The 60,144-nt window shown below is 38.9% G+C and overlaps 1 protein-coding gene across 1 annotated transcript; it reads right to left on the reverse strand.

Moving 5' to 3' along the window:
- Nucleotides 1-1,384: 1,384 nt before the first annotated feature.
- On the reverse strand, nt 1,385-59,405 carry EGF (epidermal growth factor). The gene is made up of 25 exons (XM_069855505.1): nt 58,773-59,405; nt 50,045-50,176; nt 46,798-46,997; nt 46,246-46,427; nt 43,032-43,262; nt 41,240-41,442; nt 36,799-36,924; nt 36,087-36,209; nt 33,291-33,413; nt 31,984-32,109; nt 30,878-31,014; nt 28,825-28,973; nt 27,160-27,264; nt 25,307-25,530; nt 22,015-22,182; nt 21,110-21,259; nt 20,523-20,657; nt 19,768-19,884; nt 18,631-18,756; nt 16,399-16,518; nt 14,425-14,575; nt 11,556-11,720; nt 8,110-8,212; nt 4,570-4,672; nt 1,385-1,939 (listed from the first exon to the last, which is right to left on the reverse strand). The coding sequence occupies exons 1-25, from the start codon at nt 58,897-58,899 to the stop codon at nt 1,716-1,718; spliced, it is 3,750 nt and encodes a 1,249-aa protein (XP_069711606.1). The 5' UTR covers nt 58,900-59,405; the 3' UTR covers nt 1,385-1,715.
- Between the last annotated feature and the right edge of the window lie 739 nt (nt 59,406-60,144).

A 60,144-nucleotide genomic window follows, 5' to 3' on the forward strand; every position in this document is an offset into this window, starting at 1 on the left:
TGTCCTCTCTTCAGCACAGTTTAGTATGCCAACTAACCTCAACAACTTCTTTTTCCATGGAAGCACTCCTGTTGCCATTCACACAAGAGAATGTGTCTTCATTGCTCCTGGTTCCAGCTAAGCTCTGGAAATGCCTATTTTACAAGTTTATTACCAATTCAGTGCTGATGTGATTAGAATAAAAGACTCAGCAATTCAAAACTACCAGTAAAAATCACTTTAGAAGATAAAGAAATGAGTGACAACTCTCTACACAATAAAGCATCATATTTATTGTAATTCAGACACCTTTGACTCAATGTTCTTAATGTTTACACCAACATAAATCAGACTGACTCTGCAAAGTTACTCAAGCATTTACGTGTTTTGGGCAAGAGGCAAGAGCCTTTCAATACTCTTTCCCATCATTGGCTGACAAACCTGGCAATCAAATTACAACATCCCATACCTCCCTGGCAAGATTCTAAAACCCCAAAAACAGGATAGGAAGCACACAAATTGACAGTATTCGCCACTATTATCCAGTTAATTAATTACAAGGAACACTAGTGTTGGGCACTGTAGTGGAGTTTAAAGAAAGTGTCCAATACTTGTAGCAGCATGCTTCAAAGACAGAGGACTGAGAGTTCCCCTACAAACAAAATTTTATTAGTAATATAGCTGTTTTCCAGATACCTTCAAACCTTCTGAAAACACATTAGGGAGTCAAGAAAAGAGGTGAAAATCACTTGAGATGATAAACAACTAAGCTACAATCCTGTATACATCACAGCTTTATAAGCAAGTTAGTAAATAACTGGAAGGGAAACGTAGCTGTTGGAAAGCCAGTTACAAGAAAAAAAATTGTGTTGTTTTCCAGTTGATTCCATAGGATTTATCAGGCAGCACAAATCAGTTACATGAAGTCAGTCCGAACTGAAGTGTTTTTTGTTTGTCCCACTCCTCCTGTTCCTTTGGAGTAACAACTGGTTGGATTTCTTTCCCCACACTAAGTCCTATATAGTGGCTTTGCTGCCAGCCAGGCTTCTGTGACGCAAGGACAACTCCAGCACGTGCTTCTTCACAGGGCTGAAAGCAGACTCAGGCCCATACGCTCACAAACGATCCTCCAGCCCACTAAACCTGAGAAATACAAGACCCCATCTGATGCTCAGTTACAGAGGCAGATACAAGAATATCTCTGGTGAAGTCCAAGAAGTTAGACTGGCTTGACAGCAGCACTAGAGACGTGTTTAAAGTGTACATTAACAATATATTAATAAAAAGATTAATTTTTAATTATTTTTCTTGTATTATTTTCCATTCCATTTTTTCTGCAGTTGTGCTTGTGGCCTATTTTCTAGGTAGGTTTCTGGACTCCGAGTGTGTATCTGTAAAGACTCCATTAGAAAATACTTCTCTCTGACAAATCACTTACTAACCTGTTTTCTCCTCAGTGTCCTCTTAGCAGGCAGTAAATGAAGTTAGCAGCAGTGACCCTTGAAGTGATACTTACCGAGTACTGATACAGTCCTTACAGTAGTTCTTCCAAGCAGATATAACAGGGAAAGAGTGGCAAGGACTTCTCCGTTCTGTTTTGATTTGTGGTTTTTTTTTTCTAAAGCGAATTTTAACAACAAAAAAAAAAATAGAGAGAGTTGCTCCAGTGTTTTCTGAGTTCAAGTTCTCTACTGACTTCATCCTTCCTCTTTTTCTCACTCAAACCCAGGCTGCTTCTAGTCTGGTTGCATCAGCAGGCTGGCTGGGGCAAGTCTGCAGGGCTCCTGTTCCTGCAAGGGGTTGAGGTGGATGTTTTGGGGAGTCTGGGGAGGGCTCTTAACTGCTGCCATGGGCTGATGCAATTTCTCACCAACAGGAACCTCTTGTTGACAGCCTTGTTCTTCATCCTCTTCTGTCAAAGTCTCTGCTGCTTTGTCATATGTTATAGGCTGTTCTTCCACTGGAGAAAATGGATATGTATTACTGAAAGCCATTTAAGAAGTTTCTAAGCTAAAAGAAAGCTAATTGCAGCTTTGAGAGAGGAAAGCTAGAAATGGAAGCAGAGAATTGAGTTCAGAAAATTACAGAACCATTTAATGTCAAAATAACAAAAAAGAGGCAAAGTCAATAACTTGCTTCAGATTTTAAGAAATTACTTGTCCTAGGCAACTTTCATGGTTTTCTGTTTTAATATACAAGAACAGGAAAATGCATGCTCATGACAGGAAGACTACCTGCCTGGCAAAATTAAAGCCCCTGCTTTAATCATAAGATCTTAGAATTATTCACTGGCATGGTGTAAGAACTTTCTTTAATATATTAGAAAAGACATCAGATTGTCTACAGTCTTGTTACCTAAAATGGTTGAATGACTTTTTCTAAAATTTTCATCTAGGAAAAAATCAGGCATCTGACATGAGATTATTTCTGTTTCAACAGCTGCATCTGATAAAACTATAAATGAAAACAGAGCCTCTTAATAGAAAACATCAGGCTTCCTTCGCTGGATGATACAGTTTTACACATGTTCACAGTAAAGCCTTTGACAGCATTTCTCACAGTATTCTACTTGAGAAACTGGCTTCCAGTCGCCTGCACAGGCACACCCTCTGCTGGGTAAAAATACTGGCTGGATGGCCAGGCCCAAGGAGTGGTGGTAAATGGACTTGGAGGCCGGTCACCAGTGATGTTCCCCAGGGCTCAGTGCTGGGTCCAGTTCTATTCAATATCTTTGTCAATATCCTGGACAAGGGGATTGAATGTACTTATACGAAGTTTGCGAGTGACACTAAGCTGGGAGGAAGTGTTGATCTGCTTGAAGATAAGGAGGCTCTGCAGAGGGGTCTGAACAGGCTGGACTGATGGGCTGAGGCCAACCGGATGAGTTTCAACAGGCCAAGTGTGGAGTCCTGCACATGGGACACAATGGCCCTGTGCAGCCCTACAGGCTTGAGGAAAAGTAGCTACAAAGCTGCCTGGCAGAGAAGCACCTTGTGGGGCGTGTTGATTGACAGCCGACTGAACGTGAGCCAGAAGTGTGCCCAAACGGCCAAGAAGACCAATAGTATCTTGGCTTGTATCAGAAACAGCATGGCCAGCAGGACCAGGGAAGTGATTGTGCCCCTGTACTCAGCATTGGTGAGACTGCACCTTGAATATTGTGTTCAGTTTTGGGCTCCTCACTACAGGAAAGATACTGAGGTCCTGAAGCATGTCTGGAGAAGGTCAATGAAGCTGATGAAGGGGCTGGAGAACAAGTCTTATAAGGAATGGCTAAGGGAACTGGGGTTGTTTAGCCCAGAGAAGAGGAGGCTGAGGGGACACCTTATCACCTTATCACTGTCTACAACTACCTGAAAGGAGGCCGTAGAGAGTTGGGTCTTGGTCTTTTCTTCCAGGTGATAGGTGAAAGGACAAGAGGGAATGGTCTCAAGCTGTGCCAGGGGAGGTTCAGACTAGACATCAGGAAAAACTTCTTCACTGAAAGGGTTATCAAGCACTGGAACAGGCTGCCCATGGAGGTGATTGAGTCAACATCTCTGGAGGTATTTAAAAGACTGGTAGATTAGGTGCTTAGGGATATGATTTGGTAGTAGACAGGTATTGTTGTACTTGACCATCTCCAAGGTCTTTTACAACCCAGAGATTCTATGATTCTATGAATATTAGCTCAACCAAGTAAACGTGAGGCATATTTTCTACTGATGAATAAAGTGATTTTCCAATGTATGTCTAAGGATAGGATAGGCAGTTTTGAAAATATTGCAAGATGCTTGCCCATTGAAGCACCCTCAAATTTTTGTCTTTGCATATTTCTAAATGAATAATGAAAACTGGGTTCTCTAGTAACTTCTGTAGTTAGAAGCTGTATACAGTAAATAAGAAAAATGGTAAAGGGTATGAGTCTTTCACCATCACTCATCACCTGAACAACAAGGAGATTCAGTTGCTATCTATAAGTCAGCATTTCCTCAAACTCAGAGTGTTCCATCTAGTAAACTGTGGGCCATGGAGGCCCATTGTGCCACTGTGTTGCCTGCTGCCTGAGCATCAAAGATATAAGGCACACATCCTTCATTCATTTCATCTTTAAACCCCAAATGCTCCCCAAGCAGGCAAACATCTTGTTTAACACAAAAAGCAGAACTGCAGTTGCTGCTGCAGTTCAAAGGATTTTTGAGGAGACCTGGACTCTTCACGCCATGTCTGTTATCCTGACTACATGAATAAGGACTGTCAAGGTATATCTTCCCATGGATATACATTCTCCATAATATGATGGACATAACTCACTTGCTACGAAGAAACTCTGTGAAGTTCTATATAAATACAAAAATACGATATTACTATCATGAGAAGCATCTGGCTTCCTATGAGTGCGAAAGCACTGTTGTGGTGCAATTCTCATGAATAATCTGCAAAGTAAAGGACTGAATGGTCTCACAGCAATACAAACATGGTTTCTGCTGTTCACAGCAGCTACAAATGGGCCAGAATTATAGTTCTGATTTCTCTGTTTCCTCTATGAGCTGCTGCTCCTGCTGGTACAAAGGTGAGGAGAGATCTAACAAGGAAGGAAATCCTACTCACCATATTCTGAAGGACAGGTAGGATGAGGATCTGTTGTCTCACACTCAATTAGATCAACCGCTTTAGTCTCCAGAGAGCTGTTACACTCCTTAACAATCACAAACTGCAAATACATACAATATGCACAAAATATACAAGGCCCAAATTAATGTAAAATGAACCAGTTTTCTGAAACCCAAGAGGCAATTTAAATGGGCCACAAACTCCAATCACAGCAGAGGGAAAGAAGGTCATCCTGACTTCTGGGATGACCATTCCCCTGCAGGTAATTAAATATTTGAATTGATGACAGCCCCAGTCTTTCTTTGGAAAGAGTGTGGTCTTGGTCTAGTAAATTCTCTTGCTTCGCAAATCAACCTTTCCAGATACAGAAACAAAAGTACATGAAAATCAACCTCCTCCACAGTACTGAGTGCCACTTTTAAAGTATGAGAAATACCCACAACCAGACAGCAGGAAACCCTGTCAGACACAAAGAAGGAGTGAGCCTCCCTTTCCAGCTCTCAGCACCACCTGGGGTGTGCAATTCCATCCTCCCACAGTGACAGTGGAAGTGGCACCTCGGAAGCAGAAGACAGGATCTTCTAGGGGAACACGCTGAAAAGACCAAGGGGAAAACAGAAAAAAACCAGGAGTGGAGGAAAGCAATGTGAAGCACAGTACTGAAATAGTATAGAGGGAAGAGGGAAATGCAGTAAAAGGGAGAAGTTTAAAGATCAGAGACAAGGAAGAAAAGAAAATGTCTCTGAATAAGGTGTTCCAACAGAAGAACAGACAGAGTCAGTGGTTCAGGTGGATAATTGGTGGATTTATCTGGATAGAACACAAATGTAGATGTAGCAGCTGTGACTACTTAGGCATCAGTTCATTTACATAAAATCTGTAGGCTTTCAGCTGTTAGTCCACATGTGACAGACCCCTGGAGGAGATGCAGCTAAGCAGTTCTGCAAACTGCCTTTGACTGTGCAAAGCAGAACATTTACTAGATGAAAAGTCTTGGAATAACATCAAAATCCAGGCATGTGCAGAGGTTAACCAAGGCTTACATATCCCTGGGACGAACCTAGCCTGGCTTATGGAACTTTAAATCAAATACAAAAAAAAATCCAGGCATACCCTCAGCTAAATGTAGCCTCGCTTGGCAGAACAGAAGTCAAAGGAAAAGTGAATTACACTCAGACAATTTATAGATATAGTTTCAGTATGATGATATGTAGCAACTGATGTGTATAATAGCATAAAAGCTTGTTATCCTCTGCATTAACCTAGGTGGGCAAGATCAAGAAATTCCTTGCACTCTCTCTCTAGCCTCACAAATGAGTAGTAGAGTGAATTTCATGAGCTCTTTACAGTTAGTGTACACATCATCCAGTCCCCATACTAAGTCCTTCATTAGATTTATGAATGCTGTGTAAATAAATAGGCTCCAAAAATGTACTCCAGTACCTTAAGTGCTGAGGAACCATAGAGTTTTCTGTCCCCAATGTAGTATAATCTTGTTTTCACATAAAACTCCCCAACAATCCACTTTAAGTGAACACTAGAAATAGACAACTTCTTGCCCCTTTTTGGCAGCTCTACAGTTTCTAACTTGAGTTGATGGATGCATGAAGCCCCAGTGAACTTGACCCTCAATGGCTACGTCGGCACGTAGAAAATCACATGCAAGAAACAAACCCAGAGGAATCCACTACTGTGTAAGCAGCAACAATTAGCAAAGTGTCAATGATTTCCTCTTCCATCCTACAACAAGCATTTTGCAATAAATTATTTGTGTAATTGATGTCTCCCTGTGCAAGAACAAACGGTGATATTTGACGCGAGTGTGTAATAGATGAGTACACTGGAATTGGTTTTGTTGATTCAGTACATTGCTTAGCTGTCTAATTAGTCATGTATTCAGCAAAAATTTCATTGACCACTAGCATTAACTGTGGGGACAACAGCAGGTAGGGACAGAGTTTATGAGCTGCCGGCCTCCCAGAGCACCACTCCCATGCAAAGAGATGTTCTCAGATGCAACAAATGTTTCTGATTTTCCCTGCCTCAGATATTTTGAGAGCTACGTTTTTTGTCTCTGCTGTGAACAAACGATGACATCACTGCGTTTCAGCACATTTTCTGTCCAGTACATGGGGAAACAAATTGCTGGTAATAAAAGATCCACAAAAGTGTGCAGTTGACCAGATATGGAACAAAATGTTGTAACCAGGGTTAAGTCAATTCAATATTCCCTGCAGATGCTTCATAGTGTTTTTCAATGGCTACCCACTCAAATCCTGCCAGACGCTCAAGCTAAACAATTTACAAGGCTTTCTTTGGGTTAGTTAAAAATCCTTAGATTTGCACTATGAATATGAATACTACATGATATTCAACCTCTCAAACACTCTCCTAAGTGGACCAAGCTCATCTTTTTCTGGACTCAAAGATTTGGAGCAGAGTCAAACGTCAAGCCATTTAAATTCAAATTCTTTAGTGGCTATGACTACTACACACATGATTCTTGTACCTTTTCAACTACAGTTGGGTGTTCAAAGCTTTAAAAGCTTGCAGTAATACCTATACTAGAAAAATATGTGCAGTTACCCCAGTAAAAAGACATGTGTTTCACTAGAGTTTATCACCAACCCTGTGCAAGCATAAACTCTTCCAGTAGTTTTTTCCACTGGCATCATCGCGCTTGTTTTGAAGACTATATGATGCTACCTGGACAAGTATTGTGATACCTGCATAACAGCAGCTTATTTAGAGCTGAATGATATGTGTGTGCAGACAAGCCCTCAGGTTAAGCCATGTCATTCTGAGAAAGGAGTCTCACACTGGGAGAGAATTAGGCACAGATACCAATTACATGACTTTTGTCAAATTCAAGTTCCAATTCCTATCACTTTGCAGTGTAATGTCATTTTAGTGGCAGTGACAATCAGGTCTTTAAATCAGATCTTAGGAGGCCGGATCCTCTGATGCAGCTTCAAAGACAAGAACAGAACCAAGCCACTACACCCACATCATGATGGAATTTCTACCTACATCAGTGCAAAATTTGTATTTTATATTCCCTCCTGAAGTGCCCGATAATATCCTGGTTGTTTTTCTTTACCAGGTGGCAGCCTCTAGTACAAAGACATATAATTTCATCAACACACAAAATAAAGTTCAACATCTCATGTAGCATGCACAATACTCCGCTTCCAAGAAGCCTTTTTTTACAGAGGGCATACTTTTCTGTGAAAATAACTCTGTGATATGCCATGTCATCACATTGACATTTCCTTAATTTAGAACACAATTCTCCAACTGTTGTATTCAAAGCTAACAATAATACAGGCTAATGGTTGCAATACATCCAGCCAGCTGTGAACTTTGAGGGATAACAATGAGGTAAGATGAACTAGGGTTCACAGCAAAGCACTTGAAGACTCTAACAGTTATTTAATGTATTTAAGATGTGAATAATTTGATGGATAATCTCAAGTGGATCCTTAGCACTCTTTGATCCTTCCTGCTTCCCTCTCCATTCCACATTAATATAGTTACCTGAGACTTGTTGCTAGTAGGTGTCACGTTCTCATTGTCAGCATGGTTGCTGGCATTCCTTATTGCTTCTGCATAGAGATTCTTCTTATAAAAGTTTTGACTTCTGCAACAGAAAAAAAGCTGTAACAGATTATTTTGGTCTGGGAGGAACAGATGCTGCTTCCTTTCACACATTTTTCTATGCATATGTACAGAAGGGATAGATACTTTGTTTTCTTGCTTCAGTTTGAAAGTGTGCATTGCTGTCAATTACCACACAGTGGTTAAAACAAATAGCTTGTCAGAAATTGAAGTCAGTAAGAAGTGAACAAATGTTTGTTCTAATGTACCATCTGTGAAGGGTCATTCATTTGAAAAACACAACAGGCCTCATATTTTAACTAGCCCCTTCCATTTTCTCATACTACATTATCTATAATACCTCTTACAAAAATGTTCATTTCATCCAATACAATGAAAAGCATTGTGGGTGAAGCTCAAGAAATAAAAATCTGACTGTACTTTATATACCTCAAAAAGCTCGAAACAAAGACATTTCAGGAAAAAAGCACAATAAAAAAAATTAGCTCAAGGGGATAAAAAGCCAGGAGTAAAACCTGAAGTTGGAAAAGGATACAAATACTCAGCCCTGAGTGGCCAGTTCCATGAATTCAGAAGTTATTTTTAGAGTTAAACAGCAATTGCTCACAAGGCAATGTTAAAAGCCAATATAAGCCCCAACACAGAAAACAAGTTTATAGGAAAATTAGCTCATTTATACTACTTGAGATCCAAATCAGTACATCCTTACTGACTTTATGCGTGTTTTTTCTTCTCCTTGATATCAGCTAACAGAATTAACATTACGCTTTTCAAATTCCAGAAGTCTCAAGTTATAACATCCTCTTACTCAATATTTAATAGACATACTAAAGAAAGTAGGAATTTTCCTTTTATTTCTACATCATATTCATATAGTACCTGGGAAAGTGCATCTGCCATAATTATCATATAATGCTCCCCTCATGAAAATACAATATAAATAGAATTTGGTTTTTGCTAGAAATGAGAAAGACCTGGGTCTACTATGGATTTTCTCCCCAGATTCTCTATAACAATTGTCTCCAGTGGATTATAAAATTTGGACTAGTTTTGTTAATACAAAGACTGGGACTAATTTTTGCTAATAAAAATTCAAATAGGCATCAGATCTGAAGGTATATCCACAGTGCAGAATGCTGAGAAATAAGGTAAATTAGTCCATTTTGACTTCTCCTGACACTGTGGCAAATGTGATGTTCATGTTTTTCACCTGGATGTGCCTGCTCTGTATTGCAGATCATAGTGCTGACAGAACTTGATCTCATTACTCAAGAGTTATAAAATCCTGCACAGAGATCACAAACAGGTTTGGTCCTCAACAGGACGCCCTACTCAAGAGGATCACTAATTCTACATCTTGCTTTACAGTATGCAGAGTAACAGATGCCGGATGGATTGGGTGGACACAGGTGTCTTCATGTGCAACTGAGCACAAGTAGACAAGGCAGGGAAATCTAGTTTCCCAGCATGGGCAAGAGGCCAAGAATGTCTCAATCCTAATCCCAGTCCTACTGTTAATTTTTGCATGGTCTTGGCCCACTGAGGTGGAAGTATTGTGGGTGTTAAATCTGTGGTTCAGATTTTTTGTTGTTGTTGAAATGAGGTACATCCTTGTTTTCCAAGGAAGATGAGAAACTTGGCACAGTATACAGTCAGACTACATAAACTTAACATAAAAAATAACACAATGCTGTTCAGCCGACTACATACACTGAACAAACCAATAGAATTCTTTGGTATTCTTGGCCTCCAGTTCACACACTTTCCAAATTGACATGTGCAGATCTCCAACATAATTTCTTCCATTTCAAAGGAGATAGGTATTCTCCATCACAGGGGAAGGAACAGGACTATTACAGACTTAATTGGTGCATTTCAAAATACAGTAGATCATGTGAAAAAGCAGTATAGCAATTTCAACCCAAATACTGGTTTCCAGACTCCAGTTAAATAGGGATTTTAGATCACTGGTTTCATTTTGATCTAGTTAGGTTAGTAATAGCTGCAGTACAAATTCAGTCAAGCATGTAATTGAAAACTTGTTGTTGAGGTAAATAGTTATATTGATCAAAAGTGTTTGGAAAGAAAGAAAAGTAAATCAGGGAGAAATTACAAAAGGGAGGGGAAGGGAAGAGAATGAGTAAATTCACACCTTAAAATCAGCCGTATTCTGGCTGTTTTTCATGACGTATATGGGAAATACAAGAATTTCACAATTTGTCTATTCTGTATGTATAATTCAACAGATTAGTTTCTGAATCCCAGGTCATGAGAAATAAACCATGCTGTGCTTAACTTTAATTCCAGGCCTCTATCGTTAGTTAACAGAAAATAAGAAACTTGGCAGCTTCTCTATTTTTATGGACTAAATATGCTAGGAACCATTAAATAAGAATAGAAAATATTAGCTTCCATAGTTAACTTCTTTTGTGGCCTAACTTCTTATGCCTAGGAGAGTTTAATTTTAAAATTAACCTAAACCACAAACAAAATGCCTGCACACAGAGAGCAGGTCAGCATGCAGCAGGAGACTCTTGATTTTGCTGTGGTCTGGTTTTTTTGTTTGTTTACTCTTAAATATAAATATGCACTTAAACAAGAGCTTCTGAGAACAGTTATCTGCCAAGGTCATGGCCAAAAGACTCTAACTTATTGAATGCTGAATACTATCCAGTCCAAAGAACATTGATGACATTTAATTTCACATCAGACTGAGTTATTAAACAGTCACTGTAGGGATTGTTTTTGCCATGAGAAGAATCCCAAACCTGTACAATTTATTACAACCATGGAAAATACTTGTGCCTTAGGCTCACATCCCTGACTTTACTCTTTCTCCTGATAGGAAAATTGCTTTCACGTTCATTGCTGGAGGCATCACTTTTTGCTATTAGGAGGTTAATATGCTGCTTTTCTCAATGGCAAGAAAACATTCAGGTGCCATTCTGCTCTGAAAGGGAAGCAAAATCAAGCTAATGGGATAGCTAGCAGAGAAGAGTCAAACTCTATCATGACAGTTTCAGACATCTAGAGGTCTTAAAGTAAACCGAGAAAGACCTAAATATCACTTTCCTGAACTCTCACCAATACAAGTTACGGCTCCTCTTCAAAGCTAGTAAGATCTGTTCTTACACACACACACACGTCACTCACTAACATGGGAGTACTGCAGGCAAGGCACACGTCAGAACTTCCTGAATTACTCATAGATTCAATTACTGAAAAGTAAATGAGTAGCAAGGATGATATGGTCATTTTCATCAGCTGAGGAATAGTTCACATTTTTCACCATCAGCCCTCTATGAAAGTCAGCAGCACTTTAGACCCTGTGCCACACATTCACAGAGTGTGTTTAGAAGCCCTACCTGTGGCAGTGGGCAGCCAGGGACCCCAGCAGGAGCAGGAGGACCAGCACGGCTACACACACGGCGATGGTGATATTCCGCATCTTTGCCCGCTCAGCATGCTGCTGCTCCCACCATTCCAGATCGCTGAACTGGCACCGCTCCCCGACGTAACCTATCACACAGCTGCCAAAAGGAAGTGAGCACACTTTGTAACTGGTGGTGGAGAAAAAAAAAACCAAGATCATCACTTCAGTCACCTTGTGAATCGATTTACCATTGGCAACCATTATGGAAATATCTGTTTGAATTTAGTAGTAGTGAAGACAAAATGAATTTAAAGGAACAGCTGTCAGAACCTGTAGAATTCAACATAGAAAGACTTTTTTTTGCTGCAAAGCTATTGAGGCTAAAGAATTACGCAGAGAGATTATAATTTCCAGATTCCAATGGGTAAAGAATAAAAAAAAAATTATCTCCTAAATCCTACAGTGTGATTAGTGTTTCCCTAAGACTTTTAATTAAACTGCTTCCAGCAGCAAGTTTCCTTTTCTTTGAAATAAGCAATATAGGACTTACTCATATTTTCAGAGTGATTTGGCTACGGGAATAAAATTTTAATCTGAATCCTTACTCTAAAATAAAAGACAAATAAAAATGGTTTTAAAAATCCTTGTATGGATTAGAAATATCTTTCTAATTTAGCTTTAACATAAGCTTCCTCCAGAGCCAGGTTTTGGTTATTTGTTTGTTTTCAACACTGTAAAATCCAACATAGAAATATCTTACCAGTGCATGAAACCCCCAAATCAAAATTACTGGAAAGCAAGAAATATGTCAAAAAGCGTCTTACCTTCGTCTTACCATCCAGTGTGAGAGACATTAAAAGGAATTAATGAACGTAAAAATTGAAAAGGCAATTCAATTCACAACAATCGCTCAGCAATGTAGGCTCAAATACTTCTCACAATTCTTATCCGTCTATCTTTTTGCAATTAAAAGAACTAGACAAATAAACAAAAGAAGCAGGATTTGACCTGCAATAGCTTTTACCTAATGTCCTGAAAATGTTATGAGAACATCCATTATTAAATCAGGCATAACCACTTTCATTCGATCACTAATTAGAATGCATACATGTTGGAAGGCAGAAAAATGCTAATTATTTCATATAAGATCACAATAAATTCCAAACAAGCCGGAAGATCTACTTTTTACTGGTAAGAGCTTTTATTAACTAAAATAAAAATCACATTTGGCATGTGATATCTGATAGATATTCTTGCTAGCTAGTATTTTTCCATGACTTCGTTCCGGTGTTTAACATGTTACAGCCTACGTGAACGAATGCTGCCACCTAGTGAGAACTCAGCAATGTGAGAATTCACAAAAATCTACGCTCAAACTCTAGCCCCCAAGAACACAACCAAGCACGGGTTTTCCTTAAATTTCGCACTACTTCCACTTCCAGAACTGAGGAATATATACATTTGGATACGTATTATGCATTAACACCTAGCAAATAAAAGAAAAAATATGTTCTCCACATTGAAAGTTCTGCAAGTGCAGACTCTTCAGTTTCAATAGGATAAACTCAATGAGGCGAAAGAGGATAGTTTTCAACGCCTCTAAAATTTATACTAAAAATTCATTGCAAATCCCAGAGATGACCATGAGTCCGTCACCTCTAATGGCTTTGCCCAAGGGCTTTGCTGAGCTTAGAAATCCACAGCACAAGGCTTCTACTTCATTCCCATGTATGTACATGAGTTACATTTTTTTCATATTCCTGCAAGTTTAGAGGTTTGTAGGCAGGGGAACCACTCATATTTAAAAATAAGAAAGCCCAGCATTTGACAGTCTTTGCATTAATGGCCTCGTACAAAAGATCCTGCAGTGTGGTACGAGGAAGATCTGGAGAACGGTGTTCAAATAAGCCCTTCAGCACAAAGCTTGCTCTCCTCAATCCAGGGTTATAACAAGGCCACTCGAGTTACTGAGACACAGAGGGAGATTTGTCTAGTGCAGAACAGCATCCATCCCCTGCACAGGTCTTCACTTACCATGTGAGACCCCAGGGCAGGAGGCAGGCATTGGATTTGTCCCACTGTAAACGCTTTTATGCTTTATTTCAAAGAAAGGTATAAAAAAGATACAAATATAGTATTTTCACAATTGAACTCCAGTACTAATAGTTTGGAGAAGTAATTATCCCACGGGCTAAGCTGCCACATTGACCAGGCCAAGGCTGACTTCTGGAAATACGAGATTTGCTTTGCTTTTATCAGTAACTGCATTTGGGAAACCAGGAATTAGGCTTCAGAAAAACATCAACAGGAGGTAGGAGATCTTGGTTTTGAGGTTTCATTTTTCCTCTTCTTTTTTTTTAAGAGGACCATCATTTTGAACCATTTCTGCCAGAGACCAAAACCCTTCAAACTGTAAGGGAAGATGCTTGACACCAGACTTCTCCCTGGTCCCAATGAGAGAAGACAGAGGTGTCCTTTTCCATCCCAGTGAGTGCTATACATAAATAGTAAGGCCAACAGGGAGGTACAAGTCAGCACGCTACACACATGAGAGAAAGCAAGCACCTCTTACATAAAGCAGTGAGCCCTAAATATTTAACAACTTATCTCACATTTCCAAAGCAAAGAATCAAGTGCTTAGGGAACAAATCCAATCCTACTATTATTTGCAATAGATGTGTATGGAGTGACCACTTACAGAAATTTACAGTGATCATATACAGAAAAGAGCAGAGTCTAATGATAATTGTTCATATGAGTGATGAACAGATAATTTATGGACAAACACTTTACCATCTGCATTCAACTGAGCCCTAAGGATACCAGTCATCAGCACAGACAATGCCAATTTCTGTACTTACTTGCAGGCATAGTCTTGTAGATCAGAAACATAATTGCACACTCCACCATGGAGGCAGTATGACTCATATGAAGGAGGGCATCCTACAATATCACTTTGTACAGGTTGTGTAGAGTCTTCATTGCTGACAACAGTGGGGGATACAGTAGATTCTGAAACACAGGATTTCACAAAAACATCTCGATCTTTTGACCACATTGTCAATGTGATGTTACAAAAGAGTTTTAGAACTTCAAGATAGGAAAGTAGGTAAATGATTTAATTTAAAACAATTATTTGTGTTTTACCTATTTACTTTTGTTGCTTGTCAAATTTAGGCACACAGAACTTTAGGTCAAAATACTAAATATGCTTGATTCTGCATTTACAAAGAAAGAACTTTAGAGGCTGACTGCATTCTGTCTACTTAGATATATGAGTACAGCTCTGAAGAAAAACTGTTTAGTTACTTATGCTTAAATGACTTTTCCAACTTACACAGCTTTAGGGTATGGTAAATCTCTACCATGTCTAAAGTACCAGAGTCAGATCTAGAGGCAAAGGGTGACTGTGTTTCGTGCACTTGGACCTCAGACTGTGAAGTTTTTACATGCAACATGTCATTCTTATGCAGATTATTTCTACTTTGCTGCCATTCAGCTGACTGCATCTTTGTGTGACTGCAGAACACATTTTTTTTTAAACTAGCTCAAGTACAAATAACTGGGGAAGCAAAGACCTCTATTGACCCAGATATTCAAGGGTGCTGTAGCCTGTCCTGAATCAGTTACCTACAGGGGTATCCAAACTAGCTCATTTTAAAGGTAGGTCAGAACCATCTACATGGCAAATAATTCCTAACGCTTTGCCTTAGCAGAAATATACCTAATCGCTCTCATTCATTTATTGGATCAGTTTATGACTCACACCAGTTCTACTGCAACTTGACCTTCAATGACATTTGCCTTTTAAAATTTCATTTGCAGGAGAACTGCCATGGCAAAAAGCTTGAATGGAAAGGAATGAGTGATTTCAGTCAACTCCAGATATGACTGCATACTGCAAAGAAAATTTCAGCTTGCTAAAAGACCTTACTATGCAAAGAACTAAAACAGTGTGATAACACCCACGAACACATGGGATAAGAGAGCTCAGGGACCTAGAAGGCATTATTTCCAAGTCATGCATCATATAAAATCATAATTTCCTGAGTGATTATTTCCACTGAAACTATTGTATGCTTAAGTAACTGAGAAGGGGGTGGGGATCCTGGTAGATGTTCTTTAAAGATCCATAATTTCCTTCTGTTTTTCTGCAGGTATAGATCTGTGATAATCACACAATGTCCCCCATCATCAGACAGTCACTCCAGCTGGGGCAAAATTCACCCCAGTGAAGAGGGCTGACACAGGGAAAAATGATGAGCCACTCAGCTCCACATTTTCAGAGGATACTGCTGTTGCATTGAGACACTGAAATGAGAATCAGATGATCACTAGTTTGAACCTTCAGCGGGTCCCTTCATTACACTAGTAATTAGATTTTCCAAAAACTCACAGCCCTTTTGAAAAACTAGCAACTGAATCTGAAAGGAGTTGATTCTGAAGAACTAAATGCACCTTAAATTATGTGCAGTTCTTGTGGTAGCCTGCAGAGGGAGACATAGAGAGTGAAAAATGACACCGACTACAAAGCGATTACCTCCAAGGAGCACCTATTTCTGCTGTTGGTTGTAGAGGCCAACAGACAGATGTGTCATTACATTTAGACAGTAACAATTAACATTGAACCTTAAACTAGATCTTTCTAAACTAAACTTGTAGCTGGTTTCCTTAGCCCACCTCAAAACAGAGTCCTAAAGCAATACTGAATGGACACAGAACCTGCCCACTATGTCACTATACAGGGTTTTCTTAGTTTCCAAGTATAACTTATCCAAGAGCACAATTATTAGTCAAGGGTCACTTCATTTTGATCGCTCACTTCATTTACTCATTGCAACCAGTGACAGTTCCTAAAGTATCATTAGCACATGAGCAAGTGAAGTTTCCTTCTGTATTTGTGCACGTTATATTCTCTCTACAGGTATGAATCCCTGTTTTGTGCTCATCAATATCTGCCACCCAAACAGTCTGCAGTTAGAAGACTCATTGGTCAAAAAGGCAGCAGTTGCAGCACTGCAGTCTCCTAGCAGTAAGGAAAAATAATGAAGATCTTCCCTCTGCAAATATGCCTTTGTGGAAAAAGCAGCAGAAAAGCAACAAGCATGCTTTCTGTGCCAAGTAATTACAGCCTCCCCAGCCTCTCGGAGCATGCTACACTGCTGCAGAAGCTCTCCGCAGGGAATTGGAACGAAAGGCTATCCTATGAAATGCAATGAGTATGGTAGAGTTGAAGACAAGATTTAGTTTTACTAGGTATATTGTCCTAGCATTGCTAGTCATAGAATCATTAGAATCACCAGGTCGGAAAAGACCCATTGGGTCATCGAGTCCAACCATTCCTATCAAATACTAAACCACAGCTTGCACCCTGGAGGAATACTAGAGCACTGTCAGTCAGCATTCCTGCATTAAGACAGCAGAACGGTTTGGGAGCAGGGAATTGCCCACCCCTGTATCACCTGCCTGCTTTAACCTATGCAAAAAGTTTAGATAGAAAGAAAGGGTTAAGAAACTTACAGGTCTATCCACTTTATGTAAACACTTAAATAAAGAGAGCCTCTGAATAATTATGAAGAGGCTCCCTCATTACAAAAAGAGGTTCTAGATTCAGAGCCTGCATTAGGCTTGCCTATAGCTCTCATCCACATCCTGCTACACATCTTCTCCCAGCCTCCACCCCTTCTCTAGCATAGCCCACAGAGGCAGATCCTGGTAGGCTGGCACTCAGCCTCCTGGGCTGGCACCTGCATGGTGCTATGTGGCAAAGCAACCCCCACCAAAGGTGGAAACATTGAAAGGGTACATGAATATAACAGAGTTTGGGAGCCTCTGATTCTTTGTGTGAACTGTCAGCAGCAAGTCATCAAACACAAAATTAGTTTCCATTCTGTTTACATCAAAACAAGATCACACTATTTATAAAATGCAGTGAAAACATATCTTACCATCTTCTGGACTTAAAGAGTTCATGAAGATAACAGTTTTCAATAATATTGGTAGGTATCACAATCATTCTAGCTGAGCAACTATATCACAATGAGGTCCCAGAGCTGCCTGGCAACATGCCTTGTAAGTGGTGCTGGGACAGCAAGAGGAGCCTGTCACTTCTGTCTGCACTTCCAAACTTCCTCAAAGACATGAGTTCTGGCTCTCTGACCACTGTAGGTAGGATGTCTTCTCAAACCTCCTGTGTCTGATACTTTCCTCACCCTGCCCATAATAAAGATATTGTTATTTTTTTCAATAACCCATATCTGTGTAGAAGAACCAAAGTCCAGTAAAAGCTATGTGAGAATTGGGCCAAATTTAAGGGGATTTGTATCATGCTATAAAGGAAAAAGAAAAAAGAAGAGGACAAAAGAGAAGGTAGGGCTTTCATGAAGCTCGGAACAAACTGTGCACTAGTCAAAGACTGGGGGAAAGTTTCCTGTTCCTTCATATTTACTGCTAAAATGGGTTAAAAAATTAAGAAATGTAAAGAATGAACTAAAGACCTGCCATCAGAACTGGATGGGAAAATCAGTGGCACTGATTATTAACAAGACTGCAAATGTACTCCAGTTGTCAGAGTCAACACCTTGAACCTCATGCCTATTAAACCGACCTTGAATTATTTGATGAGTATTATGACACACTCAATATCTGCTTTCGTTTATATTCATGGCAACGATTTCCAATAAAGCTCTACAGCTTCACCCCCATGTCCCTCCTCCCCTTCAGTCTTCCTCTCTCTCTCTTACAGTAGCTACTAAAAAAAAGTGTAAACACTGGGAGGAGGTATTCTCTGACAATTACAGGCTTTGCATATTGATCAGTTGCTGAGGTTGCCACACTTAAAACAGGAAGGAAAGAATCAAAAAGGAAGAAATGATAAATGCAACCTATCTGGGAAAGCCACTGTTAGGATCCATGTCCCTACCGGAATTTTCAAAAAGAACCAGAACAGCTCATTTGACAGCTTCAAATCTTGATGCAAGTCTAGCCCAAATCATAAAATGTCTCTCTTGCTCATTTATCCTGCTGCAGCCCCCCAGACACAGCACAGCCCTCTCACGTGCCCATACCGTAGCAATGGACTCCATCTCCAGTGTAGCCCTCCAGACATTTACAGACATAGCCCCCTTCTGTATTGATGCAGCTCGACACATTTCGTTTACAGTGGTCCATATTTCCAGCACACTCATCAACATCTGTGAGATAAAACAAAAAGGGACACATGGGTCATGAAACTATCAGGTAAATCGATAAAAAGAAATGTCTACTTCATGAATCTCTCTTGAACTATGCTGTCACTTGTTGTCTGTGCATCTGAAGAAAATGGGAAAAGAAGGCTTTGTGTTCTTTTCTTGAAATTTGATGAGGATATTCTAAAGAGCCCAAAACAGTCAAGCAGATACTTTCAACTGGAAACCTAGAAGTTCTACAAATATCATTTGCTTCCAAAAAAATCCTGTTTGGAGGGAATGATCATATTCAAAATTAGACTTATATTCTTAAACCCTACTTGTAGAGAAGCTTTGTTATGACAAAGAATGTATAAACTTAAAACTAATAAGGTACTGCAATGACAAAACCCATACTTTTTCATATTTCATTTTCTTTTTTCCTTTCCATAGCAACATAGATTCCTGTACAACTTCTTGCTTAGCCACCAAATTGTTCTGTTTCTAATGCCTTCCTGTCTTTGCCTTTATGAGAGAATAATGTGCTTTCATTTACATGTTATTCAAGCCCAAAAACTAAAAGACAGTTCTGAGCAATCCATTGTCTGATTGTTAGAGTCTCTTTCTAGTGCAAGAAAGAAACAAAAGCCACACTTTTATACATACATTACATCAAGGATACTAATTTTTAAGATATTCCTTAATACATACTTCCGAATTACACATCAACTATCAAGTCTATGGACTAAGATTTTATAATTCAGTATTTTTTACAAATTTTACAAATAAGTTTATTATACTTTTATTCCTATTATCCTTGTTAATATTAGTAGGATTAACAATCATGACTAAGGGGAAAATAAGGCATGTGATAATCAGCCATTTCATCTCACATGTTCATCATCCCTTTCAAAACAAGAAATACCATTGACCTTTCTGTGAGGGCTCAGTGCAGCACAGCTGCCAATGTAAGGTAGATTTTCTTCCTCTCCCTCATTCTACAGTTTTGCAGAAGGTTGTATTAACGTCTTTTATTACCATCGCATGATTTCCCCTTCCTGGTAAATCCTTTCAAACACTGGCATACAGCACCATCCTCCAGCAAAACACACTGTGCATTGATACCACATTCTAATGCAGTGCAGTCGTCTTGATCTATAGCATAAACAGAAACAAAAACCACGCTAAATGCCTTCAGAGAGATGGAAAGAGGTACTATATTTTAAAAAAAACAACAACCAAACAAAAAACTAACAAGAGAACCATGAACAGAGTCAGACTTCAAAGCATAGCTCTCCAGGGTTAACAATGACAAGTGAATACAATCATTAGGGCTGTTATCTTCATCTAGATGCAGTTGAAGTGTCATTTAGTATCAGGATTTCTGAATATTGTATGCAAAACCTATTGTACAATTTAATGACCTAGTGTCATTGAACATAAGTAGAATTCAATGGTTTTACTGCAATTTTGTTCAGAAGAATTTATATCTATAAAATTTAAGGGAGAGACTTTCAAAAGTTGTTCCAAATTAGATATGCTTATTTTTTAGATCTGGATAATATTATAAAGTACTGTTGACATAGCAAAGTATCATGGAAGCAAACAAACGATAAAGGAGTCCTACCTGACATAAATTGCATAGACCTTGTAAGAGGGTTAAGAGCATGAATGCCACCTTGAATCACAGAATCATGGAGTGCTCTTCCTTTAAGACCTATGATTTCTTTTTGTTCTATAAACCTGTTCAGAGTGTCACATTAAAGAGAAGGAAAATAAGTGTCAGACTCTACCTGATACCATGATTTCAGCCATCAACAAAACACTGATTTTCTGCTTTTGCCCACTGTCTGTATTCTTGAATATCCTGCTGCTTTCTGTGCTCTGAAGCAAGGTCTCTGGTGTTGCCACCTCCTTGTGCATACTTCCTGAAAAAGACAAGAAAAAAAAGACAAGTGGCACAGACTATTTATATCTCCTGAACTAACTTTCTGATTTTCTATCATGTCTAGTTTCCAACAATCATGATGGTTTCCTTTGAAAATACACATCAGCATCCTTCCAGACTAGCCTGTTTCTGGCCTCAAATTATTCTAAAACCATTCACTGGTAGGTTTTCTCAAATACAAAGGACAAGGAATGCAACTCATTGCTCACGATATTTGTCAGCACTACATACATCTTTCTTACTGTTAATATGCCAAGTGACAAATGGCATTGGTCAGACAACATGCTATTGTCACACAACAACACCTCAGTGCTTCCATTCTTCAGAGAAACCATCATTCACTACGCAGACCAAGGTGAATGTTTTCCAGTTCTATCTGCCAGGATCCTTAAGGCTTTGGATAGGGCCTTTTTTGGAGCTGGAGGATTTTACCTGCTGTTGTGTTGGAAGCATCCAGAGCATGACAGGTTTTTCCATCCTGAGTTTTCCCAAATCCCGGATAGCACATACAATAGGCAACTCCAAAATTGTTTTCACAGATCTGAGCACAGCCTCCATTCTCATAAAGGCAAGGATTTGCCCCTAATGAAGACAAATAGGCAACTTAACATCATGTTTCTTCAGTCAGCATCTCCTTTTTGGTGTGCAGAGTTGAAGTAGTTGGAAAAACAATAAGGACTGACAAAAACTAGATAATACTTTATATTTTTTTTTGTAAATTAAAAAAATATGCATATATTAAAGCATAGATGTTATGAATTAGCCTCTGGCAGGAAAGCAGATGTGCATACTCTATCTAATATGTCACTTTAAAAAAACCACCTTCCTTTATTATTTTTTGCTTTACTATTTAAAGCCCTGACATTCCCTGGAAGAATATTTCAAGGGCATAGGGAACCTGTGATTACCTTCTCTCTACCCCGGTCTATTGAATTACTTTTTTCTGCTTACAGAGAGATTGACCCCAACAGAAAATCAAATTACTTGATTCAAAACCAATAAATCTTACAAAACCTTTCTCCATGTCATTTGTTATTATTTGTGTCTCTGAGGGGTGCTAATAGATGAGGATAAATAGGAATTAGAAGACTATGGTAGCCTCGTCACAATTGATCAGCATCTATTCTTGGGCATGATCATAAATATACAAAATCTGTTAGCGTTCCTGGGACACATGCCCAAACGACTCTTTCAATAAATGCCAGTCTGGCTATGCAAGGTCTTTTAAAGACCCCATTTCTGAGACGACGATCGTCTCCCCAAGGATGGGTTTTTTATCAATATCAGTGAACAAGAGGAGGTTGGAAGGGAATGACTGCTTAATTGTTGCAGTATACCTGGTTTCGCCAAAGGATGAACTACAACCATTGATGAGGGTCTCAGCATGCTGCCTCGAAGACGTACCCTGCTTTGGCCGGTCTTCTTGTCCACCCTCATTAGCGACGGCCTAGTCCAGTCAGAAAACCAAAGGTGATCCTCAAACACTGCTACATCAAAAGGGTGGCCTACAAAGAAAACAGATTTCTCAATTCCACATCTGTAGAACACACACAAGAAATCATGTAAGCAAAAGCACTATCTACAAACATAGATGGCATATCCATAGCTACTTCTCCCGTTTGATCTTTCATGGGGAGGGATAAGTGTCCATGAATGGTGGACCATGGGCACATGTTATTTCTGCTCGTAGCAGAGGAGGCTATGACATTTGTCTGACTTAGTACAGTCTCTATGCTGTCGGTGACCTCCAACCAGATCAAGTCTGCAAGATGCTTCTCTCTCAGACATCATAATTTATTGAAAGTTGTGTTGGGATCGGTCTTTCAGAAGTGAAGTGCCTCCCTCCTCTGCCAGTAAGTGGCACAGCACAGACCTGCTGAGGTACACAGCTCCTTTTGCAGTTTTCATATAGCAGGGAGGAGAGGAGCATGTGGCTTGTGTCGCTTCGCATAAGTTTAGCAGTGTGGGACAGCCTGAGAGCTGCAGACTCCAAAGCCATTGTGTGATCTTTCCAAGTTCCAAAAGTACACACAAGTGCAATACAGCAGTTCACACATACATATAAACATGCACAGGCACTAGCCAGTTCATCACAGTGCAAAACTGAGAAGAGGATTTCATTTTCCTCACTTCAGCCCATTAGCAGCAGTAATCTATGACTAGTTAGTCACTGTCCATTAACCAGCTAACTAATAGTAACAGCTAACACAAGCCACAGTATCCAATAGATCACCCGGTTAGCTTCCTCTTTTTTTCACTGATTACAAGAGGAACCTAAACACCAGCTTAGATCAGGCACCTAACATTTACAAGGCTAATATTAGGTGAAAAGAAATTTCACCTCAAGTTCAAAGCACAACATTTTTTCCTTAGCAGTTCAATTTTATCTGCTCTAGAGAGACTCAGATCCCTAGTCCGACTTTCAGAGAGGAGCTCAGCAGTTCAGAATCCAAATCACACTTTATTACATATAAGGGCATACATACTTATAGATGTAAAAATCTTTGCAAAATTATTCTGAATCTTTTTGATACCTCTGTCAAAATAGAAAATTGTCATTAGTCCATATGGGAGTATGCATTCTTTCTACACATTTAGAAATCTCTTGCTTTCAAGATAGCCTTTGGGCAAGTTTTTTGCAATGAAGATGGGAACACATTCTGTTCTTCCATGAATGTCCACCTGGTTTCAGAGTGGATGCTGCTTTGTCCTGGTCCTTACTCACAGTCTGAATATGCACTTCCCTTTTTAGCACTGCAGTCTCAGCCCCTCTGAGGAGTATGTTTTGTAGGCACGTGATTTTATGATCTGCGTTTTTGGTTTTAAATGTGGGCCTCAACGAGGTGTTGTTAAATGTCACTAATGAAATTGGGATCCCAAAATGTTTTAGATTAAAAAAGAAAAAAGAAAAATAAAAAAATTCAAAGCAAATTAAACAAAACAACAGATAAATACAGATAAACCTTGATGAAGAAGTATGTGTCAGTATATTTTAAATACACATCACAATTAAACTGAAAAAGCACTGTTACATAAGCAAAATTATTTAAGTGTCCTTATTTTTTAAGTTGAAGATCATACTTTATTCTGTTCGCACATCACTCCCTCTACTGAACCATGCTTAACTGTACGACATGTTTCTTATTTTTATTTCCCATTAAATTTGAGCAACTAGCCCTACTTGTCGATACTGTCCTCATTCGAATATTTATTCACCATTTTAGGATCTATAGCTTGTACTGTCAACAAACAATGCCCCATTTTGACCAGTAATTCCTTAACTTCTTAACTTATAAATACATTAAGGATCAAAAGTGGAAGTGTAGCATCATCGATTAAGATAGCAGGATGAGAAATGTTAATAATCACATGTACTCCTTCCACAACAGTGCAAACCTAGCATGTCTCATAAACAAGAAGAATGGTTGTGTTGTTCACTACCTTGGATGGGTGCTTACAGGCTGTTTTACTTACAGCTGAAAACAGGATTAGCAGAAGAGCAGAAGCAATCTCATCTATTTTGCATGCAGCTGTACTGAATTAATTCTCAGTACAGGGTCACTAGAGGGAGCTGCTGCAATAAAAATTCATGTTACAGGGAAATGCCTAGGAGGAGATGCCACCTTCGCATCCTCCAGTGTACAGCTGTCCAGGAAAAGAGGCTGAATTCTGGTACCACTGACAGGATTATCAAAACATCAGCATACCAAGACTCTCTGGCTCTCTAAATTCACACTGCTATAGGTCTGCACTTAATCTTTTTCACTTCTTTCCATGCAGGAAAGGAGCACTTCTCTCCAGTGCTCCTAGGTCTCCTTCTCTGTTTTCTCTCTTTAAGATGCTGTCCCACTCCTTGTAGAGGAACAAAGTGAAACTTTCAACGGGCTGCTTCCTTTGCAGAGCAGTTGCAAGGTGGAGTATACAGAAAAATATGCACAGCAGGGGAAAAGGGAGGAATGATGACAAGTCACTATGCTCAGGGCTTTCAAAGGAACTGCAGAACACTGCTTCCACCAAGACTTCACTCTGCTCACCTTCAAATAAGTGCTCTGTTGCTCCAGAACAACATAGTTACACATCAAACAATAGAAACCTCAGCCACAACAACCACCAGTAATTATTATAGAAATCATTTTTCCCTTCAGTGTCTGTTGTGTATTTAGAATCATCACAGTGATTCTTAGAATCATCACTGTTCTGATGCAGGTTCTTTGCTCAAGGACCTTAGTGGCCAAGATTAATTCTCTTCCGGCTTGCGTCGATATAACTGACTGGTGTAATAAACACAGCAAAACCTGAATTACACTAGGCAGCCATGCATGGGAAAAGCAAACCATTATTAACTTTTTCCTTCTTTTCACTTTTCTGTGAGGGTAGAAGAGTTCTCTGTCCAATGCAAAGTGTTTGATTAGTAAAAGCAAAGTGAAACAGAAAGGTATTCTTTTGCTAAAATTTAAAAATAAAAGTCAGCTGGGTGACAGAACTAAATTATGCCTTTTACATCAACACAGAGTTGCATGGGATACATAGCACAGCCACTGGCCAGTAATTCACATGCACAGTAACATATGCAGCTACACATGCACATTGACAAGCAACAGTAGGTAATTATCAACACCAAAGCCTCACCTACATCATTCTGTGCAAGGATTCGACGACCAGAGCCATCCAGGTTTGCGCTCTCAACCACTGACTGCTTAGCATCACACCAGTACAACTTGTCAGCTAAGTAGTCGAGAGCTATTCCACTGGGCCACACCAGACCGGTGCTGACTATAACCTGGCGATCGATGCCTTCTAGTGAAGAGCTGTCAATCCGGGGACTGACCCCCATGTCAGTCCAGAATAATCTCCTTTAGAAGACAAAATGCATACAGGAAGTCAGTAAGTAAATGTTTGTCCTCCTCTCTGTGGAGTTCTTTCAAAGCAGAAAGATCAGATCAAAGCAATACAGACCTGAGGCACATGAGAAAAAGTGCACACTTCAAGCAAATATATTGGCTGCTGTTCTGTCAATACTTGCCATAAGACTGCAGGTGATTACACTGGGACTTATGCAGAATCTCCACTCTGTTGGCACAAAACCTTTCAAAAACAACTCCTCCCACAGATGTTAACTACCATCTCTTCCTATCTGCTTTTGTGTTTTCCATGTGACTCATAGTAGCAGTTTAGCGAACCCAGACAACAGAAGACAATGCATTAGCCAGACCTTTGTCTAGACAAGGGTGTAACAATGCACAAATGGAACCAAAATTACCCACCATCCGTGGAAAGCAAGCAAGACCCCACAGGTTATTTTGTTTTTTAAAAATAAACCAGTATCAGGCCCTGACTTTTTATCCTTTTAATAAAATCATGACTCTCAAGGTCTTGCTCCAGAGTCCCGAGAGTTATACACTGAGTGCTTACTATTTTTCAAAGAATAGGCAGTCCAAGACGGCCACTTAAAATCGAGATATTCAGATCCACAAATTAATTCTGAAGTTTGGACTCCAGTCTTTCTGGGCATCAGCTGCCTTTGTCAGGTTTACCAAGATAACCCACAGATTCACTTAGCTTTAGTTACATGAGCTGTTTTGCCTTAACCAATGCAAGGATCAACATTCTTGATAGTGTTGTGTCTCAGACCTCTCTCTAACATTGACTTTACAATTATGGTCATTGCTACAATGTCTGTTCCTCCTTTAATCATTAACCTTCTAATAAGGAAGGTTTTAGTGATGCTTCCTCCTCCCTTCCCTCTTGTAGCCCTTGCCTCTAACAATAATTTGAATATACAATCTCCCGGAACTTACCCGTTCTGAAAAGTTTTTCCTGCAAAAATATCACTATCATGTTCAACCTCTACTGAAAGATTCTTCCAGGTCTCTTTTGTACCAAGTGAAGCTAGGAAAACACCTCCTCCTTGCAATCTGGATTCATTCATCAGGCATATTGATTGAAATCCATGGAGCCTTGCCATTGATTAAAATAGCCAGAATTTCATTAATAGTTTAAACATTCAAAAGTCCTTTGATCCTCTCAGAAACAGATAAAAAGGTATAACATGCATTTAAAACAATGCATCTCCACAACAGTAGATTTGGTTTAGTTTCCTCAGAAACTGAAACGTGGCCAAAAAAATCCTTTGCAAGAACCCTTGGTTAAAGGTGACTTATCTTCTTCACACTAATGGATACGCCAAAGTCTAGTGTTAACAACTGTCAGGGTGACTTCAGCTGCTTGTGCTTCTCTTTAGCTTAAACTGCATACAATATCTTTAATTCTTCTGGTATTCTTTAAATCTATGAGGAATTAGCATGTCCCAATTCATAAAAGAAACCCAGCAATGAAACATTGCAATTCACACAGCTCTTCAAGGCAACTACCCTAACATGAGCCTAATGCACTTTTTGACTGCCAAGAAGGCAAGGCTGGCATATTCCTTTCTAAAAACCTCTCCAAGTATTACCCAATCAACTGGGTTTATCACGCCTTACTTAGCAAATGGGTGAACAGCAATCCCTCGGGGCTGGGAGACATCCTCCCAGATGATCATTTTTCTTTGCATTCCATTCAGGTTGCTCCTTTCGATGCATGCCTTCCTGCAACACACATGACAGTGTTAGGTTCTCCCTGTTATCTTTTTAATTACATTCCCAGGCAGAGCATATTAACTTTTTGCATTGCTTTAGTTTAGCACAAAATTGTGATAAATAACTTTACAACGACATGAAATAATCATGCCGACGTGGGATGTCTAGTTGTTTTATCAACGTAATTTATGTTACAGTCTCATTATCTGGTCCAGGGCACAATTATATAATACTTGCTGCTCTGCAGGAGACAAGAATTTCTCCTTTTTTTTTTGGTCAAATAATGAGCTGGAAATATTATCACTGCTAGGTGAATGTTAGTTTTAAAGGGAGTCAGGAGGAAAAAAAGCTCATAACTGAATGGCATTATGTAATGTATGACAAATTATGTTTAAATAGTAATTTTATATAGGATTTTTCATCCAGAAATCACCAAGAAACTTACATGTTACATCTATTTCACAGGAAAGAATGAAGCTAAGGTCCTTATGATCATTCTTAAAATCTATGCCAGAGACAAATATAGAAACCACATTGCTAGTCTCCTAATCTGAATTTTTTTTCAGAAATTGTACTTATTGCTACAAACTTTACATTGCCAAATATATACCAGCCTCTACCTGCAGCCTTCCATGCCCACTCGAACCTGTATAGAAAGGCCACACAAAGATGTGAGAAGGAAATGACAGGTACCAATTCACAGCTTCACGCTTGACTCTTGTGTTATGGAGACAAGAACCACAGTTTCCTATTTCACAATAAACACTGGCATATTTATACAGGAGCACAATCATGTAGACAAGATTGTACTTAATAGCAAGGAAGTGAACTAAAAGCGTATTTAAAAGGCAGAAAGAGGGTGATCTTGACATTCAAAACCACTTTTTATTGACTAATGAAATATGGGTCATAAGGAAACATCATGACTATTCTTCAAGAAGACTTCATGTGTGTTCTGCTCTGACACTGCCTTTTCAACAAAGGTTGATTGTATTTCTCTCTGCATGTAAGGGTAGGTAACGTTTGAAATGTGAAGTCATGTTGTGTGCCAGTGGGTATTCCTCTTTTATCAGAGATAATAGACAAAGGCTCTGCATTATCTTAAAGGGGCATGATTCTAGCTGTCAACAATGCTGACTGCTGTCCAAGATGTACTTAGTGCAGTAACACTCAATATATATAATGATATAAATGTATATGCATGTGTACACATGTATTGTATGTATAGAAATAAGTGTATGTATGTGTGCATGTATATATTCACACATGCATGTGCACATACATAAATGTATACATGTAGTACATGCTTTAGATTCCTTGTAGCTGTGTCCAAATCCTTGCTTCTTGGAAAGACAATGATAAAAACACAATAACAGACTTAGAGTGAACCTCCAGCATTTTAGTTTTAAAGAACCTTTCAACTGCATATACTCAAGATTACAGCTACTCAACCAGAATGTGAAGTGTTACTGAATTTAGAGTGATATCTCAGCTATTTCTGTATCACCAGTCATTTATTTCAAGTATTTTATGGCATGCTTCAATGTAAATGCACTAAGAAACATGTACCCTCTGTCTGTCCAATACAATTTACGGTTAATCCAGTCCACAGCAAGGCCTTCGGGTATATCTATAGCTTCATGAATAACTTTTTCACGATTCGAGCCATCTAGATTAGCTCGTTCTATCCACTTCAAGGCAGTGTGGGCAAAGTAAATCTGTGAACAAATAACAGATGAAGTGTTATTAGTTCCTATCTAACTTTCTGTTTCACTTTTCTAATAGTTCCACTTCTGAAATAACTTTCATCTTGAAAGTTCCCTGAACTGCTAATTCACAAGAAGCTGCATAGGCAAGCTGTGATCCCTGATCAAATAAAAAGGCACTTATCCTTCAACCAGGATGACTTCAACAGGCGGCTTGTTCTTAGCTGTAAATCCTGGTTGCCCTATATACAGCTCTCTGAATCCCATGGTTTAGTTTCGGTGAGCAGCTACCTCACATGAAGCACAGCTGAGGAAGTAAAAGTAGGAGCAGGTAAAAAGCAGCACGTTATCATTTCACTGGCTGCTCATTTTAAAAAGAGAGGAGTGAGTAGAAGAGAGTAGTGCTGTGTGTCAAGTAGCTGGGAAGGGGGAAGGAGTTACATAATTTTCTTCTATTTCTTTCAGCTTATTCTTATCTCCTTTTTTTTTTTTTAACCAGGTCTCTATTCTCTAAGGCTCTTATATTTTGAAGAAGAGGCTTCTCAGTTTTCATTTGAAAAAAAATTCTCTGCAGTGGGGAAATTAGGATTGTGCTTTTCAAGGATGAGGAAATAAATTTGTCTTGTATTTGATATCAGAGGGAGCAGAGTCCTTTAGTATTACTATATGCAAAGACATGTTGAGGCTTTCTTTGCAAATGGGAGCGACAAACCAAATAACTTCCTTTTGATGCTAAACATAGGCCAAACAAAGCTGGAAGGCGGCCCTCTAGCGTTAAACCAGCTAATTCAGTTGCTATGGGTGCACAGATCAATGCTGAGCTAATTTAACTTGCGCCCCAGTTCTGTGCCAAGACCAGACTGCTGCAGCCTGGCTGTCCCACCTCACATCACCCACCTCCACACTGCCAACCCCACCATTGTGCAGAGGTCCCTACAGAAATGCGTGCCCAGTATCACCAGTTCAGTGGATTTACATTTGACACAGCACAGGACAACTGCTGGTTCCCCAGCAGGGCCGTGTTTCAGGAGCGAGTGGCAACGTTCCAGCAGCACCTGAAATGATCCTTCTGCAACTCAGATCTGGTAACATTTACATTTGTTTAGCTGTGTCCATCCTGGCCTTGAGATGCTTCCAGCAACTTAACTGAGCTCCTCATCAGCTTTCATTGTACTATCCATTATCATTTTGTAGCACTTTTACGGTGTAAATTAATCTCACCGTGGGAAAAAACAACTATCTGCCACAGAAGGTTTAGCAAATCAGGGGTGAACTCCTTCACAACTCCGCAGGTAAGGAGTAGGGCACTGGGATGTGACCACATGGACAAACAGCTCTTTATGTAGAGAAAGATCGTGTTTCCAACAGCAGTATCTTGTGACATAAGGAACACATTTCATAAAAGCAATAAACCCAATGAGCATTCAGCAGTATTGTTCAATACCTATCAGGACATGGGAAATTATTGTTAAGATTATTCCTACATTTAGTGGGGATTGTGGGATGTAGCTGCACAGAAATAAAGATACTGTTGCTTTTACAGCTACCCAGTGAAAAAAAACCCACCAAAATGCAACACAATGTATTTCCAGTACTGAAATCTAAAGAGAGAAAACTGTCAAATATACAGAAGTTCATTGAGACTGAAATCATGCCTGAAGTGAATTTCGAAATCTGAATTCTGTGTGAATTAGCCATGTCAATGTACAAAGCACATTTGATCAGGAAGTAAAGGATGACATTCTTCAACGTGTGTTTGTCATCCTCTATCAGTTATGCTTTTAGACAGGCAACGGAACAACAAGCAGCATAAGGTGTAATCTGGATCACTGACAGCAGAAAGGTTAAAGCACATGAAAGCCCAATCCATTTGTCCTTGCAACACTTCAAAATCCTCTCATTTTTTAATGCCTTACCTTATTTTCCACCGGGTCAGAGTCCAGCGCTAAGACTACTCCCATCTGCCAGTCAAGTAAACTTGCGTAATCTGTTCCATCAAAACTGATCTGGCGGATATCTTGGCCATTTGCAAACAACAAAAATGGCTTAGGACCTGTTGATGAAAATTCACACTAGATAGTTCCACTAGGTTCAAATTGATCTCTAGCCTGCATCACTGCCTCCCTAAGATAAATAAATGGCAGAAGACCAAATGAGGAACAGAAAAACCAAAGAAATTAAGGTCCTTGCCTTACATTCCACTTGCCTCAGTAATCAAACATAAATGTGAATACAGCTTTTCAGCGTCAGGGTTTGCCCAAGATCAGTCTCAAATTTTGTGATAAAGTCAGCCACTAGCCCTGCTACACTACACACTGAGTGACTTAGCCTCAAGATGATCTTCCCTCTGCATTTCACAGCATCACCATAAATGACAGAACACTTGACTGTTGGACATCAGAAGCCTTTCACAGTAAAAGCAAGAAAAATACTGTCCTCCAAAAAATAAAGCTTTTGCCTTATTTTTCAAACAAATCACAGACGTCTCTTTCCTCCTCTCTCTGCAATTGCTTATGCTTTGCTGATCACCAGGTTCTGTCCTTTTCTCAAAAGAAGCAGAAGGGTCTGGAATCCAAACATCCCATCAAATTCTTGGGCTTCCTGGAGCAAGTAGGGGAGAAATATCCTTGTAGGGAAGGTCCTTCAACAGACTGTTCCCTGCCCTGTTCTCCATGTGTACACATCTCACCCCCAGTTCTGGAAATTCCACCCATGTTTATATGAAGGCACAAAAATCTGAAAATTACAGACAGATCTTTGCAGTATAGGTGCCCAGAGTGAAATGCGGAAGTAGGGTATAGAATTAATTTACTGTGACGGAGACTGAACCTTATACTGGTGCTTTTTCCAGCATATTTTAAAATAAGTAATTTTTTTTCAAAACAAATAACAATTCCCAAGTTTCACAAAATAATCTAAAGCCAGTGTGAAAACGGATTCCAGTTATGCAATCCACTTGTAAAGACTCTAAAATGTATTTGCTTTTATTGGCAGAAATACGGAGGCATACCAAGGTACCTACCTATAGCAGTGCAGTGCTTTCCATCTCGCTGAAGCTTATATCCAGGGAAACAAGCACACTCCCAAGAGGATGGGCTTAAAGAAGAACATATCTGACTACAGCCACCATTATCTGGAGATGTACAACCTTAAACAGAGCATTTGAAAAATTTAAATTTGCCATTCTAACAAAAAAAAAAACCCAACAAAATCATAAATATAAGCAAAAGAACAATTCATGCTGCTCAGTATTTCTACAGTTCGAAGCATCTTGGTGACTGATAGATTCATCGAAAGTCCTCCTGCTGAAAGAAGTATAGTGAAGTGAAAGCAAATTAGTAGTAACTTTTTGAAAGTTTTTCCTGAAGATTCACAAGAAAAGATAGGGGGTTGTGGAGCTGGATATATGAAGTGGTTTGCCATGTGTTCATATTTTCAGAGAACTCTTTCTCTGATGCAAATCTCATTCTATCTACAACTGAGTAGAAAATTATATCAGACTTTGCACACCATGCGAAGAAACAGTAAATTAATGCCATTCATTCCTCAGAAGTTAATTAGGCTAGGATGGTGAATTGACTAAATACATGCCTTTCTAATACAACATACCAGGATTTCATACAAAAAGGAACCATACTTTCTTTTGGGAGCTGTACAATGGTTATATCCACAATGTCAACCTGTACTTACTCTGTGGAGTGTCCCTAGCAAACCAGCAACACTGACAGAATCTGTGTATACAGTACAGTCTACAGTATGTAAGGGATGTTAAAGTGGATGGGGATTTTTCAAGGTGTAAGTCTGGCATTAACAGGACTATCTTGACCCCTAAGAGTAAAAAGATACAGTTGAAAAGCTACAGTTCCCCAAATTGAGAAAACTTGCTGGAATGGGGGTGTAACAGCTTCAAATATTCTGACTGCAAAATAATCCATTTGTGGGTATTAGATTAAGTCTCTGTAAGTTAGAGTTACTCTGAATCTGGGTTGCACAATGTCAATGACATCATCTCCAGGTTTCTCCTAAAATGTAAACTTTGGATGTCTCCTACATCTGCAACAAACATCTAGGAGGTGTCTTGACCTGTGCTGACAACACAAAGATTTCACCTGCAAACATTGGACCTCGCTGCTAAGAAACATCTGTTGAAAAATGATGAATGTTACTCTTTTCAGTACTCCAAGAGCTTGACATTCCATTGCCTCCTATCTTACACAATCATTTACAGCTGTCCAAAAGGAGCGTGAAATGCCATCATTCACTTCTGGCTCTCAGTGCCAGGAACAAACAGATTCTGGCAGTCACTGCAGCTAGAAAAGTATTACTTACCCGTGCATGTTTTGCCGTCTGTTTTGAGTACAGATCCTTCAGGACAAAAGCAAACAGGCCCTTTAGATGTTTGAAGGCAACCATGGCTGCATTCAGTATCATTACTTGTACAGGATATCAGCTCTACAGTAATTCAAAGAGGAAAAAAGAAATTAAATTATGATAAAAACTTCTACTAATCCACCCAAAGGAGATGTTAATGCTAGGAAGGGAGGTGGGGAGGAAGGAAGGAGGGAAGGAGGGAAGGAGGGAAGGAAGGAAGGAAGGAAGGAAGGAAGGAAGGAAGGAAGGAAGGAAGGAAGGAAGGAAGGAAGGAAGGAAGGAAGGAAGGAAGGAAGGAAGGAAGGAAGGAAGGAAGGAAGGAAGGAAGGAAGGAAGGAAGGAAGGAAGGAAGGAAGGAAGGAAGGAAGGAAGGAAGGAAGGAAGGAAGGAAGGAAGGAAGGAAGGAAGGAAGGAAGGAAGGAAAGGGGGGTGCTGAGATGTGGTTTGGTTAGGGTTTTTTTCCAATTTTTTTTTTCCCACCTTCTCCTTATAGCAAAGGAGAAAGCCAACATTGCAGGATCCTGTAGTCATTATATTGATCAGCTTTAAATTTTCCAAAATTGTATGAAGAAGTTCTATCAAAATAGAAATAATTTAGAAGGTTTTTTTTTACATTTCATGAAAACTATATCAGGTTTTGAAACAACAAGGAAGTTATACTGAAAGAATAAGTTTAAAACACAAAAAGAGTGAGGAAAAACTATTTTCCTACTACTACAAGGGTAACAGAGCTATAATCAACGAAAACAGGAGATCAGTCTTCCAGAAACACAGTTGTGTTCCTCAGCAGTAATTTTTGAAACTGTACAGACAAAACTATCTGAGGAATTAGCAAGAAGTTTCCTTCACTTTTCCATTATAATTGTTGGAGTACCAACATTTTTTTGAGTATTTGAGTATTTCTTTAACGCAGTTTCACAGGATGTCATCTTTCCACCCTATGTATTGCTGTGTTGCATCTCTTTTTGTCAATTCTAGTGCCACATGCCAACACACTCTGGAAGACTGGAACTAATGCAGGTTTCCTACAGATACCTATTTGAATTGACTGCATGTACTGGCTTCAATGGTACATAGCTGCTACAAATATTGTTCCTTCAGGGCAACCGCACTCTGGAGTAGATTGTTCTAACTCCTTAAGCACAGTAAAAAGGGTCAAGAAATTGATATTGTTTCTTTATGACTAGAGCTTATGGCTTTAGATTAAGAGCTTTGCGCAGAGCTCAGAGGACAAAGCATCAAAATGTCTTCTCAGCATGTGGACTTCTCACCTATTATCTCTCTCTTTCAAGTTGCATAGATGGTGACATATCTGCCTTGTGTTGCAGTAGTTAAGGAGTTACACTGTCCATGCTGCATCCCTAGCCTAATGTTAGGAAAACATTATTTTCCATCTAATTTGTGTCACTCAAATTATAGGTACATAGCTCAAGATAGTCATCCAAAGTAGTACTCAGTTGCACAGTGTCTGATTGTTGTTTTGTGCACAAAAGGATAGCCCACGTCCAAATAGCCTCTGGCTGCAGGACTCCCATCACATCTGGCTGCCTTGTGCAGCTGTCACACCTGGACCCCAGGTCTGGGCCACTGAATACTGCTCCTGGCTCCCTCTTTATAGAGACGGAGAAGTGACTCTGAGAGGTCTAAAATAGATAGACTGACTGCTAGAGTCTGTTAGACTTTGTTACCCTCAAGCAGCAATATTTAATATACCCTAGGTTCTGATCCTGCCATGATCCAGTCTGGACTCATTGATGTGCACTGGCATTTCTACTTGAACCAATGTTTTATTTCCATAGAAATGAGGTAAAAGGACCCTTTGCTTATGCTTAAGTTTCATCTAATTATGAAATAGAAAAGTGACTGGGAATATCCCAAGGCTTCAAAACATGTATGCATTTCACTTTAATGTTTTAGACTTACTTTAGAAAAGCTTAATACAGTTGTAGGCTAGAGATACACAATGCTACACAGAGGAAGAACAAAACTCTACACCTCTTACTCCTACTATGACTAAAATATGGTCCTTGGAAATTATTGACTGACAGATCTTTGGTTTTTTCCCCTCCATTTCTCTGCATTTAGTTTACTCACACTTATCCAGTTTAAGGTAGCTTCCTGGTTTATGTAGCTATTTTGTGTGGATAAGTTCTCTCAGGTATACTTCCTACACTCAATTTAAATGATAAAAGAGAGCACACCCACACCCATGAGTGCAGCAATCTCCCAGAAGAAAAAACTTTATGAGCACTTTGTCTATCTTATCCATTGCAAAACATGCACATGCATTTAACTTTATTGATTTCATACACATTAGCAATGCTATCAATCCTAATCTGAAGAGAAAAAAGATCGTGCTGTAAACTGCTCATTCAGAGACTGTGCAAATTGTTATGCGGGCTAGACAAAGTGAGCCAAATTCAGAGACTGTGTTTAAAAAGATATAACTGCTTATCTATCTGGAATGTGCCACAGAGCCTAATCTGAGCAAAGAGGTCTCTCTAGAGAACTGATTCTTTTATTTTTATTTTTTTTTAGCCACTAAAGAGGCTCACATTTGATTTCCCATGTGTAACTTACACTTCCTTAAAGATGACACATGAAATTGGTTCACTGAGTTTAAGCTGATCCTACTTATATAATAAGGGATTGGAAGCAAACAATTCAACACGCAAAACTTTCAGTGGTTCCAGTGTTAAATGAGGACTCTCTCCAACATCACACTGGAGCCATTTATGTATCACTCCTACTTACCATGACATGTTTTCCTATCAGGTAGCAGAACAAAACCTCTCGGGCAAGTGCAGTAGTAGGAACCGGGGATATTCACACAGCCCAAAGTACAGCCATGATTCCAGAAGCTGCATTCATTGATATCTGCCAAAAGAAGCACTTGCTCTGTCAGAATAACATCACCAGCCATTGTGCAGTAATTACATTAACGAAACAAACTGACATTATCATTGATTTTACAAAAATTTGTTAGTCCTAAGAAATTATATAAAAGCAAGTTTGCAGACCTTAATCAAATCAGCTTTCAAAACCTTCTAACAAATCCTACACAGACTGCACGTGTTCAGCGTAAGTGCCCGAAGCCTTTCAAAAGTACTTCGCATACACATTCCAGTGCCAGTTAACTCCCGTGGACACTCAAAAAATTTGCATTATACACATTCTTTAGACAAAAAATCATCGAAAAAAATTGACTCCAATATGACTTTAGTAAAATTCTGAAGACACATAAGAGGTTCAGAAGTTCAAATTCAGAAAGCAATGCTGGTGAATTTCCTGAGATTTTATGGCTGCTACTCAGGCAAATCCTACAAGTTAGGGATTTTTATGCCTTGATGTCTTTTCTGATCTGAACTTGTAGTGAAAAATATGCTTCCAAGAGTGTATTATTGTTATTATTAAGAAGATTTTTTTCATCTGATGCAATAAAGCTGATGGGAGATTCACATATTACCTTCACAAAACCATTTATTATGACTTAAAATAAAGCCACCAGAACATTTACAGCGATGAGTCCTTGAGTCTGGCCTGCAGATTCTTCTCCTGGACTTTTCTTTGTTCAAATCATAAGTTCCTGTTTCTGGAAAAACAAATACAGTATAAATGTCATGCAGTTTTTATCATACCAGACTTCAAGGAGGAACTAATTTCAGCAAAGATGCTCAGTGATGTGTCATCTTCTCAACAGCTACTTGCTGAACTTCTTATTAACAGAAAATAATTTCTATTATTGTCCATTGGTATAATCAGGCCAAAAAGTCACTTAAATTTGAAAGTACTTGGAGGACTAAGGGTACATCTGTGTGAATTATCATTTCTACGTCCATGTCAGCACAAGCAGGTCTGGAGAGAGACAGAAGTAGGGAATGGGTTGGTCTTGCTGCATACCTACAGTGACTATGGAAAGGAAAATCCTGCATAGTGTGCTTCATATAAAGCCAGTCCTGCACACTATTCTATGTTACTAGCCACTGTAAAATACTCAGAAAGAAGAAAAAGAGAGAGGACTTGTATGAAAAGAGAGAGAAAAGACAGACAGCCCATATGAAGATTGGAAATTACCAGCACAAAGCATTGCTCAAGTCTCACATTGCTTAACAAAAAAACCATACCTGCACAGATCACAATGATCATACATTTCATTTGGGCAGAAAATATTAGCACAGGTTAGAGAATCTTTGCATGCTGTAGTGGATCTTGGTTTCTGACTATGAGAAACATAGGCGTTATAAATCTTGAACTCAGATTTAGAACTCAGAATGCTTGTGATACCCAACAAGATAAGTTTCAAGTTTCTTCAAAGGAAGCAGAAAAGAGTACCCAACAGATCCCTAGAAACCTTCTTATTTTTCCCACTATGCAAACAGATATTCAAGTATCTTTTCCAGGAGACTGATTTGCAGAGCCTGGTGTCTGTGCTCAGCTATCTTTTAGAGCTGATGCTTTCACAGATATGCAATACTCATGGTCTTATTTTTGTCTCCCAAACTATTATTTTGTTTTAATCTTCCTAATCTTCTTCTGGGGTTGTTTGTCCCTTTTCCAAGCTAAGAATAGCTGTACTGTTGCTACTGAATGTGGGTATGCAGCCACCCACACACAACACTGGCTTTGACCTGTCCTGTCTGTGTAACATTAAAGAAATCATTGGCTCATACAGGGAGAGAAGTCTGTCTGTGAGTAATTTTATTATGCTATTTCCAATTAATCCTTTAAATTGCAAAAAATGGAAAGTGACATAACATTTGAGTTTGAAATTTAGTCTTCCGCTAGCTACAACAGAGAAAATGCTGGCCATCTGGTGGAATGACAGATCACACCTATAAAAGACTGAAATAATTTCTCAGACACTTCAGCTTGGCTCAAATCATCAATATTGCACTTATTTGCATCAAGCTGATTAATTCTCTTCTAACAAATGCTATATCACTAAATTAAAAAATCTGAATGGATGCATAGATGGATATTATCTATGTTATTAAGCATATTAGCTTTTGAGAGGCTTGAGTTTTGCATAGTTTTAACTGAGTGTCTCTTTTTGTAGAAATAGTTTTTAATTAGATCATTAATCCTTGTCCCTGCTGCTACTGAATCAGGAACATATGATAGTGGAGTGTCTAATCTTCAAATACAGAATTCATTGGAGTGACAAAAGTGCAAGTGCGTGCAATCTCAAATCAATACAAACCAGAAAGAAGACCACATTCAACACTGCATCTTATGCTTATCACTCATGCAGGTTTTTTGCCCTTGGCTTGTACTGTTATTGGTCTAATAAAACCTGAAACACTCAGGAACTACTGGAGAAATAACAAAAGCAATAATTTTACCATCTGGGCAATCTCAAGTAGGTATTCTTTTTTAACTGAATAATTATTAGAATTAAATATTGCCAAATCAATATGTAAAACAATCATCACATTTCAAAACTCAAAGTGAGTGGTGACTAAGTTATGAATCAAAAAATTTTTACGGTAATCTTCTCTGGAAGGCAGTCACCATGAACCATAATTTCTAGTTGCTGGGGAGAGGATTTCCTGCTCCCGTTGCCTCTTTTATAGAGAAATGAGTGTTCTCTGATAATAGCCAGCTGCTAGTATCTTACACTGGATGTAAACACAACATATTAATAATTCTTCCAAAAAATATCCTGAGTGTACTGAATATCATCAATCTGTCAGAGAAAACACTTCTAAAAGATTCCAGAGGCAGTTTTTGAGATTTTGAGGTAATTAAGATAATTTATGAGCCATTAATAAAAGTGTGAAGAACATTCCAGTAGGCATTAATAAATACACATAATGTCATCAAATCTAGGGCTAGCTGTCAGAAAGAGTTGAGGTAAATTAGAGACTATCTTCCAGATACTGCTGTACTAAAGTTATTGTGTGGGGTTACAGCAGCCACATAGCTGATTTAATGCTCTTCTCTGTACCATTGGCCATGACTAATCCAGGGAAGTCTCTTGAAAGAGAAAAGGAAGAGGGAATATGAGGAGTTTTAGTAGTAAAGTAAATAAACCGAATCCCAGTAAAAAGATCAAATCATGTTAGTTGTGCACTACTTCTCAGTTCCCTTTTTAGCTGAAGGAACTCACTTGCTATCTGCTTTAAAGACGGTCTGATAATTCACAACTGACTCTACATTCTGACATAAACTTTCTTAGCTTGCACAGAGCATCCAGTTAGTCTAGGTATGCTCTTATCTTCTCTGTCGTAAGATCTTCTCTGTCGTAAGATCAGCTATAAATCTTATTTGTACTCCAGTCTCATTAGTCCTCCTTTCATACAATTGCTTGCTCTGGATAACCCAAGCAACGTACATGCAAAGTCCAAAAGGTCCATCTGGATTCAGCCTGTTAAGCTACTTTCTACCCCATCACTTCCTAAATATTTTTAGGAAAAATTATTTAGAATTAAAAAAAGGCAATTTACCATCATACAAAAATTTACTAAACATGTTGGAAATACAGGAGTATATACTGCAAGATGTTTAAAAACACTGCTAGTTTACCTGTCAGCAAAGGTGGGGAAGCCCTCTTTCAGCAGAAACACTGTGAAGCAGCATGTTTTGGTGGAAGAAGTAGAGTTAATTTTCTGAGAGGATAATATAGGCTAAGTGTCCATAGTCAATGAAATTATGCTACACACTCTTGTGGAGAGGACATGTGTAACATAACCAATAGCACCTGAGTTTCAGGAGACCACTATCATGAAGTATCATTTGCTAGCATGATTGTTATCCTTGAAGAAAGCACAGAACAGGTATTTTCTTTGAATGGAGGCTCTGTGTTTACAAGTATAAGCTTGATTTCTAGGAATATTTTCTCTTCTGCATCTCAACAGCTCTTTGCACTGCCATCAAAGAATTTGAAGGGAAAAGTTCCCTTGAAGATTTTTATGTTCCCACTCAGACCAGGCTTCAGGAAGGAGATACAGCATGGTACTGTATACAACAGTTGGTATGAAGAAAGATGAAGTGTATTATACAGTAGTTATTTAGAAACATTTCAAGAGAGACATTTACAGTTTCATTTTTGCTCATATAAACAAACACTAATTTCTCCTCATGTCTCTATACCACCTGTACCTCTGGGAACTCATGGCCATCTTCCTCTTGGAGTTTCCTTTGAGCAAGCAGTGCTTAACATGCAAACGCCTCTGTGCAGTTTACTAAGTTGTTTATATCCAAGCAAAACAGGTGACAAAAGCTATTCCATTCCATTAAAGCAAGAATACTCTAAGTATGCTTTTCAGAGATCATAGAACAAGATATTATTTCCTCTGGGCATGCCCCCCAGCTTCCTACTGCCTCAACAGGAATTCCCAGGGAAGGTGAGCTCTCAATAGCCAACTATCTTCATTTTCTAATCCACAGTGAAAGGCAGTGATGTGACCATCACATACTGTAGGCTGCAACTGATATCAAGGAAAGAGACCCAAGACTCTTGTTTCATAGTTATTATGGCTTTGAGTATGTCTAAGACAGTCTGACTCTTAATCCAGCTGTTTCACAACAAAGCTGAGACAAGCATGGTATCACTTGTAGGACATACTACACACTTAAAATCTTTCACAATATGCTTTGTACATTTAGCAGGAACATAGAAAAAAATGTTTGTGTAAACAAAGGGAAGAGAAGGAGAAAATCACATTTATCTCTATGTGTATTCAGATTACTGAAATGAGCAATTCGTGCACAGCACAATTTCAGCCTGATACTCCAGCTGGAGTTATGCACACCCAATGGAACTATGGATCACTGAAGTTAAAGGAAGCTTCCTCCTTGACTTCATTCAGGCCTGGAGTTTTGCTGAAGAAAATTATTACTGTGAAAAATCAGAATGTGTGATATTATTCTCAACACATAGAACAGTATCATTACAATCTACTTACCAAAATCCTGAGAAACTCTTTTTGCACCTGGCTGTTTAAATGGATGCACCACTTTTATCTCCACTGGTGGAAAAAATGATGGCTTCAGGCTAATTGTGACTACAACTTTTCCAGTATATTTGTTGGCTCTCCATATCATACCAGACTTCAACTCTGAATAGTACAGGTGCTCAGCAAAGAGAGACATACCAAGCAATTGATGTCTAGAGCAAAGAGAATATAAAGTGGCACATTAGCTGATTCCTACATATTTACTCACTCATATATTTTCTGAGCATCTAGTTCAGTCAAGTTCGCTGCAAATAACCTTTCCTTGTATTCATATACATATGAAAATCAGCTGAGGTGCCAGAGACATTCCAAAATATTCAAGCACCCACAATCCTGCAGGTTAGCAAGAAATAGATGCAAAATGGATAAACCAAATTTTTCATAGTTTATAGGAGCTGTTGTTCAGGACTGACTCAATGGACAGAGGAAGCCTAAGTATCACCCTGCTTCTGGTGATCCCTGCAACTAAAATTGACGCTTGCTTTGTTGAAGGATGTATGCCTGGTAAGTTCCCCCATTTCCCAGTTCTGAGTGCCTGCTCTGATACTTCTGACTGTCTCCAGAAATCATAGAGGAGATGATGGGGTAGAAGTGGGACATTTCTGAAATCCATCTTGCTTCTTCTACTATTGCAGGAATATAGTTCCCATCGTTAGTCAGTTATGGCAGCCAGCAGGGACTACAAAAGGACCCATTTTTAAATAACAGGGAAAGCAGAAAAGGCACTGAAAGAGGGAATTGTTCGCCTCCACTTTCCAGTACATCTTCCAGATGAAAAAAGGAGAATTCCTGTCATCCACGCTCAAAGGAAAAGTGCTGATGCCCTGCTGAGCACTGGCCAACTCAAGGGACAATGGGGTAGAGGGTAAGGAAAAATCCAATGTGACAGCTGGCAGCGTATGGAGAAACTAGCTGTGTGTTTGTGATACGCAAATGCGATGCTGCATATTTAAATCACCAGGCCAGCAAAATCATGTATTTTTCTTATTTTGCAGATGGCAACTCATATTATACATCTGCTGGTCGAGCCATACTGACAGAAACTGCAGTGATATAGGGTAACCTTTTTCTGAGTACGTCACTGAAAACATGCCCACCGTGGAGCATCTGTACTAGTGCAAAGCATGAAGGCCAGATATTTAAGGCACCCAAAAGGTGTGGGTCTAACAGCCCCCTCAACTATGCTTAGACCCTGCACCAAGAAGCAGATGGGAACAAGTCTGTTGCATAGGACAGTTCTCGCCACATCTCCTGATGTTTACTGTAGAGCCTGAGCACGGGGGGTTATCTGAGCCTCTCTGCTCAGCAGCTAAGGAGGACAACAGGCTTAGAGGAGGATAGGAAAGACCTGACCTAGCTCAGTCTCACGAGCACAGCTCAGACACCTGAGCTCACCCACTGTGACCTTGGACAAATCATTTAATCTCTTTGCTTTTGGTTTCTCTATCTGCAGAAAAAAAGGCCACAAATAAACATTCAGAGAGGATTTCTAAGGATTAAGTAGTTATCATTTGCTAACAGCTTGGAAGATGGAGAGTACTGAGTGGCAGTATTATTCTTACAGTAGTGACATTTTTCCCATCGGTAATTTTAGATTTACAGTTAGGAGCCATTTACACTACACTTTATACTCCTTATTGTGTTATGAACTGAACAAAATAAAAGAGAGAATGATGAACAGAGACTAATGGCATCCCCAAGAAATGAGTGTTTTATTTCTGACAAGCTCAGGAAAACTCACCGGACAGAATTTTTGAGTAAACGAACGGCTCTGCCATCATAGTTGCATGATCCAATATGGGAAATCTCTTTCCCGTGGTCATGTTGGATCCAGTAGAGCCTTGTGTCAACCAAATCTACTGAGATGTCTTTTATTTTTTCTGTGGTTCTTAAAATGTTTCTCATGTCACTTCCACTGAGGGACACTCTGTGTATGCTGGAAACTGTACCATCTGAAGACCAAAATAATAGCCTGCAGGCAAGAAAGGCATGTTTTGGGGGGAAAAAAGAAAACACAAACAAACCTCACATTTGCAAGATCACGTCACTGCAACACAATCATTGTTTAGTTTTGCCCGTATGCAGAATTTTCAGTCTTATCACAGTGCTTACAGAACCACAGCTAGTAATTAAGCAAGGGACATGCTTAATAGGTACTCACCTATTTCAGGAAACCTCCATGTACTTCTCCCCCTAACATAGCTCTATTAAGAATGGAAATAATTTTTGACAAAAAAGTGTTGTCTGTTGAACAGAAGCAATGTTATCACTAAAGTTTTGTTATAGGTGTTTTCTTATTTTAATAAATATGTTTCTATCAGAGTCTCCGTGACTCTGTTCATGAAGCAATGAGATACTAGAAAGTTCTCTCATGTAGGTCAAGCAGGAATCAGCCCAGCTTAATCACAAAGCACTATTGTCTATCCCTCTGCTTTGTCCAGGCATGCAGTCAGAGAAGGACACTGAAGTAATCTCTCAAATCTATGGGAAACTTCCACAGAGTTGGGGAAAGGCACGTCTTTGAGGAGATACGCATTGCACTCTACCTCTGGGGAGGAATCTATCTCCAGATACTGTGGCTGAACACATCACTTAAATGTTTAAATTAAAAGAAACATGTCTATTATTATTCACATTTCTTTCCACCTTCCTGCCAGTATAGCAGCCAGATTGTGCTGTTCTTAAATTAAGGCACAGTCAAAATACAGCTCCAACGCTAGAAACAGTTATGCACTGAAGCCACTTATATGTCAAGTTATTCATAGATCAGAAACCAGATTTACTGATGTGACTAAAGTTAACAACAGTTCTTCCAAAACAGCAGTTTGTCTCTCATTCACATATATTTTCTTTTTTTAATGTTTGTGTTTAGATTCTTTGCTTAAGTATCTTATGCACAAAAATCCCAAGAAGCATCATCATTTTGCCTTGTCTTCACAATATTGTAGAATTTCTATATACAAAACAACGTAGCATAAAGCCAGCTTTAATATGTTTGTATTAATCATTTGTTAAAAGCCCTCAAATTGACTAGATATCATGGGCAAGGGACTATACTAAATCAGCAGGAAGAATTGTCCCCTACCTCGTGGCTTTTCCTTACTGTTACATAGTCCACAGCTATCATAGGTTATGAATATATAAGTGAAAACCTGTTTCCAGAAGGACAGCCTGATTTTATACTGTCGTTTTTAAACATTTTATCTATATTTATCTATATTTAATCTATATCTATATTCTTGCATTTGTATAGTATGTTATATTTAAGAAATGTCACTACTCCGTAAATCTGGACAAATGCAGGATTCACTTTTTACAGATGGTTATAATCTCTATGCACAACTTTTGCAAGTGAAGGGACAAGATATGATATGCACCAGTAGTAAGACAGAAGAAGAATGAAGATTAGAAACTGGCTTGAGTAATTACCAGCCTTTACTGTATTTGCCCCCTATTTTTCTTCAGTCTTAATCCTTATTTTCTGGCATTTCTAAACACTATTTAAAATGTTACATCAATTTTACAGCAATATTCTTATTATTATCACTAAAATAATCCTATCACTGCTAATATCCAGACAAGTCTTTTGAGAAAAACTTTATTCTTAGGGTATCACGTTGACCTTCATTACTTAAGGATGCATACGTTTCAATGAGGATATCATTAGTATCAGTTCATGTTCATGCTGTGTGCATAAACATGCTGGGAGTTCACATTAAAAATGGAGCACCTGGAGTTTTCATACAAGCAAATTTCCATCGGGCATAAAAACTATGTTGGACTTCTTGGAGCCTACTTTCTTTGCAGTTTATTACTGGCTTACTGGCCTCCCTGTAAGCTCACGAGTACAGCTTTTAAACATGATGAATCATACCTAGGTGAATATATGCACTTGAGCCTCCCCAAACTTTTGCATAAGTTCAGGAAATATTTCCCTATAATGCCATTTGTAACGTGTATTTCAATGGCATTTGAGAAAGGATTTGATGACTTGTGAATATTTCCAAGACTGGTAAATAGGAAAAAATATATAGGTTGATATTCAGACTTTTAAATCCTACCCAAATGGCAAGACTCCAAAGAATACTGGTAACGTTACTAGCATCATAAAACTGGTTTATGTATAAACATACTAGGAAAGGACACGTAAGCCTTAATATTAAAATATCTTCACAAGCTCCTGAGCAAATTTACTGCAGATCAAAAGCAGCAACAAGAGCATGGTTTTGCTGGACAAAACAGAAGCATCTCAAAGCCTGCTTTTGCTTTTACAGCTTCAGTGGAAGAGGTTTACATGTAAAGAGAAATTAGCATTGAGAGACCACTGTGAAAATTCATATTGATAACTCCTGAGAAGGCCAAATCTCTTATGTGAGTAGGGTTCTCATTGTAAATGGCCTGAAGCTGAAAGCAGCATCTTTATGAAGGCCAAGTTACTAGTGACACACAGGAGCAACTGTAGATTCAGAACCAAAGTTCAGAACAACTGATAAAGACAAAAGGAAAACTGGAAAGTTCAGAGTTTTTTTCAGAAAACATACCGAGTTACATTCTACGTCTGCCAGGTTTGGAGCACAAGGGACTCCCAGCATTTGCAGGCATCATTCCCCTTGCTGCTCCAATCCTGTTTTCTTCTGGCTGGAAACTTTTCTTGTCTTTAAGAAAGGACCAGCAAAGCCACTTTTCCCTCCGTGCTCCTCAACAGTAAAATTTTCCCTGATAACCAACAGGTATAGACTCTGCATTAGTCTTCAGTGGTCTTTTATCATACACTTCTCTATTCTTTTCTTGCATGCCTATTGATCTTTTATCTTCTTTTGTCAAAGTTCAAGGAGGTATTGGATGGACACTGAGCACAGATTGGCCCAGCACCCTATTTTTATAGGTACCATTACCACAGTAGTTTGCATGTTTTGAGTCCATTTCAATGAAATTACTAACCTAGTTAAAATTACCTTTGCTCAGCATCAATGGTAATCCTTGTGGGACGACCAATATCTCTCAGAAGAACTCGGCGTTTTTTCCCATTCATGTCCGTCATTTCTATGGTTGCTTTCTGCCTATTGACCCAGAGAATGTCTTGATTTATCCAGTCAATAGCAAATCCTGAAATGCCTTTGTCTACATAACTCAGTCTCTGTAAACAATCAAAGAAAAGTACCCTAATGATTATCCTAAATTTTACTTTCAATACACGGAATAGAGTGCCAAACTGAAGCTTCCTATTTCATTCCTTTGCCTGCTTCATTTTCTCTCAGATTTGTAGATATGTCTGTGTTCCTTAATCACCTTCATTTGGTCTTTGTACTTACACATCTCTTCTGAATTGAGTGACCGCTGTCAAAGGGGAAACTGTTCTCCAAAAGAAATACACTGGACTAATCTTCTAGCTGCAATTTTTTGCACTTGGCACACTATGAAGCACCCAGATCTGTACTTTTACAGATGGAATTCTTCCTAACACACTGTTGCTGGACTTTGATCCTTAAAAATACATCATACTCTACCTCTCGATTTGTGCCATTCAGGTGAATTCTTTGAAGCAGTCGCCTTTCAGAGTCTACCCAATACACTTTCTCTTCTGCATAATGAAAATCCATAAGCATTGATTGACCAATATCAGCCACCAGTCTTTCATGATTGGTCCCTTCAGTGTCAATTCTAAAGATAGCATTTCCATGGCCAAAAAGTAGGAATGGTGCAGGATCTGGTGTGGAGAAAACAAAAAGAGACAAATTAAAAGATAAGCATTGCACTTTTACTGCAATCTCTTCAATATTATACTAGTCAAAAAGAAATGTCAGGATCTAACCATCTGTCTTATATTTTAAAGATAACTTTTTTGGCATATCATGGAAAATCAATAAGATATTAATGTAACGACCCCTTCACATTTAAGGCTGAAAAAATATGAGTCATGAAACTGAGATTGCAGTGGCTGTTACCACTAATCCCAAACACTACAGCCTAGTCAGAATTCAGAAGAACCACTGCATCCATGCCAACACAGGTTGGAAAAATTATGCCATGGATGTATCTCCAACTTGAAGACTGATTCCAACTATTGTACTATAGCAAGAATTTATCACAGAAGGGCGATCCAGAGTCTCATTGTATGTGTCCAAAAGGAAAATTGAGAATCCAAAGACAGAGTAAAGGAAGAAGCTAAAGACTGTGGTGGTTCCTTGTGATGCAGAGGGCTGAAGGAAACCAAAAGACCTATATTTTAAACTCCTACAGCTCAACAGGAACAACTTTTTCCATACAAAATCTGTATTCATGCTGCGGGAAGGGTAAGAGCATATCAGTAACTTTACATAAAATATGTTAAAATGAAAGGTGTTCTAATTATGTCCCAAGCTCGAGAAATCCAGTTAGGGTTGAAAGTGATGAGCCACTAGGATGGTCCAAATAGCCTTAATGATTGCTTAAAAACATGTGATGAGTATGGAAGTACAATTAGTATGACATAATAGTTTGCGCTGCAGATTACTGTAACCCAGTTTTACCAAGTTCTTTTTGTAATCTTTAGGGTATCACCATAGGGCAGGGTTAAGATTGCCCAAGGGAATCTTTAACTGCATTTCCAAACCACGCTGGTTTTCATTGAGACAATTTAAATACTATGAATGTCTATCAAGTCTGCAGCAGAGGAAAGGAGTTTCATGTAGCCAGTAATATTTTAGCCTTCATTTTAAAAAGAAATGGGGGGGTTCCTAATTAAAAATCGATAAAAATAAAAATTTGAGGGCATAGAGCTTAAGTTTAATTTACCACTAAAAGAACATTTGAAGAAGAAATCCCATTGTGGTGGTAATGGTGGGGACTCATAACATGGTTGCCTGAAGAAATATATCATGGCATACAAGTAATGGTCTAACTAAATGACTTTGAAATGCAATTCTTGATATAGCTCCAAAGAATGACAGCTTTCAAGCCTGCTTAATCACTTGTTGAATTGATCTTCCAGCAATGAAGAAGCAACTCTCCATTCATCTGGGATGGATATCGATACAATATAATCAGTTTTCTTCCACATATGCTTTTGAAAATTAAACTGGTTTTATTGACCAGGCTTGTAACCCTTCAACTAAATATATTTACTATCAGCATGCAACTTGAGGCCTTAAACTCAACAGCACTGTTTCTATACTAACAGACTGTTCTGTATCTCAAGTGTTCAAGCTATCACTCAGTTATAACTGCTTCTTCTGGAATCTTAGTGACTCCTTTTTTCTGCTGCTATTTGCACTGAGCAACCCCATGTGAGAATATTTAAACTATGAAGACTTGTTTTATGTAAATGGAAAATGAACAGTGAAGTGTAGCAAGGATGATTTACCTCAGGAATTTGACAGCTGTACTGCTTGTAGGTTTTGCCAATTAGTTGACCAAGACCATTTATATAATTTGGTTTTGTCCTTTCCACTCTCTGAATTTCCTATCATGCACCCATGAATGAGCACTGTAAATGGAACAGGGGCCAAAGAAATCAAACTTTGATTGCAGAGGCACCAGTTAGATTTGGGTCTTAATTTATCACGGGTTTGATGAACAGGTGAACAACATGAGCCTCAAAGAGCTTCCTGTCTTTAAAACGTTTGGTTATTTCACTTGATGTACCTTCTACAGAAGGGTTTACACCGAGCATAGAGGTTCCTTATCTGTCACAGTAGCCCCTGAACCATGGCTGCTTTCTATTGGTTCTATAGTCATACGTTTCTGTTGCTAACAAAGGTTCTAGGAGCTGACTGAAGTAATCATGTCGATGCCAATTTGAGAGCTGCACAGAATACTTCTGATTATGCTCATGGTCCTAAAGGCAACATGTACAGGGACTCAAGAACATCTCCTGCTTCTTGGGTCAGAACTATTGCCTGTCACATTCCATCTCTGCAATAGCAATAGCCCCAGGTAAACATTAGTCAGAAAAAGAAAACCTGAGCTCAAAAGGGAGCTGTAACATGTCCCAGACGGGGACCAAAACCAGACATTCAGGGAACAAAGGTGAAGAGGCAAGAGGTGAACTTCAGAGTACTCCAACCTCATACTCTAGAGGCAGTGTAATAATATCCAACTAGATCTTTTTCCCCGGGTAGAATCAGTTGAGGACAAAGTGAAGGTTGTTCAAAGGCCATAACTGTGGAAATTTTCCTCTTAGGAAGGCTGAAAACTTTTAAAATTTAAATGCATCTTACACAGTTTATACACTCAGTACAGAGCAAGGAAGAGAACAAAGAGTAGCACTTATGTTTATGAAGAAACCACCAATGGGCAAAGCCAAAACTAAGGGCTTCCTGCTTACGATTCCACTGCATTGTCCCTAGAACCTAAACACACTGGAAAAACATCAATGCCAACACAGTGTATGAGGCAAAGGTAGCAAAACTTTGTGTGCTGCCATATTTTCCTGGAAATAGTAAGGATAAGATAAGAGAGTTTACAGTTCTGAGCATGCAAAAAGAGTATGCCAACTAAACAAGAATTCATTATTCAGTGTTATTTGTTTGTTTTCACAAGTTCATTCATCTTCCTACCACCATACTTTCCATTCTTAACCATCACTCTTCTGTGGCACTCACTTTTGGCTTACCACTTGCCCACACAGTAGAAGAGGCAGTTTTTCTATCAGCAAACTAGACTATCCTTGTTACTGTCCAGTAGGGACCAACTGGACATGGTTCACTTTGAAAACTAATGCTAACTAAATCTCTTAAGTTCTTTTTTCAGTCATCAAAAAGAAATTAACCTTACCGTTCACATAGCAAGATCGTTTGTCAATGTCTAAAGTGTAGCCAGGCAGACAGGAGCAGATGTAGGACCCTGGAACATTGATGCAGGTTTGGCCACAGGTTCCCAAACCACCTTCAAGGCATTCATCGATATCTGAAACATGTTTTTTAATAGATCAGGAAAATTCAGCCAGAAAAAGTAGCAAGCAGCAAAGAGAAAGAGTACCCTCAACATAGTTATCTAATAATAAATTGGTCACAAAATTTACTATCCCATTGTTAAAAATGGAGTGGAGGATTGTTGTATTGCTTCGTGTGCTGGTTTCAGAATTATTGTTTTGTCTGTTATCACATAATGGTGAATTTTTTTAATTTATTTTTTTGTAGAAGACTGTCCAGGGTAAATACCATTCTCCCCAGTGACTGACACTCTGATCTCTGCCCAAACATAGGGAACAACCTTGTCTCACACTCCATTTCTGTGTTTTGCATTATCATTTGCTATGCAAATGATGCCTGCAGCTGCTTCCTTCTATCATTAGCCCTCTTTCCACGGTAATAATTTTGCCAACAAATTAACAAACTTTGCAAAACAGCAAAGCAGCAAACAGACTGCCACAGCACTGAGTTACACATTGAACTCATTTTGGTTTGAGCCAAATCTCAAAAATAAATGTAAAACACTAATAATCCCGCTGTATTCTCACAGCAACAAGCCCAAACCAAGGCAACAAGCAAGCTAATTAGAAACTTGGGTTTTAACTGGTAGATTAGGCTAGAGCCTTTAGGAATTAAAAGACATTTGATGTATTTATGGTGTTTTATCGAGGCTTGAGGTAGTAACAATTAAGTCCTAAATTAAGGACTTTATTTTTTTCAAAAAGAGGTCACTACTAAGGAGCATATTTTACACTAAGGAAAAAAGAAATTAACCCCTTCAGCAGTATCATGGATGACACTCCCAGAAAATTTAGATTAACTTCAATTCCTGCTGGAAACAAATGCATTTGATAGTAACTTCCCAAGGTTCTTGGCATCTGGCAGTATCATGTCCTGGTATATTTCTTACATAATCGCTGTGAGAGCAGCTCTAAGGAGCGGGTATTTTCCTGCCCAGCATCTATTTAATTTCAGTGACTTTTGTGCTGGGTTTTATCATCTGAATTTGCACGTGCAAGAAAACATAATTAACGGAAATTACTTTAGAGAGACACATTATTAAGTCACTAAAGGACACTGACTCATAAGCAAAACTATGTGCATGTACTGAGTTATTCCAAGTATAGCTCAGAACATTTTTTGGTATTCCTGATCAAGAATTTAGGCCAATGGAAGAAGAGATTTGCCTTGGATAATTATCTTAGATGATAATTCGAATTAAGTGCAAATGACCACAATGCTTCAGGAGACCTATGGGTATTACATGAGGGTTCTCGTAGTTCAAAGAAGGTCAGAAACGGCACCTCATGATAACTACAAGGAAATGCAATTTAACCAACTCACACCAGTACTTTGAAAGGAACTTTCTCTCTCAGTCACCTAGGGAGATCTAAGCAACCAGATCTCTGATATTCCATGGGTCTGGAAGCCTGACTCCTTTAACTGCTTTAAAAAAACCACATGTAGGAGAAGTGTTCAGAGGTTTATTTTGTGCCAGGTATCAAAAAGTTGTTCAAAAAGAATGGCAGTGCTTTAAAGCCACCTAGCATGTCTGTACAGACTAGGGAATGTTTCCATATTGTTTTCAGAGATTTCTCACAACATTTTGTTCTATGCAGCAGATGAGATAATTTGATGATGTTTTGAAACGTAGAGCACATGCGACTGATTTCTGTTGAACAGATTATGAAAGTAAAGCAGGAGCGTTTTCAGCAACTTAATTCCATAAAGCACTCTAATTCTAACCCACAATCTTCTTCAAACAATCAGCTTTCAGGAGCATATTTTCTCACATGTACTAGGGATGTACATGCCATTCTCCACAGCATTAAAGGACTAACTCCTCCAAATCCCCTCTGGAAAGGTTTGACTGGCTTAGAAGTTTGTTAATGGGCATGAACGCCAGGTTGCCAGTTTAAAATCAGGTACTCCTGGCTGAGATTGCCTGGATGTCATTAAAAGCAATGGATTCTTTAATAGTCAATACACAGAGGCTTTGGTGACCCCAGTGCATTTTCATAGCTGTTGTTAGTGTTAGCAGAGAGGTGAAGGAGTCTGCAGGCATGAACACTTTTTGTATCTCTCCCGGCTGCACTGGTTTTCAGACAGAATAAGTGGCTGGCTGATTAGGCTGGACAGTTAATCTGATCTAGTCACCAGTATAAAAGCAGGTGCAAGACTGCTGATAAAGGCTGTAATGCAGTTCGTGTTAGTCAATGTACTTCCATGACAATAGTGGCTTTTTAAATAATCCTGATGTTATTTCTCTGAGGAAATCACAGGTATGGGTGGTAAAGGCAGCTGTCTAGATATAGACTGCTAAAGACAGAGGCCGTTTGACTAAGCTATGTGGAACACTGATGAAAGAACTGTTATTCAACCATAATAAAGAGTACATTAAATAAAAATTAGAAAGATAGATCTAATCTGCAGATTGTGTCTGGATCACTACTTACTCTGAAAAGAATTTGTGTTCATACTCGACAGATAACTGACCTCTCAGCATGCTGGTGGGCATGAAAATTCAAATCACAACAGATATAAAATTAATGACAGTAGGGAAGTAATTTTACCTCTGCATATGGCAGTGGTCAGGCTATATACAAGAAATGTTTGTATTTCTCAGATATAGGTTATTAAATGATCCTGAGAAATTAGTGTATAAGACAAGAATAAAAAGCTAGATTTAAGGGTAAGGAAAAGTGCCTTTCTGTGAGACACTTATAGAGCTCAGTGTGCCTAGATTATCAGAAAGAAGCTTGGGAGAAGGATTGATCACAGTATATAAATACCTTCACAAAGAAAAAGTACCAGATTTTCTAACAGACACTATAGTCTTCTGCAGGAAAGCTTTAAGAAGGACTGATGTCCGAGAAGTAAAGACAGGGAAATAAATTTTAGACTTAAAATTCACATTTTGACAGGAAGTGTGATTTCCTAAGGGAACTAGCTACCAAGAAAAACTGTGAAGGTGTGAAAACATCACTGAATATTCTCAAGATCAGACTGGAAAGACATGCTTTAATCAAGCACAGATTACTGACCTATGTAACAAGGTAACTGGACAATGACCTGTTATTTCCAGGGTGGATTTGCCAGCTTCAGATGGCTGTACCGAACTGACTGTCCAAGAAAGAGCACACTGATTGATCAGGTTACAAAGAGAAGATTTCAAGGTTATCAATCTGTTCGTTTTCATCCCCACCAAAGCTCACATAATAAAACAAATCCCACATACACCAAAAAGCAAGCAATTGCCCCAGCTGAAGAAAGGCTATAGTGGAAGAATAACTGCTCAACAAAAGGAAATAGACACAGCAGCGACAGGGAGATCAGCCACTGGAAAGTGTCCTTCCAGCAGTAACAAAAAAAAAATCAAACAAACAAAAAAAACCCAACCAGACCCCTCAAAAGACTGGTTTTTAGGTTGCTTAGGGTTTAGGAGAGCTCAGTCATAAAACCATCCATCAGGTGTAACTAGCAGTACCTTCACCTGAACTCTTAGTGTCAATGCAGAGTTACATCCTGCTGTAGCTGTTATACGTGTCCTGGCAACCACATCCCCCAGTGGGAACTTTACCCTGTGAAAGAAATCAGCTTAGTGAACACAAAAGATGTCTGCAGTACCCTGACAGCCAGTCTTGAAAGGAAGAATGAGGTTTTGCTCAGTTCTCAAAGGCTTCTTTATGCAAAAAAATGCCTTGAGAATCAGCAAAAACGATGAATCATGTCATCATGATGTTGGCAGCTCTCAATGACTTTGCATACAAATATGCTACTTTATTGAGAGTCCTGAGAAATGCTCTGATTGTAGAAGGTGAAGCATTAGTATGCCTGGCAGGAATACAGAGAAACCACAGTAAACCAGAAATGGCCCTAAATACAGACGTTACAGACATAAAATATAGATGTGCAGATATATACACTCAAATAACCTCACTCAAATTTGGTTCCTGTGGAGTTGGATTGGCGATTAATTCAATCCACTATATCCAGCCACCACCGTAATCTTTACACAAGGTTGAACATGAAATTTCATCTGGGTTTCAAAGAAAGCAGCCCACCCTTTTTATCTAATTTGTCAAAAGCACACAGCTCAAAGAGCAGAAGATAGACTGAAATGGAAAAAGATGTTCCATCTATCAGCAGGTCACAATAAAATAGATGATGCAAAGGTCATTACCTTCTCCCTCTCATATTAAATCAGGTTTAAACTACAACCTTATCACTCACAATTGTTGAGAGGATAGAGACTGTGAAGTGCTCAAATACTATGGTAAGAAATACAATGCAAACACCATAAGGTGGTTATCAAATCCTGGATTCCTGCAGTTCAGAGTCACAGATGTGATCATATCACAGATATGACAAGAAGAGCAATCATTTGATTTAATCAAATATAAAGTAGAATCAAATTTAGAATTGAAATAAATTTCAGAAACCACTTGTAGACACCTCAAAGAGAAATGGCAAAAAAAGTTCTCAAGGGACAACTATATATTTAGTTTTCTGTCTTTCTGGACTCACATCTCAAGGGTTTGGGCACTAAGATGGAAAAAAATATATTTTGGTTTTGTCTTCAAAATAAATTCTGTGTGTAAATTAATAACTACAAAACAGACCTCTACTTCCCTGACTGTGCAACTTTCAACATACTGTTTTTGGCTTGCCTTTCAAAGATGAAGTTCATGAGGTTGTCATCCAGCACTCTTCAAAATGCATCAGCAAATACTGTCATCCAGCTCCCTTTTAAATCGGGTTTCAAATCAGATGCTAGAAAGTAGCCAGTTTTATTTAAAACAGAACACAAAATTAATATGTGCTGTTTTCCAATACGCAAAAAAATGATGAGTCTTGGAGCCCAGGCCATCAGTCCTGGGCTCTGCTACTTATCCCTCTTCAGAATTAAGCTCTGTGTGATGTGTGAAATCATTTCTGTTATTTCTTGTAATATATTCACATCCTTTCTATTTTCATCTAAGTTTTTACAGCTAAAGGTGGTACTTGTCCACATTCAGCTGGATCCAATTTCCAGAGAGATCAATGGGAATCATTTTATGAATTGGTCTGTGTGTTCAGATCCATGTTCAAGAATTTCTGACTACTATTTGGCAACAATATTTTCAAGCATGTTTCCCCAAGGTGGTATAATATGAAGTCAGCTATGTTGAAGACAGCTACTTAAAACAAGGAAACAAGTATGCCTTGACTGCAGCTCTTCTGAAATAGAGGGATACAATGGGGTCTCAGCAGGTTTAGCCCTATGTCATGACTGGGGTAGACAACACAGTTCCCCATTTCATTGGCTCTTACTGCTCTTTATGCTAAGCTTGCAAAGAAAGGATAGTTGCAAATTAGTAAGTTTTTGGCATTTCATATTTCTGTTAAAGACATTTTCTGTTTAAGAAATTTTAACAGTGTGTCTTCAGAAGATTGTATGGAGCAAGATGAAGTCAAGATTTAGCTATTTAAGGTGAATTTAAAGATGTAATGCAAAGAGAAACAACTTAATATTCCGCTTCACCAACGCTCCATGGCAGGAAAGTGACAAACAGTAAGGTATAAAGGAAGAAAGCTTGAGGCACAGAAAGAAGCATCTGACCAAAAGAGCTGACCTAGATAGCTGCAGTTGTCACCTTCAGTTGCAGGCTGTAGCTCCATAGGAATGTGCAGCATGTTAGCCTTGAAGAACTGACAAGGTCTGATCAGTTAATGTCAGAATTCAGTAGAGATGTGCAGAATTTAAAAACCTATGTTTAGGCAAAACTTCAATAGTGTGGCTCATGTTTTGCCTTCTTCAAAAAATCTTTTTTCCAATACTGTTGTTTTGTTGTTTGTTCGTTTTTTAAATAACTACCTTCCTTTACTTTTAAAACTTACAAAGCAAGTGTATAAAGTCAGCCCTGAAGCCAAAGTACACCTCCGTTTGATGGGAACGGTTGGACTCGATGAGCCGGTGGGTCTCTTCCAACCTGGTTATTCTGTGATTCTGTGATTCCAGTCTTCAGTATCCAGAACACAATATATTTACCTTGGGTAGCTCAAGACTAACAGGCACTGTTAGCTAGTCTAAAATTGAAAATGCAAGGGTCTGCTCTAGGGGCTTTTTCAGATAAACAGTGCCATGTGGAAAACTTTTAAGTCTCAAATGGGGAAAGCATCTATACACTCTGAGAGAATAAATGCTAGTTTGTTAAAGTGGTGCTTCAGGAGAGTGGAGTCAACTGATTCCTACAGGCATAAGGTCCATTCCCTTGTGCACCATGTACACTTACATGGCCAAATATATTAGAAATCAAAGGTCTCCCATAGGACCAACCAATGTACACTTTTTTCCCTTGTCAGGATAAAACTTCTGTGTAGCCCAGACCATGTTTCTTTAAAGGTAGAATGTTCTGTGTTTTCACTGGGGTCTAAGAAGGATGAGTTATTTAAAGGAAACTAACTCCCAAGTCATGGCATCAGCTTAAAATAAATTATTAGATCAATATGGCATGTCAAAAATTGCAGTAATGCTTCCATAATTTGTCAATAAATTGATATGTTCGCTCACAAGACTAATTTTTTTCTGACCTCATGATCTCTTCTCCCATACTTCCTCTCTTAAAAGCCTTCCTGTTGTGGGACACATGGCCCCTCTGAAAGGCCTCTCCTCTCTTGGCGTACCAAGACAGGATTCAAATAATGTCTCTTAAAATAACTGTATAAAATTATGTGAGATATTTAGGGTTAGATTTCATTATCCTTCCACTGGATGAGAAGGTCTTTGATCTTTGAATATCCCTAGAAATAAAAGGAACTAATTAAGAAGAGAGAGCTATTTAGCAATGCAAGAAGAGCCCAACCTAGACCTTCTGTAGTGGCAGTATGGAAAAAAAAATCTAGAAAAGCCTACACACTTTCCAGTATCATTCACAACAGTTCACTAACAGAGAGCAGACACCTCTTCAATCCAGGCTGGTCCTTATGGCTGGCAGGATGCCACAATGGTCACAGACGATACTGAACATTTTACAATTGGTATATTTATTACACCAAGAATGGTCACCAAGCCACAGTTCAACTTGCTATCATTGTTCACAGTTCAGCGGTATGAGTCATGTCTCCCACTCACCACTTTCATCCCCACTATTACCTTCAAAGCCTGCCTCCAGCTTCCTGCCACTTGTTTCCACTGCACCCTCCATCTCACATAATTAATGAACTAGAATATTATATATCCAGTCTTCTGGCCAGAACATGACTCATGTATCCAGCACACAGAGGAAAGAAGGAGAAATCCATTCTACTAAAGCATCCTTCAGCCCTACACTTCATGTCAAAATTTCAGCTTCACTTAATCCCCTGTAATCCAGTGATCTCTAATTAAAAAGATACCCTAGCACACCTCATTTTTCATTTACTCTGTGTTACATGGAATTACTCAGAGTAAGTCATAGTAATGTATAACAGGAGATTCCTGCTGATACAGAAAGAATTGCTTGGCTAGTGTTTAATGAGTTAAGATGCACTCTAAATATTGGCAATTAAAGGCTGTAGAGATGCATTTTTTGCTTCAGTTGACAAATTTCACACATTGAAGTACATTGTTTCATGAGCTTTTAATTGGGCATCTCAGTAATGTAGAAATCGTAACTAATGTACATCCTAATTAGTTTGCACAAGCTATGTACTTATTAGCAAATAGCATGAACCTATAGGAGAGGCTGTGTAAAGGGGAACGCTGAGGGTTTATGTACACACTACATATATATCAAGTTGAAGTTCTAATCTAGTCCCATGGACCAAATAGTCATCAACAGCAGAGAGGATAGATGTTCTCCTACAGGAACTCTTTCTGGTTTAGGTTGGCCTGAAGGGAATCCATTTTGTGCACTTTGAGAGTGCTCAACAATGTGAGGACAAGCATAGTAAGAGTTGGTAGCATGGAGATTCATTTCAGAAGTATGCTTCTTATTTTAATTCAAGCATCAATGTGGAAGCACCCTAGGTGTGTTTGGCTCTCAATTAAACTTTCAGTCAGGTTTATCATTCACACACGATAAATGCCTAGCTCCTCCTCTCTCAATACAACATCATTTAAGATTCACACTTTTATTTTCTGCTTACAAGATGGTATTTCTTGGCAGAATGCACAGAGGAGGCACCTGTTATTAAATGACTGGAATCAGATCAAGAACTGAGCCAAGAGCCTCTGAAGCCCAAGCAATCTAAGGCAAAATCGTTAACTCCAACTATTAGGTATTTGCTTGCATCCTTAGAGTATTTCCTCATCTCCTGCCCGCAAAGCCCACAGCTTTGTTGGCTCTGGCTTTCTAAAAAAAATGGACTTCACTGTAGCCCACATCTAAGTATATACTGTTTCTAAATGCATATAGAAATACCAAAATACAACTATGCACTGATTTTACATATATATATAAGCACAGATATACGCAGACACATGCATTGAAAATACAGAGGAATTTTGGTAACTAAGGAATAGTTCAGATCTCTTAATGTTTATATAAATGTTTATCCTGCTTTGCGATAGCTAAAATGACAATACAAGTGACTGATTTCTGAAAAAAAAAAGAGTTCTTTTCACTTACCCACACAGACAGAGTTTTCAGTCTTTAATCTGTATCCGTTAGGACAGTTCCAGTGCTGCAAAGCTGTGAGGCTGACAAAACCAATTTTAAAAACCACAGGCAAAAAAGCAACAAGGAAGAGAAACATAATCTTGAGGGTTTTTTTGAACCGTCACTAGAGAAAAACTATCTTGTATTCTGTCATATCCAGGACAAGATGAGCATGTGTAATCCCAAAAGGTTTCTGCAATCTCCCACTTTGCACTCAGACATCTTATCACAACACCAAGTTGTATCTTTGCCTTGCTTTTCTTGTCACTTTAGCCCTTACGGTGTCTGACTACAACCTTGAAGAAATTCCTGGGAGATTTCTTCGCCACACGTCAGTGTTTTCCTCTCTCTCTCTCTTTTGTTTCTTTTCTTTTTTTTTTTTTTTTTTCCTGTTTTGGAAGCCAAGTATGAAATGCCTGACACTCTTGCCACAAATTTAACACAGCTTAAAAGCAATGCTCACAAAGATCACTGCAAATTTCCTTGCAACAAGCAAAGCTGCTGTTTAAATTTTAAAGGTAGCAAATTGGGAAAACTGTTCACAACAGCCCTCAGTGGAGAATAGGAAGCGAGATCTTCAGGTACCGTCCTTCTCCAAAACTCAGTTGCTTTTTACATGCAGACTTGGATGTGCCCTTCTTTTCTTTTTAAAGCTCTGCTTGCCCCACCTCTTCTCTTTTTAGTACCACTTGAGTGAACTCTGTGTTTGCAAATAGTAATGTAGTCAGTTCCTTACTACAGGGAACTGAGCCAGAATGCAGATACCCAGCCACCCATAATAAATACAGTCTATTCAGAAAAGCAGCCCCTCCTGCTTGAGAAGTACCTGTGGCATGCCAGCTAAGTTTTATTTCTCAGAGATTGTAGGCAGGTTTACGCTGTGCCTGCTCAATCATAATTAGTTGCATTCATTTTAAGATTGTCATGTGTTTTACCACCAGAAACAACTTTGTCATCAAAATATTCCATGCAAAAAGGGGGGAAAAAAATCTCTAGTTTTTCTGACATATTTAAACAGGAAATACAAATTGGCTTAAGGTCAAGTTCAGATCCATTTCTCTTATGTTGCAGTCATTTATGAGCACATATCAGTGTTGTAAGATGCTAGTGTTGTGATGCAGTGCTTTTACTCCTGTTGTTCCAAGGTATATAAACTAGAGAAATTTCAAGTGCATTAAGCTCATCAATTTTCCAGCTCTGAAAGAAATCTCCTTTTCCTTAGTCCTTTGCCCCAGATCAGCAAATCTCCACAGCACAAGCACAAATGATTTGCAGTTATCTACATGGCTGACTGCACCAGGTTTTGTTAACTACTGGGAGGCATTGTGGTTCTGTCACTTCC

The sequence above is a fragment of the Phaenicophaeus curvirostris genome, chromosome 4 (assembly GCF_032191515.1).
Source record: "Phaenicophaeus curvirostris isolate KB17595 chromosome 4, BPBGC_Pcur_1.0, whole genome shotgun sequence".
Lineage (NCBI taxonomy): Eukaryota > Metazoa > Chordata > Aves > Cuculiformes > Cuculidae > Phaenicophaeus > Phaenicophaeus curvirostris.

Excerpts from the sequence above, each read along its gene's own strand:
- EGF (XM_069855505.1), bottom strand. The coding sequence starts at position 58,899 with ATGTTTCTCTTCCTTGTTGCTTTTTTGCCTGTGGTTTTTAAAATTGGT. Across the intron at positions 36,925-41,239 it reads AAGAGTTTCTCAGGATTTTG|AAACAGGAACTTATGATTTG; the intron begins GTAAGTAGATTG and ends TTGTTTTTCCAG. Across the intron at positions 21,260-22,014 it reads TCATCCTTTGGCGAAACCAG|GGGCAAATCCTTGCCTTTAT; the intron begins GTATACTGCAAC and ends TGTCTTCATTAG.